The 67,500-nt window shown below is 45.8% G+C and overlaps 2 protein-coding genes across 4 annotated transcripts; both read left to right on the forward strand.

Annotated features, from left to right (window-relative positions):
- Positions 1-6,219: 6,219 nt before the first annotated feature.
- LOC148523945 (ecto-ADP-ribosyltransferase 5-like) lies at positions 6,220-11,659 on the forward strand. Its single transcript, XM_088472475.1, has 3 exons — positions 6,220-6,947; positions 9,137-9,169; positions 10,829-11,659. The coding sequence occupies exons 1-3, from the start codon at positions 6,269-6,271 to the stop codon at positions 10,924-10,926; spliced, it is 810 nt and encodes a 269-aa protein (XP_088328601.1). The 5' UTR covers positions 6,220-6,268; the 3' UTR covers positions 10,927-11,659.
- Positions 11,660-16,990: 5,331 nt separating this feature from the next.
- Positions 16,991-44,398, forward strand: LOC148523946 (ecto-ADP-ribosyltransferase 5-like). Of its 3 annotated transcripts, none has more exons than XM_088472476.1 (6): positions 16,991-17,108; positions 30,577-30,722; positions 30,840-30,916; positions 34,796-35,486; positions 41,447-41,479; positions 43,351-44,398. In XM_088472476.1, the coding sequence occupies exons 3-6, from the start codon at positions 30,860-30,862 to the stop codon at positions 43,437-43,439; spliced, it is 870 nt and encodes a 289-aa protein (XP_088328602.1). In that variant the 5' UTR covers positions 16,991-17,108; positions 30,577-30,722; positions 30,840-30,859; the 3' UTR covers positions 43,440-44,398. The 3 variants fall into 3 exon arrangements, with proteins under 3 accessions (XP_088328602.1, XP_088328603.1, XP_088328604.1); XM_088472477.1 differs by having other exon boundaries at positions 30,591-30,722; XM_088472478.1 differs by lacking the exon at positions 30,577-30,722 and having other exon boundaries at positions 17,095-17,108.
- The last annotated feature ends 23,102 nt before the right edge of the window (positions 44,399-67,500 follow it).

Consider the following 67,500-nt stretch of genomic DNA (forward strand, 5'->3'; position numbering starts at 1 on the left):
ACTCTGCTAATACGTCACCTGCCCAGGTGCACTCCTCTATACTCTGCTAATAGGTCACATGCCCAGGTGCACTCCTCTATACTCTGCTAATAGGTCACATGCCCAGGTGCACTCCTCTATACTCAGCTAATAGGTCACATGCCCAGGTGCACTCTGCTATACTCTGCTAATTGGTCACCTGCCCAGGTGCACTCCGCTATACTCTGCTAAAAGGTCACATGCCCAGGTGCACTCCGCTATACTCTGCTAATAGGTCACATGCCCAGGTGCACTCCTCTATATTCTGCTAATAGGTCACATGCCCAGGTGCACTCTGCTATACTCTGCTAATAGGTCACATGCCCAGGTGCACTCTGCTATACTCTGCTAATAGGTCACATGCCCAGGTGCACTCCTCTATACTCTGCTAATAGGTCACATGCCCAGGTGCACTCCCCTATACTCTGCTAATAGGTCACATGCCCAGGTGCACTCCGCTATACTCTGCTAATAGGTCACATGCCCAGGTGCACTCCTTTATACTCTGCTAATAGGTCACATGCCCAGGTGCACTCCACTATACTCTGCTAATAGGTCACATGCCCAGGTGCACTCCGCTCTACTCTGCTAATACGTCACCTGCCCAGGTGCACTCCTCTATACTCTGCTAATAGGTCACATGCCCAGGTGCACTCCTCTATACTCTGTTAATAGGTCACATGCCCAGGTGCACTCCTCTATACTCTGCTAATAGGTCACATGCCCAGGTGCACTCCACTATACTCTGCTAATAGGTCACATGCCCAGGTGCACTCCTCTATACTCTGCTAATAGGTCAAATGCCCAGGTGCACTCCACTATACTCTGCTAATAGGTCACATGCCCAGGTGCACTCCCCTATACTCTGCTAATAGGTCACATGCCCAGGTGCACTCCGCTATACTCTGCTAATAGGCCACCTGTCCAGGTGCACTCCCCTATACTCTGCTAATAGGTCACATGCCCAGGTGCACTCCTCTATACTCTGCTAATAGGTCACATCCCCAGGTGCACTCCTCTATACTCTGCTAATAGGTCACATGCCAAGGTGCACTCTGCTATACTCTGCTAATAGGTCACATGCCCAGGTGCACTCATCTATACTCTGCTAATAGGTCACATGCCCAGACGCACTCCACTATACTCTGCTAATAGGTCACTTGCCCAGACGCACTCCGCTATACTCTGCTAATAGGTCACATGCCCAGGTACACTCTGCTATACTTTGCTAATAGGTCACATGCCCAGGTACACTCTGCTATACTTTGCTAATAGGTCACATGCCCAGGTACACTCTGCTATACTTTGCTAATAGGTCACATGACCAGGTGCACTCCCCTATACACTGCTAATAGGTCACATGACCAGGTGCACTCCTCTATACTCTGCTAATAGGTCACATGCCCAGGTGCACTCCTCTATATTCTGCTAATAGGTCACATGCCCAGGTGCACTCTGCTATACTCTGCTAATAGGTCACATGCCCAGGTGCACTCCTCTATACTCTGCTAATAGGTCACATGCCCAGGTGCACTCCCCTATACTCTGCTAATAGGTCACATGCTCAGGTGCACTCCGCTATACTCTGCTAATAGGTCACATGCCCAGGTGCACTCCTTTATACTCTGCTAATAGGTCACATGCCCAGGTGCACTCCACTGTACTCTGCTAATAGGTCACATACCCAGGTGCACTCCGCTCTACTCTGCTAATACGTCACCTGCCCAGGTGCACTCCTCTATACTCTGCTAATAGGTCACATGCCCAGATGCACTCCTCTATACTCTGTTAATAGGTCACATGCCCAGGTGCACTCCTCTATACTCTGCTAATAGGTCACATGCCCAGGTGCACTCCACTATACTCTGCTAATAGGTCACATGCCCAGGTGCACTCCTCTATATTCTGCTAATAGGTCAAATGCCCAGGTGCACTCCACTATACTCTGCTAATAGGTCACATGGCCAGGTGCACTCCGCTATACTCTGCTAATAGGCCACCTGTCCAGGTGCACTCCCCTATACTCTGCTAATAGGTCACATGCCCAGGTGCACTCATCTATACTCTGCAAATAGGTCATATGCCCAGACGCACTCCACTATACTCTGCTAATAGGTCACTTGCCCAGACGCACTCCGCTATACTCTGCTAATAGGTCACATGCCCAGGTACACTCTGCTATACGTTGCTAATAGGTCACATGCCCAGGTACACTCTGCTATACTTTGCTAATAGGTCACATGACCAGGTGCACTCCCCTATACACTGCTAATAGGTCACATGACCAGGTGCACTCCTCTATACTCTGCTAATAGGTCATATGCCCAAGTGCACTCCTTTATACTCTGCTAATAGGTCACATGCCCAGGTGCACTCCTCTATACTCTGCTAATAGGTCACATACCCAGGTGCACTGCGCTCTACTCTGCTAATACGTCACATGCCCAGGTGCACTCCTCTATACTCTGCTAATAGGTCACATGCCCAGGTGCACTCCTCTATACTCTGTTAATAGGTCACATGCCCAGGTGCACTCCTCTATACTCTGCTAATAGGTCACATGCCCAGACGCACTCCACTATACTCTGCTAATAGGTCACATGCCCAGGTGCACTCCTCTATACTCTGCTAATAGGTCACATGCCCAGGTGCACTCCACTATACTCTGCTAATAGGTCACATGCCCAGGTGCACTCCCCTATACTCTGCTAATAGGTCACATGCCCAGGTGCACTCCGCTATACTCTGCTAATAGGTCACCTGCCCAGTTGCACTCCCCTATACTCTGCTAATAGGTCACATGCCCAGGTGCACTCCTCTATACTCTGCTAATAGGTCACATCCCCAGGTGCACTCCTCTATACTCTGCTAATAGGTCACATGCCCAGGTGCACTCTGCTATACTCTGCTAATAGGTCACCTACCCAGGTGCACTCTGCTATACTTTGCTAATAGGTCACATGCCCAGGTGCACTCCTCTATACTCTGCTAATAGGTCACATGCCCAGACGCACTCCACTATACTCTGCTAATAGGTCACATGCCCGGTTGCACTCTGCTATACTTTGCTAATAGGTCACATGCCCAGGTACACTCTGCTATACTTTGCTAATAGGTCAAATGACCAGGTGCACTCCCCTATACACTGCTAATAGGTCACATGACCAGGTGCACTCCTCTATACTCTGCTAATAGGTCACATTCCCAAGTGCACTCTGCTATACTCTGCTAATAGGTCACATGCCCAGGTGCACTCCACTATACTCTGCTAATAGGTCACATGCCCAGGTGCACTCCCCTATACTCTGCTAATAGGTCACATGCCCAGGTGCACTCCGCTATACTCTGCTAATAGGTCACCTGCCCAGGTGCACTCCCCTATACTCTGCTAATAGGTCACATGCCCAGGTGCACTCCTCTATACTCTGCTAATAGGTCACATCCCCATGTGCACTCCTCTATACTCTGCTAATAGGTCACCTGCCCAGGTGCACTCTGCTATACTCTGCTAATAGGTCACCTACCCAGGTGCACTCTGCTATACTTTGCTAATAGGTCACATGACCAGGTGCACTCCTCTATACTCTGCTAATAGGTCACATGCCCAAGTGCACTCTGCTATACTCTGCTAATAGGTCACATGCCCAGGTGCACTCCTCTATACTCAGCTAATAGGTCACATGCCCAGGTGCACTCTGCTATACTCTGCTAGTTGGTCACCTGCCCAGGTGCACTCCACTATACTCTGCTAATAGGTCACATGCCCAGGTGCACTCCGCTATACTCTGCTAATAGGTCACATGCCCAGGTGCACTCCTCTATATTCTGCTAATAGGTCACATGCCCAGGTGCACTCTGCTATACTCTGCTAATAGGTCACATGCCCAGGTGCACTCTGCTTTACTCTGCTAAGAGGTCACATGCCCAGGTGCACTCCTCTATACTCTGCTAATAGGTCACATGCCCAGGTGCACTCCCCTATACTCTGCTAATAGGTCACATGCCCAGGTGCACTCCGCTATACTCTGCTAATAGGTCACATGCCCAGGTGCACTCCTTTATACTCTGCTAATAGGTCACATGCCCAGGTGCACTCCACTATACTCTGCTAATAGGTCACATACCCAGGTGCACTCCGCTCTACTCTGCTAATACGTCACCTGCCCAGGTGCACTCCTCTATACTCTGCTAATAGGTCACATGCCCAGGTGCACTCCTCTATACTCTGTTAATAGGTCACATGCCCAGGTGCACTCCTCTATACTCTGCTAATAGGTCACATGCCCAGACGCACTCCACTATACTCTGCTAATAGGTCACTTGCCCAGACGCACTCCGCTATACTCTGCTAATAGGTCACATGCCCAGGTACACTCTGCTATACTTTGCTAATAGGTCACATGCCCAGGTACACTCTGCTATACTTTGCTAATAGGTCACATGACCAGGTGCACTCCCCTATACACTGCTAATAGGTCACATGACCAGGTGCACTCCTCTATACTCTGCTAATAGGTCACATGCCCAAGTGCACTCCTTTATACTCTGCTAATAGGTCACATGCCCAGGTGCACTCCTCTATACTCTGCTAATAGGTCACATACCCAGGTGCACTGCGCTCTACTCTGCTAATACGTCACATGCCCAGGTGCACTCCTCTATACTCTGCTAATAGGTCACATGCCCAGGTGCACTCCTCTATACTCTGTTAATAGGTCACATGCCCAGGTGCACTCCTCTATACTCTGCTAATAGGTCACATGCCCAGACGCACTCCACTATACTCTGCTAATAGGTCACATGCCCAGGTGCACTCCTCTATACTCTGCTAATAGGTCACATGCCCAGGTGCACTCCACTATACTCTGCTAATAGGTCACATGCCCAGGTGCACTCCCCTATACTCTGCTAATAGGTCACATGCCCAGGTGCACTCCGCTATACTCTGCTAATAGGTCACCTGCCCAGGTGCACTCCCCTATACTCTGCTAATAGGTCACATGCCCAGGTGCACTCCTCTATACTCTGCTAATAGGTCACATCCCCAGGTGCACTCCTCTATACTCTGCTAATAGGTCACATGCCCAGGTGCACTCTGCTATACTCTGCTAATAGGTCACCTACCCAGGTGCACTCTGCTATACTTTGCTAATAGGTCACATGCCCAGGTGCACTCCTCTATACTCTGCTAATAGGTCACATGCCCAGACGCACTCCACTATACTCTGCTAATAGGTCACATGCCCGGTTGCACTCTGCTATACTTTGCTAATAGGTCACATGCCCAGGTACACTCTGCTATACTTTGCTAATAGGTCACATGACCAGGTGCACTCCCCTATACACTGCTAATAGGTCACATGACCAGGTGCACTCCTCTATACTCTGCTAATAGCTCACATGCCCAAGTGCACTCTGCTATACTCTGCTAACAGGTCACATGCCCAGGTGCACTCCTCTATACTCAGCTAATAGGTCACATGCCCAGGTGCACTCTGCTATACTCTGCTAATTGGTCACCTGCCCAGGTGCACTCCACTATACTCTGCTAATAGGTCACATGCCCAGGTGCACTCCGCTATACTCTGCTAATAGGTCACATGCCCAGGTGCACTCCTCTATATTCTGCTAATAGGTCACATGCCCAGGTGCACTCTGCTATACTCTGCTAATAGGTCACATGCCCAGGTGCACTCTGCTATACTCTGCTAATAGGTCACATGCCCAGGTGCACTCCTCTATACTCTGCTAATAGGTCACATGCCCAGGTGCACTCCCCTATACTCTGCTAATAGGTCACATGCCCAGGTGCACTCCGCTATACTCTGCTAATAGGTCACATACCCAGGTGCACTCCACTATATTCTGCTAATAGGTCACCTGCCCAGGTGCACTCCACTATACTCTGCTAATAGGTCACATGCCCAGGTGCACTCCACTATACTCTGCTAATAGGTCACATGCCCAGGTGCACTCCACTATACTCTGCTAATAGGTCACATGCCCAGGTGCACTCCACTATACTCTGCTAATAGGTCACATGCCCAGGTGCACTCCACTATACTCTGCTAATAGGTCACACGCCCAGGCGCACTCCTCTATACTCTGCTAATAGGTCACATGCCCAGGTGCACTCCTCTATGCTCTGCTAATAGTTTCCAGTATTTGCAGATTGATAAATAAGCTATAGAGAGACTGCGTACAATGACACTTGTCTCCACAGGTGGATGGTCAGAGGGTGCAGTTGGGAATGTATGAGAACTCCTTGGATGACCAATATATCGGATGCCTTGACCAAATGGAGGCCCTAGCGCCGGATTTGCTGAGGAAGGAAAGACAGGAGAACACGGAACTGGACAACGCTTGGAAAAATGCTTCTGAAACTTGGCTGAAAAAAAAGCCCTTAATTAAAACTCTTCCTGAGGGCTTTAAAGATGAACACGGGACAGCGTTACTAGTGTACACCAATATGAACTTCCCCGTCTACAAACAGCTAAACCGCGCTGTACGGGAATACGGCATGGATCCCCAATCATTCATGTACCACTCATTGCACTTTTACCTGACCAGAGCTCTGACTCTGCTCCAACCCGGGTGTGACAGGAAACCCTGGTCCACCTATCGGGGCTCCAGCAGGATTCTCTTTGAGCCGCCTCCTGAGCCCGAGCGCCATGTCAGACTCAGCCAGTTTGCATCTTCATCCTCTGACCTCCGGCAGGCGCAGAACTTCGGTAACGCGTCTTTCTTTAACATCACCACTTGCTTCGGGGCGGACATTCACAACTTCTCCTACTTCCCTTCCCAGAAAGAGGTGCTGATTCCAGTGGATGAGGTGTTTCATGTCGCCGAATACATCCAGGAGGGGAACAGGTTCATCCTGCAGAGCAACAAGAAGAGGTGCAGCTACTACAACTGTGCCTACCTGGGGGGTAAGTGACTGAGGCCTAGGACGCAGAACACAGAGACAATGATATTAGTGTCATCCATACCTGCCTACTTTTGAAAAAGCATTTTAGGGAGGTTGTGAAAGCAGCACGGCGGTAAAGTGGCGTGTACTGCTACATCTGAGGGGTGTGTCATAATACTGACTTACACCCAAAATGTAAATGAGCCCCAAAGCAGTCAGTAAGACTATTTATTGATGGCAACACACTGATACTTTGCAGAAAATGCATGTAGCCATAGGGATCGTTGTACCGTATACCCAATGCAGGAAAATGATACTAATGATCCCATTTGAATGTATATATATATCTGTTTTTTCTTTTATATAACAGTGTCATAATGGGGGTAAGGTGTAATCAGGGAGATTGGTAGACTCTTCAGGGAGTCAGGGAGATTGCTGCTATTTCAGGGAGTCTCCCCGACAATCAGGGAGAGTTGGCAACTATGGCGCCATCAGATATTCTTCCTTTACCCTGCTGCTCCCTCCGATCTTCCACCATGCTTTGTGGGGTTTTACTGGTTGCCAGCCCCTTGACATTACAGATGGCTCTTTCTGGGCATGTAGGTGCGTTTCTGGTGTTACCCCAGCGGAGACACTTATGGTGCGTAGACACTGTTTGGTAAAAATGCACGATATGAACTAAATCGATCATATCATTATCATTCATATCGTGCATTTTTTGGTGCCTCCAACCCACCAACGACCTGCGATGTGAGGGTACGTAACTACGTATGGATGATAAAGATATCGGCCATCGACCGTGCATGCTGGCCAACCTGGTAGATATCGACCAGGTTACTGTAGGGACCCGCAATTGTTGATTGCGGGTCGTTAGCCGTTGGTGGTGTGCTGGATGTTCGATTTTGATCATCCAGCACACCCGGGAGATTGTTCAATGATATTGTTGACCATCGTCCTGTGTGTATGCTCCATTAGAAATAGCGCAGCCATCACAGATGAATATTATTGGGTATTTTTGTTATCTCTTTTGGTTATATCTGCAGGTTCCTCATCCCCAGCTCACTGACACTTCACCACTGTAAACAGTAGAGATGTGCGGTCCAGTTCTCCAGAAATCCGAATCCACCCGAATTTTGTGAATCTGGGCATCTCTGAGTTGTTTGGATTGCAAAAATTACATGATTTTAGCTGTTTTTAAAAACTTTTTATCATTTAAAAAAAAAAAATATCCAGATTCAAAACCAAAACACGGGGGTCCGCGCCCATGTCCAGTAATTAGGCTGCTGCAGCCGTATATGTGTCATACTGAGTGAAACGCTGTGCGTAAAGCTGGCACCTCCTTATTGTATAATAAATAGGAGAGATAAGGCCGGATTCCCAGCCCACGCAGTCAGCACGCAAAAGCCAAAGTGATCACATAGCTGAGGGATTATGTGCAACTGCGCATGCGTGTACATTGCTAATAACCCCGCACAGGGCATACGTTACACAGCGTGCGCGCACACAGGTGCTAATGTATCAGAAAGGTGGCGGAAAAGTGATGGCGTCCCTGGGTGGTGACTGGTCGTGTGCACACAAATGGTCCATTTAGAGTGTGTCTTATGGGAGGCTTGCAGCCATGTAAAGGCAAGAGGCTGCATTCAGAGTTGCACTGCCGCAGGCTTAGGAGGCCGGGGTCAGACATAGAAGCTGCACCTGCCATAGTTGCGATGGTGCGACTGATGGTGGCGTCTTCGGAGGCACCAATCGGTATTACAGCGCGCTTAGGTCCTAAAATTGGTCTCAGATCTTCTACATTCGTATATACATCAGGGAAGGAGTCTGTAGCGCCATTTGCATAAACTCGCAGACGGACGACCCTAAGCTGCTGCGTGTGACTCAGGCCGATAGGTACAATCACACCGATAGGCGCAGATGACACTACAGGCAGCGCCTTATACTGTGTGTCTGTGCTGAGTCTGTCACTGCAGGAAAAGCAGCCACAGACTGTGTCCCGCCCTCTGATTGCAGGAAGAGCAGCCACAGACTGTATAAAGCTGGGACTGTATCCCGCCCTCTGATTGGAGGGAGAGCAGCCACAGACTGTATAAAGCTGGGACAGTATCCCGCCCTCTGATTGGAGGAAGAGCAGCCACAGACTGTATAAAGCTGGAACTGTATCCCGCCTTCTGATTGGAGGAAGAGCTGATTGTGTTTCCTTTGTACTTTCAGGTAGTAAGAGACGTAGCTGCACATATAACGCAGGTGAGCAGCTTCTATCTCCTTATATAATACCTTATGACCGGTGCAGCCATCACTCACTACTTTTATTTTTTTCTACATGTTATGAAATTGTTGTACTGTAATTGTCTGTATTGCGGATGTCACCCTATCCTCTGGTATTATAGTTTGCTACATACATGTGTCATTCACCATGTATGTAATAATATATACCCTCCACCTTGGAGACAGCATTTCTTCCAGCGCCCTAACCGTTGTGCCGGAGCGATGCTGTGGTACCCGGGTGTGGCAGTGGGCACAGATGAGTTAGGTGTAGATGGTACCTGACAGCTGAGATGGCAACTACAGCGGATCGTCCTGCGTTACCCACCTCAGGCTGTAGCAGAGAGGGAATAGCGTAAGATAGAGCAAGTAACTGAGGAGCTGATTCAGCAAGGAACGCATAGGAGAGCACACACGCTGCGAGGATATGCTAATTAGTGCACACGCACGGAGACCGCAGCGCAACATGCAGATACCCAGCCCCATACTAAGCCGCCCATCTCCCTTTACTCAATGCCTGACCTAAACATCGGTAACATCGAGAACCATCGACCACATTTGCATAATAGTGGTTGACCAGACCTTGCGCAGGATCTTGGCAACTTCCTGTGTGCACGGAGTCTCAGCACTGCGTCCGTCGCCGCACTGCCTTAATTATGGACGCCCCTAAAACGCAGGCCTGTGTTTGCCCGACCACCTCCTAATCCTAAAATAACACTTATTCAAAACAGGATTAATACTCAGGGCCTGATTCAGAGCCGGACGCTCTGACCAGAGCGCTCGCTCTGAATCAGGGCCCTCCTACCTAAACTTGGAGCAACCTCCTGGCTGCTTGCATAGCTGTGGGTGACCACCCACAGCATATGTGAGCGGCCAAAAAGATGGTCGCGATGGTCAAGACCGTCGCGACCATCGGGCTTGCGACGAGACCCTATCAGAGCCAAAATCACTCCCACTGACATCACTAGTGATGTCAGTGGGGCCGGACCCAGACGGTAGGCGTTCCCATGGGAACGCCTCCGTCTGGCAGCCACGCCCCCGGCACGCCCACCAAAGGGGGCGTGCTGTCACTCACCATCGACAGCACGCCCCCTTTGGTGCGAGACCCCGAGCGACGGCTTCCCCGTCGCTCGCCGGGTCTCGCGCATGCGTACGACGGAGCTCCCTCCGTCGTGCGCATGCGCACTTGTGCACCATCAACCCGCTTGCGAGCGCTCAGCGCTCGCGAGCGGGTCAGAATCAGGCCCTCAGTCCCAGTAGTTCAATTATAGTTCAATTTATATCATCTTCTTAAAGTTAAAATCTGGATTGGCAGATCTATAAACACATAATTTTTGACTAATGTCACTCTGTGGGGTTTATTTATTAATCAGGACAACTCTTTCGCTAGTTAACTCCGCCATCATCTATTTGCACATATTATTGCCACTGGGTACACCCACATTGACAGATGGTTACGCCCCTTCAGCGGACCCCTACTATTGCAATCCCCTGGTGGGCCTCTCATGCACCAGTCTGACGCTGCCTGAGCCCTATTCTAAGGAATGAATATTTATTTGTACTGAAGTCTCTGATACTAACTACTGTATATATTCAGCGTTCCCTGTCTGCTGATTTCCCTGTATACATTGTATCTTTCAGCTCCAATAACAGGAAGGCTCAGTGACACGGTGACAGTGCCTCTGCTGGTTGGTTTGGGTATTGCTGTCGGTTTTATGGCAAAGATCATGACCAGCTGATTCTATAACTGTGGTTCCAGGTCTAGATGGAATGACTTTTCGGTGGCTGCGTCACTGTGGTGGTCCTGCAGCAGTAATCCACCGAGAGGGGACATCTTCATTCTACCTATAAATATTAAAGTTTTCTACATAAAACTCATATGTGAGAACTTATTTCCTCATCTTGCTCACAGCTGTAACCAGAGTAAATATAATATTATAGGATAATTGTGTGGTAATGATGGTAACAGGTTACCAAGATTGCAGTAAAAAGAAAGACAAACTGACACAAAATGTTATGTAACTGAGAATAATAAAGCTGTTACAGTGATGATTTCCTGGGGTCAGCATGGGGACCTGCTCTGAGCCCTCCGGTAATCATGCATTGTCCTTCAAGCCACCTGAATCATTATCCAACTGTATGAAGGATTAATTTAAAACTCAAGTCGCCAACATCAGGTGGCGATTTTAAATCCCCAAACTTGCCAGAGATTTGAGACTAATGCTGGTAAAACCACAATACACTAATGAATTATACTGGTAAGGGTAATGATTGCTTCTTAATAAAAATAATATAATTATGTTTATGAGGGGTAGAAAATTATTTAATTAATATATTATAGGGGACTAACTTACTGTATCATTCTATTAAGGCGACAATATTATTACATTCACGGGACTGTAATCATTTTTGTTTTTAAGGGCAGATGATACGTGTAACAATAACTGTTGGGTTTTAGTTCCTTAAGGTTTATAGAAACATAACAGCGGAAAGGGTCAGGGAAGGGAAGGAAGAAAAGGGAAGGGAAAGGAAGGAAGAGAAGGGAAGGAAAGAGAAGGGAATGGAAGGAAGAGAAGGGAAGTGAGGAGAATGGAAGTGAGGAGAAGGGAAGGGAAGAGAAGGGAAGGGAATGGAAGGGAAGAGAAGGGAAGAGAAGGGAAGGGAAGAAAAGGGAAGGGAAGGGAAAAAAAGGGAAGGGAAGAGAATGGAAGGAAGAAAAGGGAATGGAAGGGAAGAGAAGGCAAGGGAATGGAAGGGAAGAGAAGGGAATGGAAGGAAAGAGCAGGGAAGGGAATGGAAGGAAAGAGAAAGGAAGAGAAGGGAATAGAAGGAAAAAGAAGGGAAGGGAAGAGAAGGGAAGAAAAGGGAATGGAAGGAAAGAGAAGGGAAGGGAAGAGAAGGGAAGATAAGGGAATGGAAGGGAGGGGAAAGGAAGGGAGGGAAGGAAATGGAAGGAAAGAGAAGGGAAGGGAAGAGAAGGGAAGATAAGGGAATGGAAGGGAAGAGAAGGGAATGTAAGGGAAGGGAAGATAAGGGAATGGAAGGGAAGGGAAGATAAGGGAATGGAAGGGAAGGGAAGAGAAGGGAATGGAAGGAAAGAGAAGGGAAGGGAAGAGAAGGGAAGTTAAGGGAATGGAAGGGAAGAGAAGGGAAGAGAATGGAAGGAAAGAGAAGGGAATGGAAAGGAAGGGAAGAGAAGGGGAGGGAAAGGAAAAGAAAAGAAGGGAAGAGAAGGGAAGGGAAAATGAAAAGAAGGGAAGGGAAGGGAAAATGAAAAGAAGGGAAGGGAAGGGAAAATGAAAAGAAGGGAAGGGAAGGGAAAATGAAAAGAAGGGAAAAGAAGGGAAGGGAAGGGAAAATGAAAATAAGGGAAGGGAAGGATGGGAATCAAAAGAAAGGAAAGGAAGGGAAGGAATGGAGGAAAGGTAAAGGAATGGAAGGAAAGAGAAGGGGAGGAAAGAGAAGGGAAGAGAAGGATAGAGAAGGGTAAGGAAGGGAAGGGGGGGAATAAGGAGAGACACTGATTGTGTGGTACAAAATAATAACTGAGACAAAGGTAAGGATATAAACGTCACCAAATAACCACCAAATAACTTTCAGCTATAAAAAGGCACAGGTGTGACTAATGCTGGAAGTGTAGCACATCAAGATGAAGGAGAGCTGCTGGGATACTGATACCAGGGCTCCCAGATTTTATGGAATTGACCAACGCTAATGTGTGTATTAATGGGGAACATGGCAATCCTCTTCCATATGGTGGATCATCCATCCCTGCCTAGTTACTTGTAAAATAACATATAAATAATAATTTGGGGACAAAGCAAAGTTTTCATGACATTGCCACCAATTATAGCGTGCACTTGTAGTTGTGTAAACAAAAACAAAATGGCACCACTTAGTGTAAAAGTCTCTAATAATACACCAATGTGCATGCCAGGGACCCCAAGAGGTATCCCTGAATTGACTCAGACTAGATCAGAGCCAATAACAATATCACCCTGCCTGGTAATACAGTAGTGTCAGGACTGCATTTGTGCAGATCCCCCAGTCCTGATGTAGTGAGGGTGGTCCTCAAGGCTCCCCAACAGTTCAGGTATTAGAGAGATCCATGGTTGATCACAGGTGACTTAATTAGTACCTCAGTCAATTTGATTTAACCACCTGTGCTCAACCATGGATATCTTTAAAACCTGAACTGTTGGAGAGCCTTGAGGACTGCGTTTGGGAACCTTTGGTCTAATGTAATACTCACAATTAATATTCACTCTACCCATTAAGAGCCACTTGTCCACTAAACCCTCTATCACAGGCCTGGCCAACCTGTGGCTCTCCAGCTCTTGTGAAACTACAAGTTCCAGCATGACTTGCAACAGTTTTAACATTCCCTAATAGCAAAACTGTAGCAGGGCATGCTGGGACTTGTAGTTTCACAACAGCTGAGGGCCACAGGTTGGCCAGGCTGCTCTATCACAATTGTGCAGGCTCCGTGACACAGACTACTACACAGATATCTAACAGTCACAGAAAATAAGTTCAAACTCTACACAGATTTGTTAAACAGCATAGATATGGGGTTCTAAGGTATTTACAGTCATAGAAAGTAAGTACAAACTCTACACCAATTTGTAAAACAGCATAGATACAGCACTAGTGCCATGATTGGAAAGAAATATCCCTATGGAGCAATTCATAGGTCGTGATTGCTTCTCACAGGGTAAGTACAAACTCTACACAGATTTGTTTAAACAGTATGGATATGGAGGACTTTGGGTATTTATAGTCACAGAGAATCAGTACAAACTCTACACAAATTTATTAAACAGCCTAAATATGACAATAGTTGCCCTGGCATAAAGATTCAGCAACTTTGTATCATCACTGTAACCCTGAGAAAGCCTAAGCCTACTGGTGTGCAGTATCACATACCATGTACAGTATTAAGCAAAAATAAAATAGATTTGATAGCAAATTTGCATCCACATGTGTTAAGCAAGACTTGCCCATCAGCTGTGTAATGCAGAATTCTAAAGGACAAGAATACTTGCTCCATAAGTTTTATATAACAACCTCTCACATGCAAGGTATCAAGCTAGGATTGAATTAGCATATTAACCTGTTAGTATCTACACTTATCAAGCAAAATGCAGCCATACCTTTTATCAGTCCCCCCCCCAATAGTGATGTCATGACTAAGTCTCTGATGACTGGCTGGCTTGTCAATTAAACCAGAGAACATACGAGGACTGCCCATGTAACTTTTATCCTAAGTACAAATAACTGTACATAATTTCTTCTCTGAAGTAGCCACATGAAATATGAAAGTTCACATTAATCTCTATTATTTAAACTATAAGTATGAACAAGACTGCTCTAGGATGTGTGTATACTTAGATACCTACTTTTTCACAAACCATATGCCCTAGGTGCTCTCATAATCAGCCCAGTATACAGACTTCAGATATATTTCTATGAATTGGGTACTTCTGACTGTGGTGGAAATATAAATTTTTAGTCAAAAACAGATAACTTAAGATCAATAATTTGATCTTTGCCTATATACAGTCACACCTGGTGAGCAGACTGCTGTTTGCATACCCCTGCTGTTCTTGGTGCCAGCTACACACCATTAAATAATCTATATGCAGACATAGACAAAGGCTTTGTTTATCAATGTCCTGTCCAGGTAATTGCCTTTCTTGCTAACTGGACACTACAACTGAATGTACATACTAATGAAAATACACAAACCTTTCATGTGATCTACATTCAATAAACTTTTATTTTTATTTATACACCTCTCCCTTCCAATAAACTTTGATTTTTATTTATACACCTCTCCCTTCCAATAAACTTTGATTTTTATTTATACACCTCTCCCTTCCAATAAACTTTGATTTTTATTTATACACCCCCCCTCCATTATGTGGGTGATAAATGCCACAGAATGACAAAACAATAGGGCATTGAGATTACCTGTCCTCAAAGATCTTACATTAACCAAAACTAGTTCATACTGTATACACAGTTACCATTTGAGCAATAGTTTAATTATTATTAATGCCATATATTTTCCTCACTGCAATGCCCTGACCATCACATGTCCCATAGCATGTCTTGTCATATAATTGACTTATGGCCTCCTGCATGTATTTGTCTTTGGCCCATATGACAATATTTCCCCCTTTATCAGAAGGCTCCATGACAATGTCATCCCAGCTTTCAATTTTGTTTGAAAGTTTTATTTCTTGTTTGTTCAAATGACCCCGCACGTTGTAAAATATATTTCTTGTTTTGTATAGTTGATCAAGTTCTTTTGATACTAGTCCCATATACATGCCCACTACAGGACGGATGATACTTTGCTGGAAGAATTGGGATTTATTCCGGCAGATGGGTCTAACTCTATTCAGAGATGTTTTCATATTAGATTCAACTTTCAAAATGTGGATACTGTAGCTTTCATTTCGTCAGCAGAGAAATCGTGTCCTAGTATTGTCTTATTCGCCCATCGGTACTTTAGGTGACAGTTAGATACCATCATCTGTCTTTGAGAAGAATTCGGTAAGGAGTAATTTCCTCCCAATTAAGATTAGATCTTTTTCCCAGGTAAATCTGTCATATTGTGTCTTGTAGGATAAAATTAAAAACTTCTACTAAGTAGGTGAAGACCTAATTCTGACACAATTAATTTGCAATTTTAATGACTCTCAGTGCTGATTCCTGTAACCCTTTTGGAGAGATAATAGGAGTGTCCAGAAGAAGAATACTATGTTATACTATGTACTATGACCTTTTCTTAACTACACCTCCCCCGATAATACGGTAAATATCAGTCAATTGTACGATGAATAGATTAATACAATTTGATTCCTGTGCATATGACTTAACAACCCCTTTGTCATCTGCACCGGTATCACCCACTAACACACCCTTCAGTGGTGCCAGTAGCTACACCCCCAGATGCCTATAGTGAGAATAAATAATAATTTAGGTGCATGTATCCAGTATAGGGTACGGCAATCAGTGAGGCAAACACAATAGGACAAATAGAGGGAATCTCCAGAAACGATATAACAACTAAAACAGAAAAAAAGTGATGCGCTTAGATCATGGAAGAGGTCGGTGATGATAGCGAAACTACAACCTGTAATATGTAACTTTCAGGGGTTTATATTATACCAAATAACCACACATAAAAAATACAATATCATATTCTGTAAATCCAAATAAGGAGATATATGTATGCCATACAGAGTCCGACAAGTGCAGGGCATCCCTAATTATTATCTGATGCACCGGTCTGTGAAAGCTGTACGGATATACTGTAGAATATTGCACATATATTACAATAAATATTTTTTCTTTTCTCAGACTTTTTTGCAGCAGTTTGCATCCAAGAATAAATGTTTCAAAAAGTGTCAGTGCAATGTATACTGTTAGAGGAATTAAGGATATATTTTTACAATATATACCAGCTGGTGCAAGGAAAAATAAAAATAAAAAACACAGGCGAAAACCAAAAAGTTTGTCAGAATAAAAAATTCTGTTTCAAAATTGCAGAAGTTAAACTGCTGCTGAGCACCCCAATGCCCCCTTGTGGCTGAAAGTTAGATTGCAGGTGAGGAGGATATTGTCTTAACAGACAGCAATTGTGTCTTCACATAATGAAACAATTGTATTGTGACACATTCTTTGCATAATTACAATAAAAGAAAGAACTATAGAAGAGATTCCATTTATGTCTGAAGTTGGATAAATTCCTAACTATTTCATTTAACATTTGAAAACATTTGAGCACTTGACAACAATGTATGGAATGGTCATCATACATACCGTACATTATATATACTGTAGAATAATATTCATGGTCTAGGGAAGCTGTTCCAGTTACTACAGTAAGACAAAGATCTGCACATATAAGGTGAGACATTTGCTTTTTCATATTCTTTGTTGTAATACTTGGAGGAGGCTGGGGACGGGGGTGGTGGTGGGTGACGGTTGGTGGTGGAGGGTATTCTATAAAATTGGGTGAATGAGGTCGCTATATGCTGTAATACATAGCACCACTGTTATCTCCAGCTGTCAGACACTTATTTCTGTTATTGATGGGAAACATCTAATTTAATGTGCTTACACTTTTGCATGATTTCTACATAAATACTGTATACTGTACATATATCCAAGAACAGTCTGCACTCAGGTATCTGGATATATTGCTGGGGTTCCAAGCAGGATTCCAATGGAAAGGATCGAGAAACGGAGAAGTGCCCTCACCAGTCGTGTAGTGAAAATATAATATAATCAAAGGAATTAGGGGCCTATGTATCAAGCTGTTTGATGCATAAAATGATGCAGAAACTGCAGTTTCGACATCATTTTATGTATTGTAGCTATGTACTAATGGCACAATGCTAAGTAGCAATGTAGATCGCAGTCCCCATTATTATCAATGGGGACTACGATCTGACCCCTATGTACTAAACTCCAAAAAAGGTGTAAACTGTTTTATGCCTATCGAGGCTCCAGATGCAGGCGAGAGATATTTCGATCTCTCCCCTGCAGCCCCTGGCCGGCCCTGGAAGCTGAAACTGTGCGAATGTACACTGTCAGCCCCCCCCCCTTCTGTGACAGAACTCCACAATTTGGATATAACTCGCGGGGAAAGTGGTAACCGCAACCGCTGTCCCTGCAAGTTCCCTTTGTGCATAGTGAGAATATTTTCATTTAAATGAAAATATCCGCTGCGAGTTGGACCGGCAGTACCGCGATTATTGATACATAGACCCCTTAACCTCGGTAGTTATAATCTGGGCTTTCAGCTCCATTGCGCATATGCAAGCTCACGATTTATTTACGTGCGCACAACTATGTAAACTGAGGTAAACTGGCCCAGCAAAGAGATAAGTAACTCTTACATCACCAGGCCGTTATTGCCGCTCAGCTGTCTGACAGATAATTTTTCTATATGTATTTTGTTTTTATGCTGTAAATATGGCCAAACGATAGGTTTATATAATTGAGCTCCGCTCATTGCTGAGTGAGACTGGCGTGTTGTGAATGCAGCACTGAGTAAAATTCACTATATCATTTCATCTTGTGATATTCAGGTGTGTAAGTGTCTCCAGGATTATTACACTTAGAGGCAGTGTTGGGATGCGCTGTTTTTATTATTGTGTTTTATATGTTAGACATTGTCCGGTGTCTGTGTATGGCTCTTCTGACTGACTGACTGTTTCCTGGACAACAAGAAGAATAGAACTTGTTTATATTAGGTGCACGAACGGTGAGGATCAAATCCTAAAATTGTGAACAGTAGGATTATATGATCCATTATAGCATAATGCACATACAGCGAGTACTGCACCCACCATACAGACCATCTGGGACAGTGGTTCCCAAACTCAATCCTCAAGACAGGCATGTTTATTAAAGTGCGTGTGAGTGTTGTGTACCTGCAAATATTATAGATTCATGTAAGATGGAGAGACCATATAGCTCCAATATCTGCCGCGGTCCCTCCAATTATAACAGCAACAACAGTCCCTATATCAGTGGTTCCCAAACTTTTTGGAATCAAGACGCCCTAAAGTATCAGCATTGTTTTCGCGGCACCCCTAAACCAAAAGTGTGTTATTGAAAAATTCAGAAAAACATGTAGTAAGGTGAAGTAAATTGTGCTGACCTGTCATCCTTAGGGTCAGTTATCTGGTGGTGAACAGGTTTGTGCTTCTGTTTATCTACATATTTACATTATATTGATCATAAATAATTTGAATTGGTGCTGGATCACCAACCAGAGACACCCCTACAAGTGTCCTGAGGCACTCCAGGGTGCCACGGCACAGTTTGGGAAACACTGCCCTACAGGTTTCAATGGGGGCTGCTGTGCTGCCAGATTTACCAAACCCCGGAAAGCGAGTGATCATGATTTTTAAGGTGTGCACCTAAGAAAGGCGATACATGCTTAAAAGGAAACTTGCTAATTAAATTGAAAAAATAAAATAAAATAAAAAACAACCCAGACCCTTCTTTGTGTGATTGCTGCAGTAAGGGGCCATTGCTGACCTGTGAACTCCTCTGTAAATGCAGCTGATCTGAAAATCACTGCGCTGTGGACTGCGCCCCTGTGAGTCCATACCCACAAGTGGTGACGTTCTGTCAGATGCCCGGCTGTGGGTGACCCTCTAGAACGAGAGTGGGTGCGGTTATGGGGTTCCACTCACAATAAGATTAATGGGGTGCTCAGACCATTCACTGTATTCCATAACAACATCCCCAAACTAACAAGCTAACAATACAGGGACCTTAGGCTCTGATTCACGTGTACTTAGAGTGAATACAGACATTTTTTATAATTGATGTTTGCTTAACTGGATGTCCCACAATTGTGTCCTCACCATCTGAATTGCTATAAGGGCATCAGGTGATAAGATATATTACAGCAGATGATGGGGTTGTATAGAAACCATGGGGTCTATTCTCCATTACATAATTATTACTAGTGATAATTATGTTTTAAACTGAGTTGAAACACCCTTTTGGAGGCATTCATGGTGCCTCATTGTCTAAAGTGTCACGTCCGAAAAGTTGCTCTTTAAGTGGAGTCAGCTTTTTTCGGAATTGTGATACTTTTCCCCTACAGCTGAGGTGTCCGTAATGACTTCCTCAAAACAGCACACGCAACTTTAGCATTTACTTGTCGGGCTCATGACTGTACCCCGCCCCCCGCGTGCCGATCGCGCCACTGTCTGTAACCACAGACCCTCGCTCAAAACTGCTGCCACTCCCCCTTCTGGTGTCTGTCCCCCCCCCCCGGTTGCTGTACACTGGGTCTGCCTGGCTGTAAATAAGATGTTGCAGACACAGGGACCCCTGACCCTTCCCCCCTGCTGAGTGTAATGCTGTGCTGCAGAGCCGCCGGAGGTGCGGGGGATAGGTTGCAGGTGGTGTAGAGGGAGAGAACTGCAGTGCAGAGCCACCACAGGCAGTGCAGAACCACCACAGGCAGTGCAGAGCCACCACAGGCAGTGCAGAGCCGCCACAGGCAGTGCAGAACCACCACAGGCAACGCAGAGCCACCACAGGCAGTGCAGAACCACCACAGGCAACGCAGAGCCACCACAGGCAGTGCAGAGCCACCACAGGCAACGCAGAGCCACCACAGGCAGTGCAGAACCACCACAGGCAACGCAGAGCCACCACAGGCAGTGCAGAACCACCACAGGCAACGCAGAGCCACCACAGGCAGTGCAGAACCACCACAGGCAACGCAGAGCCACCACAGGCAGTGCAGAACCACCACAGGCAACGCAGAGTCACCACAGGCAGTGCAGAACCACCACAGGCAACGCAGAGCCACCACAGGCAGTGCAGAGCCACCACAGGCAGTGCGGGCAGAGCAGGGAGGGATCTGAAGCCACTCAGGGGCTGTACCCCACCTGAGCACGGCGTACAGTAACACACTCTAATTTCAAATATAAATGATTTTCGGAATTTGATGAATTGCCTCATTTGTACATCCCCATACTAATGTACTAATTTACCCATACTAATGTACTAATGTACTAATGTACTAATATACTAATGTACTAATGTACTAATATACTAATGTACTAATATACTAATATACTAATGTACTAATTTACCCATACTAATGTACTAATATACTAATGTACTAATTTACCCATACTAATGTACTAATATACTAATATACTAATTTACCCATACTAATGTACTAATATACTAATATACTAATGTACTAATATACTAATGTACTAATTTACCCATACTAATGTACTAAGGTACTAATGTACTAAAGTACTAGTATACTAATATACTAATGTACTAATGTACTAATGTACTAAGGTACTAAGGTACTAATGTACTAATATACTAATGTACTAATGTACTAATATACTAATGTACTAATATACTAATATACTAATGTACTAATTTACCCATACTAATGTACTAATATACTAATGTACTAATTTACCCATACTAATGTACTAATATACTAATATACTAATTTACCCATACTAATGTACTAATATACTAATATACTAATGTACTAATATACTAATGTACTAATTTACCCATACTAATGTACTAAGGTACTAATGTACTAAAGTACTAGTATACTAATATACTAATATACTAATGTACTAATGTACTAATGTACTAAGGTACTAAGGTACTAATGTCTGGGGAGTGTGGAAATTATTGTGGAAGCACAAGCAGCCAAGCAATATCAGTGATATCTCCTGCCTTACCACCATAATGAATGGGGCCGACACTATAAAATAACAATATTAAGGAAATCTAGTAAAAAAACGATAGTTATGGTTTGGTGAATGGGCCCCATCTGAGCTGAGCTTATAGCAAGTGAAAGTGTGATATGAATTTCTGAGCTATGGAATAAAGCTTTACAGCCGCAGGTACTAGACAAACTGCGCACAGCTCCGGTTACGGTAGGTTTATGGATGACTGATATAGTTATATATCACCTAGTTTGTTAGTACATTAGAAGATGCTGTCCTATAATAACAGTGCATTGGAATAATATGAAGGATTCTGAGTCTTGTACATAGGACTGATTCAGAGCTGTACAATAATAATAATAACGCAGTGACTGCGCAGATGCTGTGCGAATATATGCAAATGTCACAGACACTGGGAGATGTACTGAGCCACCCACAGGCGCCGTTCTAAGCATCTGCATACAAAGACGCAGCATTGGTCACAGACCATTAGATTATCGCAGTATTGAGTAACTCCATGGTCCCGCAGATTGGCCGCAGGAACTGAGACCCCCAGAGCCATATTCCTTGGTTATGTGATCGCAGACGCAGGGTGTGACATGCTTAAAATCGGTAGTGACACATCTGCGTTCTTTGCCGCTACTCCCCATTACCTCCACCAAATGCTGCCTGTCTGTCCATCACACTGCGAGTTAATACTCGCTGCGAGTGATGACGGTAATGTACCTTGACACATGCGATGTGCAAATTAGATTAGCATGCATGGATTACTGATAATCGCTCAACTCCGTAAATATCGGCATAGAGTACATCCCTGAATCGGGCCCATAGGTTTATAACAGACAAAAGGGATTAACTGTACTTACCTTCTGAAGAAACCGTGACTATACATAAATGGAGAAACGCGTCAAGGATTAAAATATTGGGACTCTTTTGGATCACGCCTAACCCTCTATTCAGATATCGGATTGACGCGGATGAAATTCTCCTAAACCACCGCACATCGACTGTCAGCAAGGATTAAGCTGGGCACTATGCGGTAACCGAGTCTGCTTCGAGACTTAGCCATCTCTACACACGCCGTCCGGGAGGACTATCTGCTATTACCAGCTAGTAGCGGGGACTAGTGATAAGCTCATCTTTGCACAGTGACCCTCATTACCCCGAAGTTGGTTGTTGGTGAAACCTTATTGGGATTAAGCCTACTCTTGAGAAGGAACGACTGATAGAGAGAACTATTAGAGAGATGTTCTTGATATAAAACAAACGCCGCATACCTATATTGGATTAATTGGAGTTAAAATCGAAGAGACTGGTAATTGCTTTAAGACACCAAATATTTCCCTTACAGGTGTGTCAAGCTGCAATATGGAGTAAACCTACCAATTAACAAAAAGTATTTACAGCTTCTGTGGAAATAGGATGAAATATACTACTAACTACCTGCTATAAACTAGGGCAGGTTTTATTCTTTATATATTGATTCTTGTCTCTGGTATCGAATCTAAGAGGAGGAGTTTTTTTCTTTTATTCTATTGGATGTATTTATGTGTACACATTTTAATGAGGGGTTTAGATATCCTTTTTTAGTGTGGAATAAAATTAATTTTGATTTAAATCTGTGTCTTGATTCATATTATGATTCAGTTATTAGTGCTCGCTAAGGCTGCATAGACGAAGGCTGTGTTGGATGAAAAGTGTTAGATTATAAGTGTAATTACAATTTGATAACTAAGGCGGAGTTACGCCGTAGATCTTATTTAGCCATATGCGCACCATGCAAAGACTGATGTGACTTCTCTTTATCTGAATTTCACAGGTAAATTACCACTACTGCTCCCATCAGATGCTGTTTTATTGATTCCCTCAGCGCAGTTTAGAAAAATTGATAGTAACAACACAAGAAGACCTCTTTTGTTGGCGCACTAAGGATAAATGTAAAACATAACTTTTATTTATTAAGCTAAAATATACGTAAACTCCTAATGTGAAATGTGACAAAAATATTCTATATTATGAATAATAAAAATATATTAAATAAATGATGGTGTCTTGTGTCCCAATTAAGATTATTAATAGAATCAAATATTAACTCATCCACATGGGTCATTATTATTATGCTTTACATTTAAACTAGGCTTTTGGTATTAAATGAACCAAATAATTCAGCAGATATGAAGTGGTCTAGCCAGAAACTGAATAATGATACTTGTGGTACAATGCGTTTACTAAGTAACAATTCTCTAATTGCTGAACAATGTTGCAATTCCAGTAACCACAAGCAAAATTTATAGAGACATATTCTTGGCCACTAGATGTCACTGTTGACTAAAAAATCATAAAATCTTATGCTACAATGATATTCGTGATACTTTGGTATTGCAAATTATTCAGAGTCTCTGGAATAAAAGTAAAGGCACAACGATATATATAATCACTGAGTTATACAAAAAATATTTTTATTATAGTGATAATGTGCTTATAGTTCCTGTTCCATAATATCCAGTTGAGTTACGTTTCTAATGCGATGTTAGATCATTAACTACACCTTGTGAAAATATCTGAGCAGTACTGTATCCTAACAAGAGTAGGTGAACTAGTTAGATTACTGTTAGCATGCATACTGCATAGTGCATTTAACAAGTGAATTAAGCGCTATTTGTTCTGAATAGCGATGCAGCATACTGCATAGTGCATTTAACATATGGATCAAGCGCTATTTATTATGAATAGCACTACAGCATAGCATGAATGGGTTGAGTAATTGAATAATAGTACATTTATATTTGGGAGACACACATCAGAGTAGTGAAAACTACTCCCACCACCGACGTACGTTTCACTTTTGCAAGTTTTATCAAGGCAACCCGAGTTTGCCGTGAGATGGATTGATATTGATAATGATCAGCCTATCACAAGGGTTTTAAATTGCAGTCTGAATTAGTAACAACTCAAATTGAGCTTTACCATAATCACATCATTGTGTATTGAGTGTTGCTGAATTAATATACATCACCAGACAATTATAATTGGAAGAAATCTTCCCATTAACTGTTGTTTTATTCAATTTCATGTGGTCTTTGATATTTTAGTTAATGTAGTTAATGATCTAACATCGCATTAGAAATGTAACTCAACTGGATATTATGGGACAGGAACTATAAGCACATTATCACTATAATAAAAATATTTTTTGTATAACTCAGTGATTATATATATCGTTGTGCCTTTACTTTTATTCCAGAGACTCTGAATAATTTTCAATTCCAAAGTATCACGAATATCATTGTAGCATAAGATTTTATGATTTTTTAGTCAACAGTGACATCTAGTGGCCAAGAATATGTCTCTATAAATTTTGCTTGTGGTTACTGGAATTGCAACATTGTTCAGCAATTAGAGACTTGTTACTTAGTAAACACATTGTACCACAAGTATCATTATTCAGTTTCTGGCTAGACCACTTCATATCTGCTGAATTATTTGGTTCATTTAATACCAAAAGCCTAGTTTAAATGTAAAGCATAATAATAATGACCCATGTGGATGAGTTAATATTAGATTCTATTAATAATCTTAATTGGGACACAAGACACCATCATTTATTTAATATATTTTTATTATTCATAATATAGAATATTTTTGACATATTTCACATTAGGAGTTCACGTATATTTTAGCTTAATAAATAAAAGCTACGTTTTACATTTATCTTTAGTGCGCCAACAAAAGAGGACATTCTTTTTTCTTCTTGTGTTGTTACAGTAATTTTATATTGTCCTCGGCAGCACCCCCAATAATCTTACAAATAATGACCTTTGATAATTGTTAAATTGGGGTATTCTTGATATTTGACCATTATGGCCCTCATTCAGAGCCGTACGCTCTGAATGAGGGCCGGGCTCCATTTTCATGGAGCGTCCTCCTGGACGCTCGTATAGCTGTGGGTCACCACCCACAGGCTATACGAGCGTGCTTTTTGATGGCCGCGATGGTCGAGACCATCGCGACCATCGAAATTGCGAGCCGGAGCCTGCGGTTGAGGTTTTCAACCGCAAGCTCCGGAGTGATTTTGGCTCTATCAGAGCCAAAATCACTCCCACTGACATCACTAGTGATGTCAGTGGGCCGGCTTCTGACGGGAGGCGTTCCCGTGGGAACGCCCCCGTCAGGGAGGCACGCCCCCGGCACGCCCACCAAAGGGGGCGTGCTGTCAATCAACATTGACAGCACGCCCCCTTTGATCGGACACAACGAGCGAAGGACTTTCCTTCGCTCGTCGCGTCTGGCGCATGCGCACGACGGAGCTCCCTCCATCGTGCGCATGCTCAGTGCATAACATCGACCCACTTGCGAGCGGACAGCCGCTCGCGAGTGGGTCTGAATCAGGCCCTATATACCTCAGTTTTCCCATATCCCTTTTCCCTTTTACACTTGAAAATGTTATACTAGGTAAATTATCACTACTGCTCCCATCAGATGCTCTTTTATTGATTGCCTCTGAGCAGTTTCGAAAAATTTATACCAGGAAACTCCTTACTGCACTCACTGCTTGGACACTGCAGGTACTCCCCTATCTGCTGCTCTTGTTGATGGATCTTCGTTGATCAGAACACTTGGGACTGGATCGGTTCGGTACATTGGCCCTCATTCAGAGCCACTCGCTAGCGGCAGTACGCTCGTTCCGAGCGATGTTCGCACATCTGCGCATGCGTACGGTTTTTAGTACGCATGCGCGAACCAGTCAGTGCGGCCGAAAATCGTTGGTACGCAATATAGCGAGGGCCTGCTATTTTGAGTGACAGAATGAGGCGTATGTGGGTGGTAACAGGGGAAGGTGCTTGAAAACGGGGAGTGGAGATCCGAATGCAGGCGTGCTTAAAGGTCAAAACGGGCGTTTTAAGGGAGTGCATAATTAATACAGCAGCGTCATTGACTACGTCACTTGGTTATTTTTAACTCAGAACTGCTCGCAAAATAGCGGTTGAAAACACCAACCACAAGAATAGCGAGCAGTTCATACGCTGTACGATGTACTCGATTAATCTAATAAATAGCGGACATGACGTATGGTGCGTGCGGCCAGGGGGCGTTTTTATCAAATAAACGAGCGTATGTTTTGCTCGCTCGTTCAGACTTAGAGGTGGGAACAGACTGCAATTTGCGAACAGATCATTTGAATAGCCACCCCTTGTTTTTGAACGAACGACCACAAATAGCGAACGGCTCTGAATCAGGCCCATTGTCACTTTGCCCTCATACTACATAAATTCTTGTTTGTATTGCCTTTTCCCATTTCATCACATCTATCCACTTTAATAATTTGTTTAATAACTAATTCCTGCACCCACTACTCACACACCTCTCATTATATATCACTTTTGGAGCTACGCTCATACATTAGCAGCGCTGTTCTTTTATCTCTATTTTTGAACATTTAACAACTTTAATCCACACTGTCTCCACATCACACAGCCTCCACATCACACAGCCTCCACATCACACTGTCTCTATATCACACTGTCTCTATATCACACAGCCTCCACATCACACTGTCTCTATATCACACAGTCTCTATATCACACTGTCCCTACATCACACTCTCTACATCACACTGTCCCTACATCACACTGTCCCTACATCACACAGCCTCCACATCACACAGCCTCCACATCACACAGCCTCCACATCACACTGCCCCTACATCACACATCCTCCACATCACATTGTCTCTACATCACACAGCCTCCACATCACACTGTCCCTACATCACACAGCCTCCACATCACACTGTCTCTACATCACACAGCCTCCACATCATACTGTCTCTATATCACACAGCCTCCACATCACACTGTCTCTAAATCACACAGCCTCCACATCACATTGTCTCTACATCATACAGCCTCCACATCACACAGCCTCCACATCACACTGTCTCTATATCAGACAGCCTCCACATCACACTGTCTCTAAATCACACAGCCTCCACATCACAGTGTCTCTACATCATACAGCCTCCACATCACACAGCCTCCACATCACACAGCCTCCACATCACTCTGTCCCTATATCACACAGCCTCCACATCACACAGCCTCCACATCACATTGTCTCTACCTCACACTGTCTCTACCTCACACAGCCTCCACATCACATTGTCTCTACCTCACACAGCCTCCACATCACACTGTCTCTATATCACACAGCCTCCACATCACATTGTCTCTACATCATACAGCCTCCACATCACACTGTCTCTATATCACACAGCCTCCACATCACACTGTCTCTATATCACACAACCTCCACATCACACTGTCTCTAAATCACACAGCCTCCACATTACATTGTCTCTACATCATACAGCCTCCACATCACACAGCCTCCACATCACACTGTCCCTACATCACACAGCCTCCACATCACACTGTCTCTACACCACACGTCCTCCACATCACACTGTCCCTACATCACACAGCCTCCACATCACACAGCCTCCACATCACACAGCCTCCACATCACACTGCCCTACATCACACATCCTCCACATCACACTGTCTCTACATCACACATCCTCCACATCACACAGCCTCAACTCATTTTCATCGCACTTATTATCTCGTCCACAGCATGAACACTCTTACTTCAAACACCCCCCATATTCAGTGCCCACATAATCCTCTACATTATCCATCCCTATCCTCCCCTTCTTGTCTCCTCCACTTGCTGTTCCCCCTATTTTCTCTCATCAGTCTCCCTTCCAGCCCTCTGCTTCTTTCCCCGGCCTTTCCTGTTCCTCCACTCTCAACCACCTCCCTCCCTCCATGGCCTTGTTACCCCACCACTATGCCCACCTGGTTCTGCCTGTCACCTCCAGGGCTGCCAAGAGAAATTCTGGGCCTGGGTACTGAACCATCCTGTGGGACCACATCATGATGGGCATGGCTGCACCCATTTGTGGGTGGATCTAGCATGTGAGATGCACCCACTGATAGGAGTATGGCATAGCACCCAGCAGCTGGGACTAAAGTAGTCACTACTATATTAGGATGGCAGGACAGTCCCATAATAGCTGTATTTTTAGCAGGATGTATTTAGATGCTAAAATGTAACACACAATAATTAAAGTGCTACAACTTTATTTTATACATCTCTCATGTAAATAACACTTAAACATAATCTATTTTCTGTCATAGAGACAGATGAATGAAGGACTTAATTTTGACATAACATCAGGTCATCTTATACACACACATTCCGCAACACATATCCTAACCCACTGCTCCATGCTCCTTCCTCACTATCTACCCCATCTGTGTCACCGCTGTCTGTCTGCCCCTCCCCTTTAGAATGTAAGCTCTCATGAGCAAAGCCCTTGTCTCTCATGTGCTTCCCCTCCCCCTACTTATAGTATAATTTACTCCTAACTCCCACCTAACACCTGGTTGCTCATGTCCTGCTGCTTGTGTTATACAGCTAAACTATGTTTATAAACCTTGTCCTTGTCCTATATTGTTTTGTATTACTATTAACTATTTTTCTTGTGTGCTCATTTATGTACTGTGTAAGGCGCTGTGGAACCTTTGTGGCACCATATAAATAAAGGATAATAATAATAATATGCTCTAACGCTCACCCTTAATGGAGTGATTCTCACTCCATTTGCTTGCTTGTTTGTTAATAAAAGGGATTAACTGAAAGACAGGATTTATTAATGAAATCTGGATGGAAACAACCAGCAGGATCCAATCTCATCTCAGGAGAACATCTGTAATCTCATCAGTGGAGAACATCTGTAATCTCATAAAATGAGAACATCTGTAATCTAATCTGAAGAGAACATCAGTAATCTCATCTCAGGGGAACATCTGTAATCTCATCAGTGGAGAACATCTGTAATCTCATCTCAGGAGAACATCTGTAATCTCATCTCAGGGGAACATCTGTAATTTCATCAGTGGAGAACATCTGTAATCTCATAAAATGAGAACATCTGTAATCTCATCTCAAGAGAACATCAGTAATCTCATTTTAGGAAAACAACTGTAATCTCATCAATGGAGAACATCTGTAATCTCATCAGTAGAGAACATCTGTAATCTCATCTCAGGAAAACATCTGTAATCTCATCTCAGGAGAACATCTGTAATCTCAGATGAGAACATCTGCAATCTCATCTCAGGAGACCATCTGTAATCTCATCTCAGGAGACCATCTGTAATCTCATCTCAGGAGACCATCTGTAATCTCATCTCAGGAGAACATATGTAATCTCATCTCGGGAGAACATATATAATCTCATCTGAAGAGAAAATCTGTAATCTCATCTCAAGAGAAAATCTGTAATCTCATCAATGGAGAACATCTGTAATCTCATAAAAGGAAAACGTCTATATCCTCATCTCAAGAGAACATCTGTAATCTCATCTCAAGAGAACATCTGTAATCTCATCTCAGGAGAACATCTGCAATGTAATCAGAGGAGAACATCTGTAATCTTATCAGAGAACATACTGTATGTAACTTCATCAGAGGAGAACATCTGTAATCTCATCAGAGAACATCTGTAATCTCATCAGAGAACATCTGTAATCTCATCATAGGAGAACATCTGTAATCTCATCAAAGGAGAACATCAGTAATCTCATCAGAGGAAAACATCTGTAATCATCTGGAAAATACCTGTAATCTGAACTCAAGAGAACATCAGTAGTCTCATCTCAGGAGAACATCGGTAATCTCATCTCAGGAGAACATCAGTAATCTCATTTTAGGAGAACATCAGTAATCTCATCTCAGGAGAACATCAGTAATCTCATCAGAGGAGACAGATGAAACAGTCACTGACAGAAGAAGATGAATTATTTAACAGACTTTTTGTATGGCTATGCATCAAGAATACAATATATGGCTTCCCAGTCCCTGCCGCTATGTCCCGCTAAAATACAACAGATTAAAAGACAAAAACTAAGAAATAAAATAGATGCATTGCTAATTGTAAGCTATTGTAGTGTCTGAGCTTTACATGCTGTGATAGGACCAAAGAGAAATGGTAGCGCTCCCTACTCTATAGGCTAATGTAGTCATAAACTGATAACATGGTTAGACATGCCTTGTTTTCTATAGTGTCTTCCTTTCAGGGAGTCCTGTAAGATATCTCGTGGAGGTAATATCGCTGTCGCTCTACAATGCAATGAGAATCCTATGATAGAAGCTTGGCAGTCATCCTCTACCTGCTTACTGACATACAGGCTGCTTTGGGGGGAACAAAGGTAAATGTTCCTAATAATAGACACTCTATGTAACTCTCTGTCTATAACACTATATTGTAGATCTGTATCTTTCATCATCTCAAATTGGAGCAGATGTTTTAATAACTTCCTTTGCAGACCAGACTAAGACAACTAAGATGATACTGAAATTACTGGAAGTGTACAGTACCCTGCATTTCTTATTATCAATACAGGTATCTATTTATCTCATATCTATCTATCTATCTACCTAACTATCTCATATCTATCTATCTACCTATCTCATATCTATCTATCTATCTCATATCTATCTATCTAATATCTTTCTCATATCTATCTATCTCATATCTATCTATCTATCTATCTATCTATCTATCTCATATCTATCTATCTACCTAACTATCTCATATCTATCTATCTATCTACCTAACTATCTCATATCTATCTATCTACCTATCTCATATCTATCTATCTATCTCATATCTATCTATCTAATATCTTTCTCATATCTATCTATCTCATATCTATCTATCTATCTATCTATCTATCTATCTATCTATCTATCTATCTATCTATCTCATATCTATCTATCTACCTAACTATCTCATATCTATCTATCTATCTATCTCATATCTATCTATCTATCTATCTACCTATCTCATATCTATCTATCTACCTATCTCATATCTATCTATCTATCTATCTCATATCTATTTATCTATCTATCTATATCATATCTATCTATCTATCTCATATCTATCTATCTATCTATCTATCTATCTACCTAACTAGCTCATATCTATCTATCTATCTATCTCATATCTATCTATCTCATATCTATCTATGTATCTATTGATCTATCTATCTATCTCATATCTATCTGTCTATCTCATATCTATCTATCTATCTGTCTATCTATCTCAAATCTATCATCTCTCATATCTATCTATCTATCTATCTAACTCATATCTATCTTTCTATCTATCTATCTATCTATCTATCTATCTATCTATCTATCTATCTATCTATCTATCTATCTCATATCCATCTATCTCATATCTATCTTTCTATCTATCTATCTCATATCTATCTATCTATCTATCTCATATCTATCTATCTATCTATCTATCTATCTATCTATCTATCTATCTATCTATCTATCTATCTATCTATCTATCTATCTAACAAAGTCGGAAATCCACTGCACTCGCCACTCCCAGATTTGGGGTGCAGAGCTGCACTCGCCATTCCCAGGAATGGGGTGCAAGTGGCTTGCGACCACATTGCTTAAATAAATAAAATCAGAAAACTCAGCAACTCAATCCATGAACCAAAACCCCATTATTTATTTATACATTATTGTGAGTGTTTAAACATGGTGAGTGCTGAATTTTCTGATTTTATTTATTTAAACAATGTGGTCACAAGCCACTTGCACCCCATTCTTGGGAATGGCGAGTGCAGGCCTGCACCCCAAATCTGGGAATGGCGAGTGCAGGCCTGCACCCCAAATCTGGGAATGGCGAGTGCAGGCCTGCACCCCAAATCTGGGAGTGGCGAGTGCAGTGGATTTCTGACTTTGTTTATTTGGTTAATGTTTAATTAACCTTTTGTGATCATAGCTTTCTCATGCACCCCATGTGCAAACTCGTTTATAATAACCTGTGTCAGCTGCCTTTTTGGTAGTATGATAGAAGCTATGTTTGGTGACTGTCTTGCCTTTAAAAGCCATTAGCTGGCAGGTGAGCTTTAAACCAGGTAACATTTTTTCAGTTTAAACTCTGTAATAGCAGCTACCAGGTTTCCATCAGTGTGACAGATAGTGTAGGACCTGCAGAGAAGTGGGGTCCCGTGATGAGGGCTGCAGGCTTATATGCATTGATCAATCCATGAGCCAAAACCCCATTATTTATATATTTATTATTGTGAGTGTTTAAACATGGTGAGTGCTGAGTTTTCTGATTTTATCTATCTATCTATCTATCTATCTATCTATCTATGTACCTATCTGTCTGTCTGTCTATCTATCTATCTATTCTATCTATCTACCTATCTCATATCTATCTATCTCCTATCTATCTATCTATCTATCTATCTATCTATCTATCTATCTATCTATCTCTCATATCTATCTGTCTATCTATCTCATATCTATCTATCTATCTATCTATCTATCTATCATCTATCTATCTCATATCTATCTATATATCTATCTCATATCTATCTATCTATCTCATATCTATTATCTATCTATCTATCTCATATCTATTATCTATCTATCTATCTCATATCTATCTATATATCTATCTCATATCTATCTATCTATCTAATATCTATCATCTATCTATCTCCTATCTATCTATCTATCGCCTATCTATCTATCTATCTCATATCTATTATCTATCTATCTATCTATCTATCTATCTATCTATCTATATATATGTTGCAGCATGGGATCACTATCACAACCATTGTGACCATCAGTCACCCCTTTGACCACTCCTATGACCAGCCTGCGGCAGCTTGCGAGGCCAGGAAATCTGCATCCACCGGCACAGACCCTGGCCTCGTCCCTCCTGAAAAATGGGGGCATCACAAACGCACCCCCAGGAACATCCCCACTCCTCCTCCTAAACACTGCTGCCTGTCAATCAGGCTGCAGCCGGGGGGCACTGTAAGCGGACTCGCAGATGGAGGGCTGCGCTATCGGGTTAGCTGACATCTGTGAATTAGGCCCTTTATCTCTCTCCAAGGCATACTTGCCTGCTCTCCCGGAAGTTGTGGGAGACACCCAAATTTGTGGGCAGACCCCCTCACTCCTAAAAGATTAGGTGGTCTTCCCGCATCCAGTGCCCACTTCCAAGTGGGCGTTATTGAGAGGTTAACGCCAAGAATTGCGGTTAAATGAGGAGGGGGCATGGCCAACATGTTTTATATGCATGTCACGTCATATTGGCTCCACCCCCTGACAATCGTCCCGCAAATCACTGCATTCCCCATGAGGGGGCAGAGCCTAGTGAAGTGTAGTGCCTGGCCCCGCCCCCACCTCCAGTCAGCCAACATCTCTCCTCTGGGCTTCTCCTGGAGGTAAATATGCTCCATGGCTTAGTACAGTACATCTAACGCTTTATCACTAAGGGGCAGATGTAATCAGATCCAATTCATCACTGGAAAGTGATGAATTGGTGAGTGATAAACTGCCAGCCAGTTAGCTCCTAACTGACATGTTACAGGCTGTGTTTGAAAAATGACAGTTAGGAGCTGATTGGTTGGCAGTTTATCAGTCTACAGTTTATTACTTTTCAGAGCTTAATACATCTGCTAAAACTGTTAGAAGTAATCCCGCTCCGCTAAATAATAAGTTAGCTGCCTAACTCTGCAGGTCACAACATGTGTATTTCATGTGTGTGTTAGCAACCCAATAACCTACATAAAACTGCTGAAAATTATTATTATCAATAATAATAATTATTATTATTATTAATAATAATAATAATAATAATAATAATAAATAATAATAATAATGATAATAATATTATTATTATTATTTAGTATTATTATTATTTAATTATATTAAATAATAATAATAATAATAATAATAATAATAAGTAATACAAAATAATAATAATATTAAATAATAATAATAATACTAAATAATAATAATACTACTAAATTATAATAATAATAGTAATACTAAATAATAATACTAAATAATAATAAAAATAGTAAATAATAATAATAATACCAAATAATAATAATAAATAATAATAATGATAATAAATAATAATAAAAATACTAAATAATAATATAAATACTAAATAATAATAATACTAAATAATAATAATAATAAATAATAATAATGATAATAATAAAAATACTAAATAATAATATAAACACTAAATAATAATAATAATAATAATACTAAATAATAATAGTAATAATAATAATAACAAATAATAATAATGATAATAATAAAAATACTAAATAATAATATAAATACTAAATAATAATAATAATAATAATACTAAATAATAATAGTAATAATAATTGCATTTCCTGCATAGTAATAAATGATTTCCCGGCATGTGTTCCAGCTGCGCTGCCAGGCTGTGAATCTGAGCATGATGCCGGATGCGTTTGATGATCAGTATCTCGGCTGCACACGGGAAATGGAGCGAGAGATGCCGCACATCCTGGCGCAGGAGAAGAAGTACAAGCCCTTTGCTGTAATGTGGTTCTTAGCAGAAGAAACCTGGATGAAAATAAAACCGTATAACATTTTACCAGCTGAATTTAAGGATGAGTACGGTATAGCCGTCACCCTGTACACCAAGGAGAGCCCCTTCCCCATCTACCAGCAGCTGAACAGAAACGTGTCCATCGCTGGGCGATCCCGGGAACATTACATGAACAATTTTCACTTCAAGGCTCTGCACTTCTACCTGACGAGGGCTCTGCAGGTGCTGAGCAGCGGCTGCGCTGGGAGGTCCCAGGTGTACAGGGGGACGTGGATGACGTACAGCAATGTCTCGCCCAGCCTGCGCTTTGGGCACTTTGCCTCATCATCTTTCAGCCCACAGATCGCTCAGCGATTTGGAACTAAAACTCTCTTCACTATATTTACCTGCTTCGGGGCGCACATCGAGTCTTTCTCAGACTTTAAAGAACAAGAAGTTTTAATTCCAGTCACTGAAAAGTTTGACATTATGAAAAAATTCGAAACCTCGTATGTCCTCAGGAGCACCGGCCACCACTGCAGCTACTTCAACTGTGCGTACCTAGGAGGTGAGTGTGATATCACTGTGCATACCTAGGAGGTGAGTGTGATATCACTGATGTACCTAGGAGGTGAGTGTAATATCACTGTACATACCTAGGAGGTGAGTGTGATATCACTGTGCGTACCTAGGAGGTGAGTGTGATATCACTGATGTACCTAGGAGGTGAGTGTGATATCACTGTGCATACCTAGGAGGTGAGTGTGATATCACTGATGTACCTAGGAGGTGAGTGTGATATCACTGTACATACCTAGGAGGTGAGTGTGATATCACTGTGCGTACCTAGGAGGTGAGTGTGATATCACTGTGCGTACCTAGGAGGTGAGTGTGATATCACTGTGCGTACCTATGAGGTGAGTGTGATATCACTGTGCGCACCTAGGAGGTGAGTGTGATATCACTGTGCGCTCCTAGGAGGTGAGTGTGATATCACTGTGCGTACCTAGGAGGTGAGTGTGATATCACTGTGCGTACCTAGGAGGTGAGTGTGATATCACTGTGCGTACCTAGGAGGTGAGTGTGATATCACTGTGCGTACCTAGGAGGTGAGTGTGATATGACTGTGCGTACCTAGGAGGTGAGTGTGATATGACTGTGCGTACCTAGGAGGTGAGTGTGATATGACTGTGCGTACCTAGGAGGTGAGTGTGATATGACTGTGCGTACCTAGGAGGTGAGTGTGATATGACTGTGCGTACCTAGGAGGTGAGTGTGATATGACTGTGCGTACCTAGGAGGTGAGTGTGATATGACTGTGCGTACCTAGGAGGTGAGTGTGATATGACTGTGCGCACCTAGGAGGTGAGTGTGATATGACTGTGCGCACCTAGGAGGTGAGTGTGATATGACTGTGCGCACCTAGGAGGTGAGTGTGATATGACTGTGCGCACCTAGGAGGTGAGTGTGATATCACTGTGCGCACCTAGGAGGTGAGTGTGATATCACTGTGCGCACCTAGGAGGTGAGTGTGATATCACTGTGCGCACCTAGGAGGTGAGTGTGATATCACTGTGCGCACCTAGGAGGTGAGTGTGATATGACTGTGCGTACCTAGGAGGTGAGTGTGATATGACTGTGCGTACCTAGGAGGTGAGTGTGATATGACTGTGCGTACCTAGGAGGTGAGTGTGATATGACTGTGCGTACGTAGGAGGTGAGTGTGATATGACTGTGCGTGCCTAGGAGGTGAGTGTGATATGACTGTGCGTGCCTAGGAGGTGAGTGTGATATGACTGTGCGTGCCTAGGAGGTGAGTGTGATATGACTGTGCATGCCTAGGAGGTGAGTGTGATATGACTGTGCGTGCCTAGGAGGTGAGTGTGATATGACTGTGCGTACCTAGGAGGTGAGTGTGATATGACTGTGCGTACCTAGGAGGTGAGTGTGATATGACTGTGCGTACCTAGGAGGTGAGTGTGATATGACTGTGCGTACCTAGGAGGTGAGTGTGATATGACTGTGCGCACCTAGGAGGTGAGTGTGATATGACTGTGCGCACCTAGGAGGTGAGTGTGATATGACTGTGCGCACCTAGGAGGTGAGTGTGATATCACTGTGCGCACCTAGGAGGTGAGTGTGATATCACTGTGCGCACCTAGGAGGTGAGTGTGATATCACTGTGCGCACCTAGGAGGTGAGTGTGATATCACTGTGCGCACCTAGGAGGTGAGTGTGATATCACTGTGCGCACCTAGGAGGTGAGTGTGATATGACTGTGCGTACCTAGGAGGTGAGTGTGATATGACTGTGCGTACCTAGGAGGTGAGTGTGATATGACTGTGCGTACCTAGGAGGTGAGTGTGATATGACTGTGCGTACCTAGGAGGTGAGTGTGATATGACTGTGCGTACGTAGGAGGTGAGTGTGATATGACTGTGCGTGCCTAGGAGGTGAGTGTGATATGACTGTGCGTGCCTAGGAGGTGAGTGTGATATGACTGTGCGTGCCTAGGAGGTGAGTGTGATATGACTGTGCGTGCCTAGGAGGTGAGTGTGATATGACTGTGCGTGCCTAGGAGGTGAGTGTGATATGACTGTGCGTGCCTAGGAGGTGAGAGTGATATGACTGTGCGTGCCTAGGAGGTGAGTGTGATATCACTGTGCGTGCCTAGGAGGTGAGTGTGATATGACTGTGCGTACCTAGGAGGTGAGTGTGATATCACTGTGCGCACCTAGGAGGTGAGTGTGATATGACTGTGCGCACCTAGGAGGTGAGTGTGATATGACTGTGCGCACCTAGGAGTTGAGTGTGATATCACTGTGCGCACCTAGGAGGTGAGTGTGATATCACTGTGCGCACCTAGGAGGTGAGTGTGATATCACTGTGCGCACCTAGGAGGTGAGTGTGATATCACTGTGCGCACCTAGGAGGTGAGTGTGATATCACTGTGCGCACCTAGGAGGTGAGTGTGATATGACTGTGCATACCTGGGAGGTGAGTGTGATATGACTGTGCGTACCTGGGAGGTGAGTGTGATGTCACTGTGCGCACCTGGGAGGTGAGTGTGATGTCACTGTGCGCACCTGGGAGGTGAGTGTGATGTCACTGTGCGCACCTGGGAGGTGAGTGTGATGTCACTGTGCGCACCTGGGAGGTGAGTGTGATCTCACTGTGCGCACCAAGGAGGTGAGTGTGATATCACTGTGCGCACCTAGGAGGTGAGTGTGATATCACTGTGCGCACCTAGGAGGTGAGTGTGATATGACTGTGCGTACCTAGGAGGTGAGTGTGATATGACTGTGCATACCTAGGAGGTGAGTGTGATATCACTGTGCGTACCTAGGAGGTGAGTGTGATATCACTGTGCGTACCTAGGAGGTGAGTGTGATATCTCTGTGGGTACCTAGGAGGTGAGTGTGATATGACTGTGCGTACCTAGGAGGTGAGTGTGATATCTCTGTGGGTACATAGGAGGTGAGTGTGATATCTCTGTGGGTACCTAGGAGGTGAGTGTGATATGACTGTGCGTACCTAGGAGGTGAGTGTGATATGACTGTGCGTACCTAGGAGGTGAGTGTGATATGACTATGCATATGTAGGAGGTGAGTGTGATATGACTGTGCGTACCTAGGAGGTGAGTATGATATCACTGTGCGTACCTAGGAGGTGAGTGTGATATGACTGTGCGTACCTAGGAGGTGAGTGTGATATCACTGTGCGTACCTAGGAGGTGAGTGTGATATCACTGTGCGTACCTAGGAGGTGAGTGTGATATGACTGTGCGTACCTAGGAGGTGAGTGTGATATTACTGTGCATACCTGGGAGGTGAGTGTGATATCACTGATGTACTTAGGAGGTGAGTGTGATATCACTGATGTACTTAGGAGGTGAGTGTGATATCACTGAGTGTACTTAGGAGGTGAGTGTGATATCATTGATGAACTTAGGAGGTGAGTGTGATATCATTGAGTGTACATAGGAGGTGAGTGTGATATCACTGAGTGTACTTAGGAGGTGAGTATATCACTGTGTACATAGGAGGTGAGTGTGATATCACTGAGTGTACATAGGAGGTGATTGTGATATCACTGATGTACTTAGGAGGTGAGTGTGATATCAATGAGTGTACTTAGGAGGTGAGTGTGATATCACTGAGTGTACATAGGAGGTGAGTGTGATATCACTGAGTGTACTTAGGAGGTGAGTGTGATATCATTGATGTACTTAGGAGGTGAGTGTGATATCATTGAGTGTACATAGGAGGTGAGTGTGATATCACTGAGTGTACTGAGGAGGTGAGTGTGATATCACTGAGTGTACTTAGGAGGTGAGTGTGATATGACTGTGCGTACCTAGGTGGTGGGTGTGATATCACTGTGCGTACCTAGGAGGTGAGTGTGATATCACTGTGCGTACCTAGGAGGTGAGTGTGATATCACTGTGCGTACCTAGGAGGTGAGTGTGATATCACTGTGCGTACCTATGAGGTGAGTGTGATATCACTGTGCGTACCTAGGAGGTGAGTGTGATATCACTGTGCGCACCTAGGAGGTGAGTGTGATATCACTGTGCGTACCTAGGAGGTGAGTGTGATATCACTGTGCGTACCTAGGAGGTGAGTGTGATATCACTGTGCGTACCTAGGAGGTGAGTGTGATATCACTGTGCGTACCTAGGAGGTGAGTGTGATATGACTGTGCGTACCTAGGAGGTGAGTGTGATATGACTGTGCGTACCTAGGAGGTGAGTGTGATATGACTGTGCGTACCTAGGAGGTGAGTGTGATATGACTGTGCGTACCTAGGAGGTGAGTGTGATATGACTGTGCGTACCTAGGAGGTGAGTGTGATATGACTGTGCGTACCTAGGAGGTGAGTGTGATATCACTGTGCGTACCTAGGAGGTGAGTGTGATATCACTGTGCGTACCTAGGAGGTGAGTGTGATATCACTGTGCGTACCTAGGAGGTGAGTGTGATATCACTGTGCGTACCTAGGAGGTGAGTGTGATATCACTGTGCGTACCTAGGAGGTGAGTGTGATATCACTGTGCGTACCTAGGAGGTGAGTGTGATATGACTGTGCGTACCTAGGAGGTGAGTGTGATATGACTGTGCGTACCTAGGAGGTGAGTGTGATATCTCTGTGGGTACCTAGGAGGTGAGTGTGATATCTCTGTGGGTACCTAGGAGGTGAGTGTGATATGACTGTGCGTACCTAGGAGGTGAGTGTGATATGACTGTGCATATGTAGGAGGTGAGTGTGATATGACTGTGCGTACCTAGGAGGTGAGTATGATATCACTGTGCGTACCTAGGAGGTGAGTGTGATATGACTGTGCGTACCTAGGAGGTGAGTGTGATATCACTGTGCGTACCTAGGAGGTGAGTGTGATATCACTGTGCGTACCTAGGAGGTGAGTGTGATATTACTGTGCATACCTGGGAGGTGAGTGTGATATCACTGATGTACTTAGGAGGTGAGTGTGATATCACTGATGTACTTAGGAGGTGAGTGTGATATCACTGAGTGTACTTAGGTGAGTGTGATATCATTGATGTACTTAGGAGGTGAGTGTGATATCATTGAGTGTACATAGGAGGTGAGTGTGATATCACTGAGTGTACTTAGGAGGTGAGTATATCACTGTGTACATAGGAGGTGAGTGTGATATCACTGAGTGTACATAGGAGGTGAGTGTGATATCACTGATGTACTTAGGAGGTGAGTGTGATATCAATGAGTGTACTTAGGAGGTGAGTGTGATATCACTGAGTGTACATAGGAGGTGAGTGTTATATCACTGAGTGTACTTAGGAGGTGAGTGTGATATCATTGATGTACTTAGGAGGTGAGTGTGATATCATTGAGTGTACATAGGAGGTGAGTGTGATATCACTGAGTGTACTTAGTAGGTGAGTATATCACTGTGTACATAGGAGGTGAGTGTGATATCACTGAGTGTACATAGAAGGTGAGTGTGATATCGCTGATGTACTTAGGAGGTGAGTGTGATATCAATGAGTGTACTTAGGAGATGAGTGTGATATCACTGATGTACTTAGGAGGTGAGTGTGATATCACTGAGTGTACTTAGGAGGTGAGTGTGATATCACTGATGTACTTAGGAGGTGAGTGTGATATCACTGATGTACTTAGGAGGTGAGTGTGATATCACTGATGTACGTAGGAGGTGAGTGTGATATCACTGATGTACTTAGGAGGTGAGTGTGATATCACTGAGTGTACTTAGGAGGTGAGTGTGATATCACTGATGTACTTAGGAGGTGAGTGTGATATCACTGATGTACTTAGGAGGTGAGTGTGATATCACTGAGTGTACTCAGGAGGTGAGTGTAATATCAGTAAGGTATCAGGGCTACTGTATCCATAATCCAGCGAGTGGCCCCCATTGTATCGATCCCCTCCTCTAGGTCTGGGCTATTGCAGGATACATCTGAGAATAACTCATGTAAATATGATTCTGATGCTGTTTGTTTCTAATGTTTATATTTATTTCCACAGGAGAAAAGAGAAAAAACCCTATTTGCAGCTCAGGTAAGTCCGACATTACACGTAGCAGATAAAAGCAGAGTTATATACTGTCAGGGAGTACAGCATAGGTGCCGACTATCCCAATATAGGGGGGGAAGTTGACTATTTCAAGGGACGGTCCCTGGAATTTAGGACAGGTGTGAGATTAATGCCACAGGTACCGGTAGCTGGAAAGTGTTTTATAGCTGAAGGGAAGGGGTCTGACAGCGTCCCAGAGTGCTTTTGTTTTGTGCCCTTACAAATAATAACACACTCCCCTACTTTTTTGGGGGGTTAGTTTTTGACTTTATTTAATTGATTTTCTTTGTGTGAAATTTTCAAACACTCTTTGCTAATGTCATTTAGACCCACAACTTTGTAATGTTACATATACTGTATGTGTATAACCTGAAGGTAAACGTGGCTCCATTTTCTATAATACGTCACATTTCGCTGTAGAATGACACCTTAAGGCAGTGGTTCACCAAACGTTTTTGAATCACGGCGCCCTAGAGTCTCAGCATTGTTTTCACGGCACCCTAAGCCAAACGTGTGCCATTGAGAAATTCAGAGAGAAATGTATTGCAGTAGATTGTGCTGACCTGTCACCCTTAGGTTTGGTTATATAGTGGGGGACAGGTTTGTGCTTCTATTTGCCCACATATTTACATTCCATTGACCATAAAGAATTTTATTTGGTGCTGGACCACCAACCTGAGGCACCCCTGCAAGTGTCCCGAGGCACCCCAGGGTGCCGTGGTGCACAGTTTGGGAACCCCTGCCTTCAGGGTTAATCCTGAAATTAATTTGAGTTTCTCTTAGTTAAATAAGATGCATATAAATGTCAGTATATCAACTACAATAAGGTCCCTATTTACTACAATTCGTATTTAAAATATTAAAATTATCCACTTATGGTGCAAATTAGATGCCCCCTCACAGGTAACGATTCTTGGACTTTTTATACTTTTTCCCAAATTTAGTGTCTTATTCACATTGTAGCTACTGTACATATACTGTACATAGTCGCTTATCGTGTACTCGGCATTTAGGATTAGTATTTTTGTCACAAAGGAATTAGTATAAAGGTGCAAATTAAACACAACACTTACTGTATACCCCTTTTACACCAGAGCAAGAACCTGGGGTATTGTTCGGTCTACCCGAGTCGCAGCTCAGTGTAAAAGGGTCCCTGAAAAATAACCCGGGTCAAGTGACCCGGAAATCCAACCCAGGTAGCTACCAGGGTCAGAATGGTGCAGTGTAAACGGGTTATCCGACCTGGCTCATGCCTAAAATGAGCTGATTGGTGGTCGTGGAGCAGACACCTCCCACTTTTTATGACCTCACAAGTTTAGCAGGGCAGACCCAGGTTCAGTGTGAACGGGGCTGACCTGAGAATAACCCAGACCGATGGTGCTGTGTAAACGGGGTATGACCTGGGTTGGAACCATGTCTGAAACCTCAGGTCGGATCGAGGCTTTTGGTGAAAAAGAGGTATTAGTGGAGTGAGTCATGGCCCAGCTTATTCATATTGAAACTCCCTCTTTATACACAGTTTGAGTCACACACAGCAGCTGTACGCAATGCCAGCGCCAGCGTCCTGGAAAAAAGGCGACAAAAATAGCCAAAAAATAGGGATGGAGGGGAAAGTGCTGAAAAGAGGGAGTTTCATATCGGGAAGTGACCTAAGTAAGCTAATACTCCACCCTTAATCCCACCCATAACTCTACCATTGGCTAGCTACCAAAAACTATTAACCCTCTACTAACCATGCAGCTGTATGTCCACCTGTGCTATAGCCTAGGGGTTTAAGGTCCGCCCTGTACCGCGGGTGCCCTCCGTGTTCATAGACATTAATAGATCCTATACTGATTTTATGTATCTTTCCGCAGCTCCGGGAATGTATTATGACCCAAGGGCACCTCTCATCCTCAGCGGACTGACCGTCATAATAAATGTTATATGCCGTAAACAGTTGTGATGTCACCGCTCGCTACACCACACGCCAGCGCTGGATCCAGGTTACAGAACGTAAAGAGCAGCATCGGCAGTAACACCCCAGTGATGAAATAACAGCTTCAGTGTTACCCGATCACTATACTTCATATTCACAAACATCATCAAACACGTTTTTCAGACCGCAGCTATCAAAATGAATCAAAGTGATTTTAAAATTGAGATTAAGACCCTGATTCAAGAGTAGAAGCTAGAAAAACATCGGGCGCAAGTGCCTGACTCATTATTCCCAATGGTTACCGCAGGGGAACGCATATCGAAATTGCATGGAGAGCCATGCAATTTCGATGGACGTTCCTGGCCGGTGGGTTGGCTAACTGGTGGGCGTGTCGGTGTCAGGGACTGACCCCAGTGGCCATAGACCCACGGACAATCTGTGCCTGCCATAAGCAGGTGCAGTGGGCGCGGATTTACATTGAGCGCATTATCATAATCGCTACACTACGGCATCCACCGCTGAATGAGGCCCTAACTGACATTGCAGGAAGATTCGCAGTCTTTGTGAATACAATGTATAATGAACTACGGTATGAAAACTTAATATACAGTAACTCGTACTACGGGGTCTATGTACTGAGCCTTGGCGAGAGATAAAGTGAACAGAGAGAAAGTACCGACCAATCAGTTACTAACTGTCATTTTTCAAACACAGCCTATAAAGTGACAGTTAGGAGCTGATTGATTAGTCCTTTATCTCTCTCCAAAGCTTAGTACATAGACCCCCTATGTTACATCTGTCATTGCTCTCTTATAAGTATTCTGCAGCATCTGGAATTTCTGGCATTACTTTCTCATGTCTAACACAATATTTAAAGATGCTTATAACGCATATCTGCCGACACTCAGCCCCCTACTTCCGGGAGGGAGCTGAATGCCTGTATGCAGTGGGGGGCGTGGCCGGATAATGACACAGTATTGGGGGCGGGGGCACGTGATTGCATCATTGTGGCCCCGCCCCCTCTTCACAAGGCATTGTTAAGCAGGGGGCGGGGCCACAATGATGCAACTCAGCGCAAATCACGTCACCCCCCCCCGCGCTGCGGGAGTTTCCATCATCAGTGAGGGGGGGTTTGGCTGCCTTTTCGGGGGGCCGGGAGTGGCACCTGATATTCGGGAGGCTCCCGGGCCAAATTGGTAGGGTAGGCAAGCCCAAGCCTGTTATAACGCCATCTCCTGCAAGTTAGGTCCATAGTAATAACTAGAGATGTGCGCGGTCCCCCGTATTTGGTTTTGGCAAAACCACCCTCAAGTGTTTTGGTTCGGATTTGGTTTTGGATTTCTTTAAAATGGATAAAAACAGCTAAAATCATGTAGTTTGGACCTGTTTACATGCAATCCAGAATCCGAGATTCGGTTTTAAACCCGAGTTCCAAATTTACAGCGGAACCTAATCGGGACTGGGTTCTAACTCGGGAACCCCAAAAGTGATTTGACCCGGGACTCTATTTAACTCGGAACCCCAAAGTTCAGTTGTCTTCATATTTCAAATAAACCAAACCGCTCATCTCTAATAATAACTACTTACTGTACATATAACACGATTATAACCTGCATACAATTAACGAGGCCTCTACTGTACATTGTAAGACTCATGTTTTTATGTATTTCATCCCAGTATTGATTTTGGTCAAAAAGAGTAAAATGAAAATCATATGAAATCAGTAACAATGTAATTCTGACAACTTGTTACCATGTGACAAAATGTATGATAATAAAATAAAAGATTACAATTAATGCAAATGATTCATGTTGCAGAGAGCTTGCAATCTATCTTTTGTCTTATGTTTGTTTAAAATAGTATTTTACTGTGTTAGAGATAAAGGGGCATATTTATTACGGGATGCAGTCATATTGCCGGAAGACAGAATGCCGGGTATCGATATACCGATGCCCTAATCCCGCCACCCCCGGCAATATGCAGACGCCGATATCCCGAAGGGGAACAGGATACTGACGTCGGCATCTCGAAGCGCTGCTAGGGGGGGAGGGGTAGGTTAGAGTACTTACCTACCGCTGCAGCTTTCTGTACCATGCGGCCTTCCACCGCCGGCATCTCATACCGATTCCATTTATTACATTATATTTGTGGGATATCCCCCCAAAACAGGTGTTTTCAGGGGAACCTGCAAATATCTCGGATCCCCAGGATGTATGAAGGAGGAGAAGCAGCAGTTACCTCCAACATAGTTTTTTTCAGGACCCAGTGCTTCCGGCTTACACACGTCGGCTGATGCTTACACATGTCGGCTGATGCTTGCACATGTCGGCTGATGTGCAGTAACACAGCTGAGGGGGTAAAGCAACAAATAAATTGATCGTAATGTGATCGCTTTACTTCTCACCGATGGCTCCGATAGGGCTCAGTATGGTACATCTGGATTGCGGTGATATGGAATCTTTAATTTCGGGGTCTGGCTGCAAAAAATAATAAATATGCCCCAAACTGCCTGTAAATAGGTCTCTATTCTGGGCCTAATTTAGGGGCCTATTCATTAAACATAAAAATTCTCTGGAGATAATTAGCTTTAGAACTCTCATGGAGTTCTAGCTAATTATAGGTAGAATTCATCATTCCACCTCTCCATAAGTATCTATTCCGGTAGCTGTCATTTTTGCGATGACCGCTATTTGGGAAATAGATACTTTTCCTGCCTACACTACCTTATCGCATCTGGAAACAGTGCTGCGCATGCGCTGTTACATCTGTAAAACCAGCGCATGCGCAGCACTGCCTACAGATGCGGTAGGTTTCGTACCCCCCCCGACCCTCCCACCCCCCTCCCCTCACCTTCCCCCCCCCCCGACTTACCTGTCCGCGCAGCAGCCTCCGGCTCCGTCCTGCTGGTCTGTCATGTGGTTTCCCAGCAGACCACATGACAGATTAGAAAAAAAAAAAAACTTTTCTTTTTGTCTAAACTTTCTTGTGCTCTGCTGGGGAACACACATGACAGACCAGCAGGACGGGGCCTGAGGACGGAGCAGAGCGCCGGAGGGACTCGTCGGGGGACCTGCACACGCGGATACAGGTAAGTTTCACCTGCTATTCGCCACCTCACAGTGGCGAATAGTAACTGCATCAAATTCCGAAAATTGATAATTTTCGGAATTTGATGAATACCACAATTTCCACATCCCCATAATAATGTACTAATGTACTAATATCCCCATACTAATGTACTAATGTACTAATGTACTAATATACCCATACTAATGTACTAATGTACTAATGTATGGGGAGTGTGGAAATTAACGCAGGGGAACTTAGCAAGGAGATATCTGTGATATCTCCTGTGCTAAGTGGCTACATGAATACCAAAATAACGTTATTTAAGGAAAATGTCCTTAAAAACGTTATTTTAGTGTTGATGAATAGGCCCCACAGGCTGAGATTTATCAATGAGTGATATTCTTGTTTTTGCTCATTACTAATCTTGAACGGTGCTCCAACCAATCAGCTCCTAACTGTCATTTTTCAAACACATGATAGAAGATGATTGGTTGGAGCATTATTTGAAGATTAGTAAGGAGTGAAAGAAAGAACTAGCTGAAGTACCCGGCATTGTCAGGGTTTAAATCTTCAAGTTATTAAGTTTTATTAAGATAATATTGTCCAAATCCATCCAGTGGTAGGTCCAGAACAGGCTCCCTGGGTAAAAGTTCTTCCCGGCGCACTCCCCTGTGAGGTCGGTCCAGGACCCCAACCACTCCATTAGGCATCCCAGACCAATTGCCACCTCTCTGTGAAGTGTTCATCTAATTCCATCCAGTGGAAGGCCCAGAACAGGCTCCCCAGGTCACAGTTCTGCCAGCGTACACCAATGGGAGGTCCGACCGGGACCTCAATCTCCAGGTATGTCTTCGGGGTCCAATGTCACCCCTCTGTGAAGTTTTCATCCAAATTATGTGATGTTGTCCAAATCCATCCAGTGGAAAGCCCAGAACAGGCTCCCTGGGTCACAGTTCTGCCAGCGTACACCAACAGGAGGTCCGACCGGGACCTCAATCTACTAGTATGTCTTCTGGGATCCAATGTCACCCCTCTGTGAAGTTTTTGTCCAAATTATGTCATGTCGTCCAAATCTATCCAGTGGAAGGCCCAGAACAGGTTACCCAGGTAGAAGTTCTGCCCAGCGTACACCAATATGAGGTCCAACTAGGACCTCCACCTCCTAGTATGTCTTCTGGGATCCAATGTCACCCCTCTGTGAAGTTTTCGTCCAAATTATGTGATGTCATCCAAATCCATCCAGTGGAAGGCCCAGAACAGGCTCCCTGGGTCAAAGTTCTGCCCAGCATCCCTGGGTCAAAGTTATGCCCAGTGTACACCAACAAGAGGTCCAAACGGGACCTCAACCCCCCTAGCATGTCTTCTGGGATCCAATGTTACCACTCTGTGAAGTTTTCATCTAATCCATCCAGTGGAAGGCTCAGACCAGGCTCCCCGGGTCAAAGTTCTGCCCAGCGTACACCAACGGGAGGTCCGACCGGGACATCAACCTTCTAGTATGTCTTCTGGACCACCTCCCAATCTGTACAGAGGTGTCCGAATGCATAACCGGACAAACAACAAACAGACCAATGAATTTTATATATAGGATGTATTGAATCTCTGTCATCTGGATAAGTATCTAAGGGGAAGGTGACCTTTTGGGAAGTAGAGATGGTGGTTACCCAACAAACAACAACCACTCTCTACATATATGGGTCATTTAGCATGTCTCTGGTACAGATATGTCCTCTTGCATTTTTGCTGCGTATGCGTCACCACGCATGACGCAAGGCACGCGCCCGCAAGTGCATACGCGCACTGCATTCGCATCCACAACTCCATAGGATTGCATGGTGCGATCGCAGTGCATGCCATAGTGTAGCGTCGTGTATGCTGCTGCAGATACTCGCATGGCGTGATGCGTGCGTACGTTTGTAGTGAATCGGCAAGGATGTAAGGACACATCTGTATGCATACAACTTGTACATTTCACATTCATTGAATGAACTAACCTTACACACATGTGCTGAATGCATCTGAAAAAGAGTTTTGTCTTTTACAAGCCGCGCCCCATAGTAATAGATTTAGAGGCACAGCTTTGCTTTGGTTCCTTTGTCCAGTATAGTGATGGTCACCTGAGGGTCTGTTACGGGTTAAGGGTCTGTCTTCCAGTAGAAGAGTGGGCCGATGTTTATGCAAGAATATGATTATGGTGTACATCAGGGGTATTCAACATGTGGCCCTCCAGATGCTGTGGGACTACACATGCCAGCATGCTGGGCCACAGTTTTGCTATCAGGGTATGGTAAATATGTGGCAGAGCATACTGCATGTATAGCCCCACAGCAGCTGGAGGTCCGCATGTTGACTACCCCTGGTGTGCATGCTTTGAGGGGTGTTTGGTAGTACAGTACTTTACAGTTGGATGTGTTTTACAGACGGTCATGTGATAGTTGGAATTATTTCAGGTGAGCGGTTACGCTCGGAAGTGTGCGGCCATTGGAAAATAATGCACAGTCATGTGATCCAGTATGTCCAATCATGTTAGTGAGAATGCTGTCATATCTATCTATCTATCTATCTATCTATCTATCTATCTATCTATCTATCTATCTATCTCATGTCTATCTATCTATCTATCTATCTATCTATCTATCTATCTATCTATCTATCTATCTATCTATCTATCTATCTATCTATCTACATCAATCTATCTATCTATCTCATATCTATCTATCTATCTATCTCATATCTATATATCTATCTCATATCTATCTATCTACATCTATCTATCTCATATCTATCTATCTCTCATATATCTATCTATCTATCTCATATAGATCTATCTATCTCATATCTATCTATCTATCTATCTATCTATCTATCTATCTATCTATCTATCTATCTATCTATCTCATATCTATCTCTCATATATCTATCTATCTCATATAGATCTATCTTTTTATCTCATTATCTCTCATATATCTATCTATCTATCTATCTATCTCATATCTATCTATTTATCTCATATCTATGTATCTATCTATCTATCTATCTATCTATCTATCTATCTATCTATCTATCTATCTATCTATCTATCTCATATGCACAAAAACACTTATATGAAATAGCATTAAGTGGGGTGAATATATTGTGGTCAATGGAGGAGATGCCCCTTCAGTGCTGGCGCCCGGAGGCAGGTGCATCCATTGTCTCCCATAGTTCTGCCCCTGGACAGGGGGGTGGTCGTCCGAACCCAGGCATTCCTGTGCGTTCACACGCCATTACAGGGGTGTGCATAAATTAATCAAAGCAGCGCCTCATGTCATCTGTCTGTCTCCCCTCTCCCCTAGATTGTAAGCTCCTAGGAACAGGGTCCTCCTCCCCATTGTATCACAGCCTCTACTCTAGCACTTCTATGACAGCCTTCACCTTCCCAGCTGTACTGTGTATGGAGAATTGTGTTGCTAATTGTTACTTCTGTTTATATTTTTGTTGTATATTGTAATGTAATGTTCTGTGTACCCTGTACTGTATATACGGCGCTGCGGACCACTTGTGGCGCCCTATAAATAAAATGTAATAATAATAACAATAATAATAGGGCCTGTTTCAGCTTAGGACAGAATTGCAAAGCTGCACAATGCCCCCATAGCCTCACACACACGCTGCCCCCATAGCCTCACACACACGCTGCCCCCATAGCCTCACACACACGCTGCCCCCATTGCCTCACACACACGCTGCCCCCATAGCCTCACACACACTGGCCCCATAGCCTCACACACACGCTGCCCCCATAGCCTCACACACGCTGCCCCATAGCCTCACACACACGCTGCCCCCATAGCCTCACACACACGCTGTCCCCATAGCCTCACACACACGCTGCCCCCATAGCCTCACACACACGCTGCCCCCATAGCCTCACACACACGCTGCCCCCATAGCCTCACACACGCTGCCCCCATAGCCTCACACACACGCTGCCCCCATAGCCTCACACACACGCTGTCCCCATAGCCTCACACACATGCTGCTCCCATAGCCTCACACACACGCTGCCCCCATAGCCTCACACACACGCTGCTCCCATAGCCTCACATATACACTGCCACCATAGCCTCACACAACACTGCCCCCCATAGCCTCACACAACACTGCCCCCCAAAGCCTCACACACACGCTGTCCCCATAGCCTCACACACACGCTGCCCTCATAGCCTCACACACACGCTACCCCCATAGCTTCACACACACGCTGCCCCATAGCCTCACACACACGCTGCCCCCATAGCCTCACACATGCGCTGCTCCCATAGCCTCACACACACGCTGCCCCCATAGCCTCACACACATGCTGCCCCCGTAGCGTCACACACACGCTGCCCCCATAGCCTTACACACACGCTGCCCCCATAGCCTCACACACACGCTGCCCCATAGCCTTACACACACACTGCCCCCGTAGCGTCACATGTTATCCCCATAGCCTCACACGCTGCCCCCATAGCCTCACACACACGCTGCCCCCATAGCCTCATACACATGCTGCCCCCATAGCCTCACACACACCCTGCCCCCATAGCCTCACACACAGGCTGCTCCCATAGCCTCACACACACGCTGCCCCCATAGCCTCACACACACGCTGCCCCCGTAGCCTCACACACACCCTGCCCCCATAGCCTCACACACATGCTGCTCCCATAGCCTCACACACACACTGCCCCCATAGCCTCACACACATGCTGCCCTCATAACCTCACACACACGCTGCCCCCATAGCCTCACACACACACATGCTGCCCCCGTAGCGTCACACGTTATCCCCATAGCCTCACACGCTGCCCCCATAGCCTCACACACATGCTGCCCCCATAGCCTCACACACACGCTGCACCCATAGCCTCACACACACGCTGCCCCCATAGCCTCACACACGCTGCCCCATAGCCTCACACACACGCTGCCCCCATAGCCTCACACACACGCTGCCCCCATAGCCTCACACACACGCTGCCCCCATAGCCTCACACACACGCTGCCCCCATAGCCTCACATATGCTGTCCCCATAGCCTCACACACACGCTGCCCCCATAGCCTCACACACACGCTGCCCCCATAGCCTCACACACATGCTGCCCCCATAGCCTCACACACACTGCCCCCATAGCCTCACACACACGCTGCCCCCAAAGCCTCACACACACGCTGTCCCCATAGCCTCACACACACGCTGCCCTCATAGCCTCACACACACGCTGCTCCCATAGCCTCACACACACGCTGCTCCCATAGCCTCACACACACGCTGCTCCCATAGCCTCACACACACGCTGCCACCATAGCCTCACATATACACTGCCCCCATAGCCTCACACAACACTGCCCCCCATAGCCTCACACACACGCTGTCCCCATAGCCTCACACACACGCTGCCCTCATAGCCTCACACACACACTACCCCCATAGCTTCACACACACGCTGCCCCATAGCCTCATACACACGCTGCCCCCATAGCCTCACACACACGCTGCCCCCAAAGCCTCACACACACGCTGCCCCCATAGCCTCACACACACGCTGCTCCCATAGCCTCACACACCCTGCCCCCATAGCCTCACACACACGCTGCCCCCATAGCCTCACACACACGCTGCCCCCATAGCCTCACACACACACACGCTGCCCCCATAGCCTCACACACACGCTGCCCCCATAGCCTCACATACGCTGTCCCCATAGCCTCATACACACGCTGCCCCAATAGCCTCACACACATGCTGCCCCCATAGCCTCACACACGCTGCCCCCATAACCTCACACACACTGCCCCCCATAGCCTCTCACACACGCTGCCCCCATAACCTCACACACACTGCCCCCCATAGCCTCTCACACACGCTGCCCCCATAGCCTCACACACACGCTGCCCCCATAGCCTCACACATGTGCTGCTCCCATAGCCTCACACACACGCTGCCCCCATAGCCTCACACACATGCTGCCCCCGTAGCGTCACACACACGCTGCCCCCATAGCCTCACACACACGCTGCCCCATAGCCTCACACACACACTGCCCCCGTAGCATCACATGTTATCCCCATAGCCTCACACGCTGCCCCCATAGCCTCACACACACGCTGCCCCCATAGCCTCATACACACGCTGCCCCCATAGCCTCACACACACCCTGCCCCCATAGCCTCACACACACGCTGCTCCCATAGCCTCACACACACACTGCCCCCATAGCCTCACACACACGCTGCCCCCATAGCCTCACACACACCCTGCCCCCATAGCCTCACACACATGCTGCTCCCATAGCCTCACACACACACTGCCCCCATAGCCTCACACACATGCTGCCCTCATAGCCTCACACACACGCTGCCCCCATAGCCTCACACACACACATGCTGCCCCCGTAGCGTCACACGTTATCCCCATAGCCTCACACGCTGCCCCCATAGCCTCACACACATGCTGCCCCCATAGCCTCACACACACGCTGCCCCCATAGCCTCACACACACGCTGCCCCCATAGCCTCACACACGCTGCCCCATAGCCTCACACACATGCTGCCCCCATAGCCTCACACACACGCTGTCCCCATAGCCTCACACACACACACGCTGCCCCCATAGCCTCACACACGCTGCCCCCATAACCTCACACACACTGCCCCCCATAGCCTCACACACACGCTGCCCCCATAGCCTCACACACACGCTGCCCCCATAGCCTCACACACACGCTGCCCCCATAGCCTCACACATACGCTGCCCCCATAGCCTCACACACACACCTTTTCCTGCAGCTGCTCCAGCCTCCGGCTCTGAGTCCGCACACCTCTGTGTGAGGATCCCGCAATGCAGAGGAGGATCGGTGGATTCCCGGATGCTCATGAGCCAGAAGTTGAGCCCAGCATAGCCCAGGCCAGATATTCATCCGGCAGCTTGGAGCGCAGGGCTGGTCCTGTCAGTCCGTGCCTTGAGCCGCCCCTTCCAATATATTAGTTTAAATAAAATATATAATAAAAAATATGGCAGCTAGAATAATCCAATGTAAGTGACAGTAGTAGAAGATAACCTGAATGTCCACATTGTAACAATGTTCCCATACAGTACAGTACATGCTGAATGTTGACATTGTAACTGTCTAACTCAGAGGTTCCCAAACTTTTTTGAATCACGGCGCCCTAGAGTAACGGCATTGTTATCACAGCGCCCTAGAGTAACGGCATTGTTATCACAGCGCCCTAGAGTAACGGCATTGTTATCACAGCGCCCTAGAGTAACGGCATTGTTATCACAGCGCCCTAGAGTAACGGCATTGTTATCACAGCGCTCTAGAGTAACGGCATTGTTTTCACAGCACCCCCTATGCGAAACGTTTGTTATTGAGAAACTCAGTAACAATGTAGTAAAGTAGTAAAGTGAAGTAAATAGTGCTGACCGGTCATCCTCAGGCTCAGTTATGTGGTGGGGGACAGATTTGTGCTTCTGTTTGTCCATATACTGTATATACATCACACTGACCATTAATAATTTGATTTGGTGCTGGACCACCAACCTGAGGCACCCCTGCAAATGTCCTGAGGCACCCCTGCAAGTGTCCTGAGGCACCCCTGCAAGAGTCCTGAGGCACCCCAGCAAATGTCCTGAGGCACCCCCGCAAGAGTCCTGAGGCACCCCCGCAAATGTCCTGAGGCACACCTGCAAATGTCCTGAGGCACCCCTGCAAATGTCCTGAGGCACCCCTGCAAGTGTCCTGAGGCACCCCTGCAAGTGTCCTGAGGCACCCCTGCAAGAGTCCTGAGGCACCCCTGCAAATGTCCTGAGGCACCCCTGCAAGTGTCCTGAGGCACCCCTGCAAATGTCCTGAGGCACCCCTGCAAGTGTCCTGAGGCACCCCTGCAAATGTCCTGAGGCACCCAAGGGTGCCACGACGCACAGTTTGAGAAACACTGGTCTAATGAATATATTGAACCCTGTTAGACGAGTGTGTGTGTGCAGCACATGTGCAGATGTGAATTTACGCTTCTGTTTTGTATATCTTCATCCTATTCTGAGTGGGACAGAACTTGGCGGGACCCGTCTTTCCGGGGAGGGAACTGGGCAGTGACAAAGCGCTCGCACATAACCGCCCTGACTTGTGGGAGTGGTGCAGGTGCGTGATTCTGAGTCCTGTGTACAGGGAGAGGACGTCTGTTTCTGACCGATCTCTTGCTCCTATAGCATGGGGCGGGTGCCAGTACTAATGAGGACAGATGCCGCGGTTGGCATAAAGACAATGGACGGTGCGAGTTTCCACTTGCAGACGCACAAACCCCAGCATTAGTCCAATGGATTGTTTACTTGTATGGTGGATGCACAGCCAGTCTACCATTCATTGTAACACATACTTGCCTACCCTCCCGATTTGGTCGGTAGCCTCCCGAAAATAGGGTGCCGCTCCCGACCTCCGGTGACGTGTCTGCACCCCACGAACGTGTAAGTATAAAGCCCGGCAGCGGGTGGGGCCGGTGACTTGATTCGCGCTGAATCGCGTCATCGTGGCTCCGCCCCCTGCTCCACAATGCCATTAATATCAGCATTGTGAAGAGGGGGCGGAGCCATGATGACGCGATCACGCTGTCACGCCCCCATGCTCCGCCCCCAATGACGAGTCGCTGCCGGGTCCCGCCCCCTTTGACGCGCCACGCCCCCCTGCTCTGTAAGCCCGACAGCTCCCTCCCGGAAGGAGGGAGCTAAATGTCGGCAAGTCTGGTGTAACATGTCATGTATGTATGTATGTATGTCCATCTGTATGTAATGTATGTATGCCTGTATGTATGTGTGTATGTATGCCTGGATGCATGTGTGTGTGTATGTATGTATCTATGTCTGACTGTATGTATATATGTATGTATGTATGACTGTATTTATGTGTGTATGCATGTATGTATGTATGTCTGACTGCATGTATGTATGTCTGACTGTATGTATGTATGTATGTATGTATGTATGTCTGACTGTCTGCATGTATGTATGTATGTGTGTATGTGTATGTATGTATGCCTGTATGTATGTATGTGTGTATGTATGTATGCCTGTATGTATGTCTGACTCTCTGCATGTATGTATGTCTGTATGTATGTATGTATGTGTGTATGTATGTGTGTGTATGTATGTATGCCTGTATGTATGTATGTATGTGTGTATGTATGTATCAGAGGCGTAACCAGGGTATTTGATTTAAGAAAGGAGTCCCCAGACCCCCCTATGTGCGCGTGCTGAAAATTGGGCGTGGTCATATGCCACAAGGGGCATGGCCACTGAAGAATGGGGCGTGTCAACATGACACACACCCCTTTCTCGTCACTCTGGGAACATTCCTTTCCATTCCATATGCACCTTAATGCAGTGCTCCTTATACAGTCCCCCTATGTAGTACCCCCGGTAGTGGTCCACCTTATGCAGGCCCCCAGTAGTGCCCCTTATACAGTACCCCCAGTATGCAATGCCCCCAGTAGTAGTCCCCATTATGCAGGCCCCCAGGAGTGCCCCTTATACAGTACCCCCAGTATGCAATGCCCCCAGTAGTAGTCCCCCCTATGCAGGCCCCCAGGAGTGCCCCTTATACAGTACCCCCAGTAGTGGTCCCCCATATGCAGGCTCCAGAAGTGCCCCTTATACAGTGCCCCCAGTAATGGTCCCCCTTATACAGCCAGGCCCCCATTACTGCCCTTACACAGTGCCCCTCCTGTAGTGGTCCCCCTTATTCAGACCCCCATTAGTGTCCAGTGCCCCCATTAGTGCCTCTTACACAGAGCCCCTCCTGTAGTGGTCCCCCTTATGCAGACCCCCTTAGTGTCCAGCGCCCCCAGTAGTGATCCTCCTTATGCAGCCAGGCCCCATTAGTGTCTCTCATACAGTGCCCCCCAGTAGTGGTCCCTCTTATGCAGGCACCCATTAGTTATCACGCACAGACATACACACACAAAACATCAAAAACAGGCTTACCGCTCCTGCCACGGGCGGATTGGCCATTACTTTCGGCCGGAAGAATCCCGGTGGGCCGATTGGTTGCGGGGCCGCTTTTCAATTGAGGCCCCGCCCCCCGACTCACGTCACCCGGCCCCTGTACAATGAGTGTTTTACACAGGCAGCCCTGCCTGTTAGTGTCTCGCCGTGGCTGAGCCTCTCTCGTGAGAAGAGAGGCCAGCCTATTAAAGGCCCACCCACCCAGCTTGCCGTTGGTGTCATCGGGGGGTGAGCAAGTGGTGCGTGCAGCGCTGGCGCAACACGCTCAGCAAAGCCTGCATTGCAGGGAGGCGCCAGGCTAGTGAGGCGCTTTCCCTGCCTGCTGCAGTGTTGCTGTTGCCGGCTGCCTCCCCCTGGCCGGGTCCCTCCCCCTCCTCCTGTCTTCTTCCCTCCGCTCTCACCCCTCTCCTCAGAGGCAGACATGTCACAGCACATATAGTGCTGGCCCGCCAGTTCTCCAGTAAAGCGCCAGTTCTCCAGTAAAGCGGCTGCGCTGTCATCGACAGTCCCTCACTGCCACCGCCAATCCCCCTGGGCAGGATCTGACAGGTAAGTTGATTACTGGTGGGGTGATGAGAGGGGCTTTTTTGAGGAGGGCTGTGCTGAGGGGAGCTATGAGGGGGCTAAGATGTGAGGAGGGCTGTGCTGAGGGGGGCTCTGATGTGGGGAGGGCTGTAAGGGGGGCTATAATGTGAGGAGGGCTGTAAGGGAGGCTATAATGTGAGTAGGGCTGTAAGGGGGGCTATAATGTGAGTAGGGCTGTAAGGGGGGCTATAATGTGAGGAGGGCTGTAAGGGAGGCTATAATGTGAGTAGGACTGTAAGGGGGGCTATAATGTGAGGAGGGCTGTAAGGAGGGCTATGATTTGAGTAGGGCTGTAAGGGGGGCTATAATGTGAGGAGGGCTGTAAGGGGGGCTATAATGTGAGTAGGACTGTAAGGAGGGCTATAATGTGAGGAGGGCTGTAAGGGAGGCTATAATGTGAGGAGGGCTATAAGGGGGGCTATAATGTGAGTAGGACTGTAAGGGGGGCTATAATGTGAGTAGGGCTGTAAGGGGGGCTATAATGTGAGGAGGGCTGTAAGGGGGGCTATAATGTGAGGAGGGCTGTAAGGGGGGCTATAATGTGAGGAGGGCTGTAAGGGGGGCTATAATGTGAGTAGGACTGTAAGGGAGGCTATAATGTGAGTAGGGCTGTAAGGGGGGCTATGATGTGAGGAGGGCTGTGAGGGTGCTACGATGTGAGGGGGGCTATGATGTGAGGAGGGCTGTAAGGGGGGCTATGATGTGAGGAGGGCTGTAAGGGGGCTACGATGTGTGGAGGACTGTGCTGAGGGGGTGAAAGATGGTAGAAAAGGACTGTGCTGAGCGGGGCTATGATGTGAGGAGGGTTGTGAGGGGGGCTATGATGTGAGGAGGGTTGTGCTGAGGGGTGGTATGATGTGAGGAGGGCTGTGCTGAGGGACTAAGATGTGAGGAGGGCTGTGCTGATGGGGGCTATGATGTGAGGGGGCTATTATGTGAGTAAGTTCTGATGTGAGGGGGGCTTTGATGTGAGGAGGGCTGTGCTGAAGGGGGCTGTGAGGAGTGCTGTGAGGGGAGAGGGTTTTGCTGTGCTGTGGGAGCATGTTGTGATGTGGGGAGAGGGTTGACACTGGGGGCACAGAGGAGATGGTGTTGGGGCAAAAGGGAGATGGCAATGGGGGCAAAGAGGAGCTGGACATTGGGATGTACTGGAGAGACCCAGGCGGATGGTATTGGAGAGTGACAGGGGAATGATGCTGGTGAGATACAGGCGGATGGTATTGGAGAGTGACAGGGGGGTGGTGCTGGTGAGATACAGGGGGATGGTATTGGCGAGAACCTCTGTTGCATATTGATGACATAGGGCCTGATTCAGACCCACTCGCGAGCGGCTGTCCGCTCGCAAGTGGGTCGATGGTCTGCACTGAGCATGCGCACGACGGAGGGAGCTCCGTCGTGCGCATGCGCCAGACACGACGAGCGAAGGACTTTCCTTCGCTCGTTGTGTCCGATCAAAGAGGGCGTGCTGTCAATGTTGATTGACAGCACGCCCCCTTTGGTGGGCGTGCCTCCCGTCAGAAGCCGGCCCACTGACATCACTAGTGATGTCAGTGGGAGTGATTTTGGCTCTGATAGAGCCAAAATCACTCCGGAGCTTGCGGTTGAAAACCTCAACCGCAGGCTCCGGCTCGCAATTTCGATGGTCGCGATGGTCACGACCATCGCGGCCATCAAAATGCACGCTCGTATAGCCTGTGGGTGGTGACCCACAGCTATACGAGCGTCCAGGAGGACGCTCCATGAAAATGGAGCCCGGCCCTCATTCAGAGCGTGCGCTCTGCTCAGAGCGTACGGCTCTGAATGAGGGCCATAGTCTTTATTCCTACGCTAACAGGCGGCTTACGGACCATGTAATCTCCTGCAATAGTGAAAACCGACAACTGCCAAGACACAGCCTGTACAGGGAGGATCAATTTCTTCAGAGGTTCCTTGTTGCAGAGAAATCATATAGGTAAGAAAATACTTATTCACAAGCTGTGTTTATTCACTGGGAGGAGGAGCTGGGGGCATATCCATCATCTCCCGGAGCTGCCCCCAGCAAGATGAAAACAAGGGGAGTAGCTTGTGGGCGTAGCATTTAACACGCGGCCAATGACTTTGTGACTCTCATCGGCTGCTGTAACATACACACAGCTGCCGCCGGCGGCTGTGTGTATGTCACTGTGTAGTGTAGACTGCGCGGTCTACACTACACTAGCGGAGGGGTCACTAGCGGCGGGTGCAGACAGCGCACCGCTGCAAGTGGGGGCCCCTCCGGGTGTGGGGGCCCAGGGACGACCGCCCCTGTCGCCCCTCCCTTAATCCGGCCCTGAGAGTCTGTCTGACTGTCATTGGCTGGTAACACACACACATCGCCGGCGGGTAGTACCGGCGCCGGCAGCGATATGTGTGTAAATGTATAGTGCGACCGCACCACTACACTGGCTGTCTAGGGCGGGCCTGTACTGTGGCCGGCGGCGCTCCCCCCGTGCCAGTCCCAGGGCGCCCAGGGCCCTGCCCTAGTTACGCCACTGGTATGTATGTAATATGCCTGTATGTATGTATGTATGCCTGTATGTTTGTATGTCTGTGTGTCTGTAATGGGCAACTTCTCCCCTGGTCCACTTCACTAACTTTTTCACTACTTGATAAAGAAACCCCACTACACAGAAACAAACACACCACCGCCGGCGCTGGGTAGTGCACTCATAGTACCCGCCGGCAGTGTGTATCTATTGGCAGACAATGAGAGTCTGACCGACTCTCCCTGGCTGCTGCACCCACTGCAGGAGCTGGGCTGGAGCTCACTCATGTTCTCCGCCTTCCGTCTCCCGCAGTGGGTGATGGGAAAAACATCATGACGTCTCTCCCATAGTGCAGAGCGGCGCAGGAGGCCGCCGGATGAAGGATCGGACTGCGGCAGGCACGGGGATTCAGGTAAGAGGGGTTTTCTTTTTGTGTGTCTTTGTCCAATGTATGTAAGGGGCACCGCATAGGGGTGGGGGCACTGCATAGGGGTGACTACTATTGGGGGCACTGCACAATGGGGACCACTACTGGGGCCACTGTGGAGACGGGCTGATACCAGCATTAGCATATAGCCACTGACAGGGCTGCCATCAGAAATTGCGGGGCCCGGTACTGACAAGATAGGTAGGGCCCCCAGGGGGTGGAGGGGGGCAGAGGTGGGCGGAGCTACACTGAGGGGATCAATTGGTGCCTTTAAGAATTCACAAACTTTGCGCTGTGGTTGGTGTTAGATTGACATGCTAATATATATATATTGCACTGAAAAGGCTGAATCTACAGAAAAAGCTAGAAGGGTAGAACACATGACAGGGAAGGCTAGCTGGACGGGGGGGGGCTCAGTGTATGGAAGGCTGGCTGACTAGGGGGCACAGGGAAGGCTGGCTGGACTAGGGTGGGAGGCACAGGGCAGAGAAGGCTGACTGGACTGGGGGGGACTGGGCAGAGAAGGCTGACTGAACTAGGGGGGGAGGTACAGGGCAGGGAAGGCTGGCTGATAATGGGGGAGACAGGAAAGGATGGCTGGACTAGGGGGCAGACAGGGAAGTCTGACTGGGGGGACAGGAAAGGCTGGCTTAACTAGTGGGTAGAAGACTTGCTGAATAGGGAGGTATAGGGAAGGCTGGCTGTCTAGGGACAAAGCACAGGGCAGCAAAGGCTGTAACAGAGGAGGGGGGGGGGCAAGGTTGAGAAGGCTGTCTTGAAACAGCGGGTGGACAGGGAAGGCTGGCTGCAGGGGAGAGCACATGGCAAGGTGAGGGAGTACCTGTTTTTCATGGACTTTTCTGCTGGCTGCGCTGGTGCAGCCAGCCAGGTACATTTAGCGCTGACTGCTTTTCAGAGATGGGGACCCGGGTGGCAGCGGTGCTGCAACGGCAGCCAGGAGCATCAGTCCAGGAGAGCTTCTAAACAACTCTGACGGCATTTCAAAAGCCAGCCGCAAGCCAATCACAGCTCCCGGACCAGCAGCCAATCAGGAGCAGCCGCTCCTGATTGGCTGCCGTTCCGCGATCGCAGGCTGGTTCGTGGCCGCAGGCGCTGGATGTATGTAGTTCCTTGAACTCGCCTTGCATCCCCTGTCTGCCAGTGTGTGTAGCACCGCTGCAACCCGGGCCCCCCTCTCTATCTCTTTCCTCCGGGCCCGGGACTTGAGGCCCGGCGGTCCCCCCCTGATGGCGGCTCTGGCCACTGACGTCACTACGGCAATTGACGCAAATATGTCTATTGACACTATAATATTGAGAAACTCCTCTTAATACATAGGGGCCTATTCATTAAACCTAAAAATTCTCTGGAGATAATTAGCTTTAGAACTCGCATGGAGTTCTACCTAATCATAGGTGGAATTCATCATTCCACCTCTCCATAAGTATCTATTCCGGTACCTGTCATTTTTGCGATGACAGCTTTTCGGGAAATAGATACTTTTCCTGCCTACACTACCTTATCGCGTCTGGAAACAGTGCTGCGCATGCGCTGTTACATCTGTAAAACCAGCGCATGCGCAGCACTGCCTACAGATGCGTTAAGTTTCGTACCCCCCCCGATCCCCCCCTCCCCCCTCCGCTCACCTTCCCCCCCCGACTTACCTGTCCGCGCAGCAGCCTCCGGCTCCGTCCTGCTGGTCTGTCATGTGGTTTCCCAGCAGACCAAATGACAGATTAGAAAAAAAAACAAAACTTTTTTTTTTCTTTTTCGAAACTTTCTTGTGCTCTGCTGGGAAACCACATGACAGACCAGCCTCCGGAGCCTGAGGACCGAGCAGAGCGCCGGAGGGACTCGTCGGGGGACCTGCACACGTGGATACAGGTAAGTCGATTCTGCTATTCGCCACCTCACAGTGGCGAATAGTAACTGCATCAAATTCCGAAAATTTATAATTTTCGGAATTGGATGAATACCACAATTTCCACATCCCCATACTAATGTACTAATGTACTAATACTAATGTACTAATACTAATGTACTAATACTAATGTACTAATATACTAATATACCCATACTAATGTACTAATGTACCCATAGTCCCATACTAATGTACTAATATACTAATGTATGGGGAGTGTGAAAATTAACGCAGGGGAACTTAGCAAGGAGATATCTGTGATATCTCCTGTGCTAAGTGGCTACATGAATACCAAAATAACGTTATTTAAGGAAAATGTCCTTAAAAACGTTATTTTAGTGTTGATGAATAGGCCCCATAGTGCGGTAATTATAAGATGCATGCAACAAAGTTTATCATTTACAATTGTATGGAATTGTAATCCCTGATACCCCTTTTATGCTGCGCAAATAACCCAGGTTACTGCCGTGTCAACCCGGATCGAGGCTCAGTGTAAAAGCAGCTAGGGTTGGATTCCCAGGATGAGTGACCCAGCAATCCAACCTGGGTAGCGAGCAGGGTTGAGCATGGGAACGGCCCGTGTAACCCTGCAGTGTGAACGGCACAGGAAGACGCGGATCCCCAGCACTTGGAGATGCCGTCATTGCCAAACGCCTGCAGGAGAGAACCGGCACTGACCGGGGAATAACCCAGGTCTGATAGGGTTCTGTCCTAGGTCTGACCCGTGTTCCAAATCATGGGTCAGATCCGGGATTTCGGTGTGTTAATCCCAATGCAAACATTGTATTCAATAAAATCTGCAGTGACAAATTCTGATTTCTTGGTAAGAGCGCACCGTGCGCTCCGTTACGCGGACTCATTGGAAAATGCCCTTGCCAGAGTAATAAAATGACATGAATATGCGAGCGATTTCTGGGGGGCGTTCAATTTATCTTTTTGAAACTAAAGTCGCTGCAAATTGTTCCAGGTATTAAGCATTAGGTAAGTACAGATGCCATCAAATTGGGATTTTATCTTTATATCTACCAATTTGTGTAAAACAATGTCTCCTGCCTTTTTAAGGTCAGAATATAATGCGTATGTTGTATAATTTCAATGCACATACAATATTTACTAGGACACGTGTGTTTTTCTATTTACACTGCAAACTACAAGCACAGTCACTAATGAGATCTTCATTTATGCTCTTGTGTCCGAGGGGAGACGGGAAAGAGCTCATCCCGAGATGCTGACATCAGACTGTAATCTACATCTCGGCCCCAGTTATCCCATCGCTCGGGCTATTTATGTGCGTACAGCTCTGCTGCTTGTTCCATCAATCTATAACTTCCAATGGAAACACAACATGTCATTAGCATTACACAGAGAGCGAGATCAGCACCTGAGATAAGTGCTTTAGATTTATTGCCCCAGTCACAAAGGGTAAAAGGCCATTACACGGTGAGGCAATTAGCGAGTATGATGCAGCATACGGCCCCATGGTCCTCCGGGCCCTGTTATATGGGCATTTACATCCAAGCTGTACAGACCAATTGCTGGCTGACTGCATGGACTAGAAATATTGGTGTTTTCAAATGCTTGTGCCACGTCTACATTTCCCATCATAGGTGAGCGCTCGGCTGGAGTTTCTGGCGTGTAGATGTGGAACATATAAGTATTGCGAGTTCCATAAGGCAGAACAGGGGATGATGGGCATATGTGGCTGGTACTTATCTACACCCATCAACAAGCCACAAACTGCTGACCCTGGCTTGTCAGAGCTGGCATAGAAGAAGCCGCAGACAGCGCCCCTGACAATGTAATGGACTGGCACCCCCCCCTATGCAGTGCCCCCAGTAGTAATCCCCCCTATGCTGCATTGCTCCCAGTAGTAGTCCCCTCTATGCTGCATTGCCCCCAGTAGTAGTCCCCCCTATACAGTGCCCCAAGTAGTAGTCCCCAGTAGTAGTCCCCCATGCAGTGCCCCCAGTAGTAGTCCCCCTATACAGTGCCCCCAGTAGTAGTCACCCCTATACAGTGCCCCCAGTAGTAGTCCCCCTATACAGTGGCCCCAGTAGTAGTCACCCCTATACAGTGCCCCCAGTAGCAGTCTCTCCTATACAGTGCCCCCAGTAGTAGTCCCCCTATACAGTGGCCCCAGTAGTAGTCACCCCTATACAGTGCCCCCAGTAGTAGTCACCCCTATACAGTGCCCCCAGTAGTAGTCTCCTCTATGCTGCATTGCCCCCAGTAGTAGCCCATCCTATATAGTGCCCCAGTAGCGGGCACCCCCTTTAAAGTGCCCCCCAGTGACGGCCACCCCCTAGAGATTGCTCCCCCCCGCTGAGCCAGGCTTACACACACACAGAAAGGTGGATTCACTGGCGCTGAGATGCTCTGTTTTTCGAGCAGCTACACAATAGGGTTAGTCAGGGCCCTTACATTCATGAAACAAAATAAAAAATAGTAGCGCTGAGATGGATGATGTGACACAGTATTCAATAAAAATACAATTTTAATATTTAAAAAAGAAAAAGAACAAGTACAAGAAACAATTTAAAAACAATTCAATGATTGATGCCAGCATGAATCTCACCCACATAAATGTCTGTGTAAAAGGGCCTGTTCCTATTAATACTGGCCCTGAATCAGGGCCGTCCCTCCTCCTATTTGGAGCGGTCTCCTGGCCGCTCGCATAGCTGTGTAGGGATGAAAGGAGCCGGACAGGGGCAGTGGGATCACTCTCGTGGGTGTTCGGGAGCAAATGCCATCTAAACATGGTGAATGCTCCCACAGCAAATGCCCAAACATGTTATGTTGATGAATTTAGGTCCCCATAGTAGTGTATGGGGACTGCGGGACAGATCAGGGGTGATAGGTAAGCAGGAGATATCAGTGTTATAATGAATAGAACCGATCCTTATAATTACCTTCTTTTGTAGAAATTACATGGTGATGATGATGATGATGAATGGACCCATAAATATTCTCTGTATAGCGCTGAATCGTTTACATGATCTCTCACTGTCACTGACGGTCTTTCTGCCATTTTGGGGATTATGTAAAAGGAGCTCGGGCAGCGGCTGCAACTCACTACCTGCACGATTCTCCCTATTTTTAAAGCAGCAATTATATTAAAGGCAAAACCAGCTTCATATTGCTGTATGTATGTATGTATGTATGTATGTATGTATGTATGTGTATCTCTGTATGTGGCTGTGTGTATATATGTGTATCTCTGTATGTGGCTGTATGTATGTATGTGTATCACTGTATGTGGCTGTGTGTATGTATGTGTATCTCTGTATGTGGCTGTGTGTATGTGTATCTCTGTATGTGGCTGTGTGTATGTATGTGTATCTCTGTATGTGGCTGTGTGTATGTATGTGTATCTCTGTATGTGGCTGTGTGTATGTATGTGTATCTCTGTATGTGGCTATGTGTATGTATGTGTATCACTGTATGTGGCTGTGTGTATGTATGTGTATCTCTGTATGTGGCTGTGTGTATGTGTATTTCTGTATGTGGCTGTGTGTATGTATGTGTATCTCTGTATGTGGCTGTGTGTATGTATGTGTTTCTCTGTATGTGGCTGTATGTATGTATGTGTATCTCTGTATGTGGCTGTATGTATGTATGTATGTGGCTGTGTGTATGTATGTGTATGTCTGTATGTGGCTGTGTGTATGTATGTGTATCTCTGTATGTTGCTGTGTGTATGTATGTGTATCTCTGTATGAGGCTGTATGTATGTGTATCTCTGTATGTGGCTGTGTGTATGTATGTGTATCTCTGTATGAGGCTGTATGTATGTGTATCTCTGTATGTGGCTGTGTGTATGTATGTGTATCTCTGTATGTGGCTGTGTGTATGTATGTGTTTCTCTGTATGTGGCTGTATGTATGTATGTATGTGTATCTCTGTATGTGGCTGTGTGTATGTATGTGTATCTCTGTATGTGGCTGTGTGTATGTGTATCTCTGTATGTGGCTGTGTGTATGTGTATGTACGTGGCTGCGTGTATGTATGTGTATCTCTGTATGTGGTTGTGTGTATGTATGTGGCTGTGTGTATGTATGTGTATCTCTGTATGTGGCTGTGTGTATGTATGTGTATCTCTGTATGTGACTGTGTGTATGTATGTGTTTCTCTGTATGTGGCTGTGTGCATGTATGTGTATCTATGTATGTGGCTGTGTGTATGTATGTGTATCTCTGTATGTGGCTGTGTGTATGTGTATCTCTGTATGTGGCTGTGTGTATGTGTATGTACGTGGCTGCGTGTATGTATGTGTATCGCTGTATGTGGCTGTGTGTATGTATGTGTATCTCTGTAAGTGGCTGTGTGTATGTGTATCTCTGTATGTGGCTGTGTGTATGTGTATGTATGTGGCTGTGTGTATGTATGTGTATCTCTGTATGTGGCTGTGTGTATGTATGTGTATCTCTGTATGTGGCTGAATGTATGTGTATCTCTGTTTGTGGCTGTGTGTATGTGTATCTCTGTATGTGGCTGTATGTATGTATGTGTATCTCTGTATGTGGCTGTGTGTATGTATGTGTATCTCTGTATGTGGCTGTGTGTATGTATGTGTATCTCTGTATGTGGCTGTGTGTATGTATGTGTATCTCTGTATGTGGCTGTGTGTATGTATGTGTATCTCTGTATGTGGCTGTGTGTATGTATGTATGTGTATCTCTGTATGTGGCTGTGTGTATGTATGTGTATCTCTGTATGTGGCTGTGTGTATGTATGTGTTTCTCTGTATGTGGCTGTATGTATGTATGTGTATCTCTGTATGTGGCTGTATGTATGTATGTATGTGGCTGTGTGTATGTATGTCTGTATGTGGCTATGTGTATGTATGTGTATCTCTGTATGTGGCTGTGTGTATGTATGTGTATCTCTGTATGAGGCTGTATGTATGTGTATCTCTGTATGTGGCTGTGTGTATGTATATGTATATCTGTATGTGGCTGTGTGTATGTATGTGTTTCTCTGTATGAGGCTGTATGTATGTGTATCTCTGTATGTGGCTATGTGTATGTATGTGTATCTCTGTATGTGGCTGTGTGTATGTATGTGTTTCTCTGTATGTGGCTGTATGTATGTATGTATGTATGTGTATCTCTGTATGTGGCTGTGTGTATGTATGTGTATCTCTGTATGTGGCTGTGTGTATGTATGTGTATCACTGTATGTGGCTGTGTGTATGTATGTGTATCACTGTATGTGGCTGTGTGTATGTATGTGTATCTCTGTATGTGGCTGTGTGTATGTATGTGTATCGCTGTATGTGGCTGTGTGTATGTATGTATGTGTATCACTGTATGTGGCTGTGTGTATGTATGTGTATCTCTGTATGTGGCTGTGTGTATGTGTATCTCTGTATGTGGCTGTGTGTATGTATGTGTATCTCTGTATGTGGCTGTGTGTATGTATGTGTATCTCTGTATGTGGCTGTGTGTATGTATGTATGTATGTGTATCTCTGTATGTGGCTGTGTGTATGTATGTGTATCTCTGTATGTGGCTGTGTGTATGTAAGTGTTTCTCTGTATGTGGCTGTATGTATGTATGT

The sequence above is a fragment of the Taudactylus pleione genome, unplaced genomic scaffold (assembly GCF_031769625.1).
Source record: "Taudactylus pleione unplaced genomic scaffold, aTauple2 ptg000124l, whole genome shotgun sequence".
Lineage (NCBI taxonomy): Eukaryota > Metazoa > Chordata > Amphibia > Anura > Myobatrachidae > Taudactylus > Taudactylus pleione.

Excerpts from the sequence above, each read along its gene's own strand:
- LOC148523945 (XM_088472475.1), top strand. The coding sequence starts at position 6,269 with ATGTATGAGAACTCCTTGGATGACCAATATATCGGATGCCTTGACCAA. Across the intron at positions 6,948-9,136 it reads CAACTGTGCCTACCTGGGGG|GTAGTAAGAGACGTAGCTGC; the intron begins GTAAGTGACTGA and ends TTGTACTTTCAG. Across the intron at positions 9,170-10,828 it reads TAGCTGCACATATAACGCAG|CTCCAATAACAGGAAGGCTC; the intron begins GTGAGCAGCTTC and ends TGTATCTTTCAG.
- LOC148523946 (XM_088472476.1), top strand. The coding sequence starts at position 30,860 with ATGATACTGAAATTACTGGAAGTGTACAGTACCCTGCATTTCTTATTA. Across the intron at positions 30,917-34,795 it reads ATTTCTTATTATCAATACAG|CTGCGCTGCCAGGCTGTGAA; the intron begins GTATCTATTTAT and ends CATGTGTTCCAG. Across the intron at positions 35,487-41,446 it reads CAACTGTGCGTACCTAGGAG|GAGAAAAGAGAAAAAACCCT; the intron begins GTGAGTGTGATA and ends TTATTTCCACAG.